Source organism: Lolium rigidum, chromosome 1 (genome assembly GCF_022539505.1).
Source record: "Lolium rigidum isolate FL_2022 chromosome 1, APGP_CSIRO_Lrig_0.1, whole genome shotgun sequence".
NCBI classification, from domain to species: Eukaryota; Viridiplantae; Streptophyta; class Magnoliopsida; order Poales; family Poaceae; genus Lolium; species Lolium rigidum.
In genome coordinates this window covers 61,870,059-61,942,147 of record NC_061508.1, presented here as the reverse complement: position 1 = coordinate 61,942,147, position 72,089 = coordinate 61,870,059, and the positions used below count along the sequence as shown (strand labels likewise).

At 45.8% G+C, this 72,089-nt stretch overlaps 1 long non-coding RNA gene and 3 pseudogenes across 1 annotated transcript; 2 read left to right on the top strand and 2 right to left on the bottom strand.

Annotated features, from left to right (window-relative positions):
* Positions 1–8,809: 8,809 nt before the first annotated feature.
* Positions 8,810–16,377, top strand: LOC124708722 (annotated as a pseudogene).
* A 1,706-nt stretch (positions 16,378–18,083) lies between these two features.
* Positions 18,084–32,009, bottom strand: LOC124708713 (annotated as a pseudogene).
* On the bottom strand, positions 22,267–24,435 carry LOC124674167 (annotated as a pseudogene).
* A 12,185-nt stretch (positions 32,010–44,194) lies between the features above and the next one.
* Positions 44,195–45,395, top strand: LOC124674159. The gene is made up of 4 exons (XR_006992952.1): positions 44,195–44,213; positions 44,950–45,095; positions 45,180–45,219; positions 45,311–45,395. It is a non-coding gene; the product is annotated as an uncharacterized LOC124674159 (long non-coding RNA).
* The last annotated feature ends 26,694 nt before the right edge of the window (positions 45,396–72,089 follow it).

Genomic DNA, 72,089 nt, shown 5'->3' with positions numbered 1-72,089 from the left:
GGGTGAACCACCGGGTGCATCCCCAAGCTTAGAGCTTTCACTCTCCTTGATCATGTTGCATCATACTCCTCTCTTGATCCTTGAAAACTTCCTCCACACCAAACTCGAAACAACTCATTAGAGGGTTAGTGCACAATATAAATTGACATATTCAGAGGTGACACAATCATTCTTAACACTTCTGGACATTGCATAATGCTACTGGACATTAGTGGATCAAAGAAATTCATCCAACATAGCGAAAGAGGCAATGCGAAATAAAAGGCAGAATCTGTCAAAACAGAACAGTTCGTATTGACGAATTTTAAAATGGCACCAGACTTGCTCAAATGAAAATGCTCAAATTGAATGAAAGTTGCGTACATATCTGAGGATCACTCACGTAAATTGGCATAATTTTCTGAGTTACCTACAGAGAATTAGACCCAGATTCGTGACAGCAAAGAAATCTGTTTCTGCGCAGTAATCCAAATCTAGTACTTACTTTTCTATCAACGGCTTAACTTGGCACAACAAAACACAAAAATAAGATAAGGAGAGGTTGCTACAGTAGTAAACAACTTCCAAGACACAAAATAAAAACAAAGTACTGTAGGTAAAAACATGGGTTGTCTCCCATAAGCGCTTTTCTTTAACGCCTTTCCGCTAGGCGCAGAAAGTGTGTATCAAGTAACATCGAGAGATGAAGCATCAACATCATTACCAGCGGTGTTGGGAGTTTTATCAATTTTAGGCCTATAGTAATTCTTTGGTTTAGGCACCTTAGAGACATACATGAATTTTTGCTCCTTACCCACATAAGCTTTCTCATTAAATTTAAGAGAAGAAAAAGTTGAACCCAATTTTCCCATAGCTTCTTCAAGTTTACCAATTCTATGGGTTTGATTATCATGGATAGCACAAGTTTCTAGAGTAGCAATTCTTTCGTTAATTCCTCCTAGGATTTTATCAAGTTTATCGGTATTATCAAGTAATATTTCCAATTTAGTTTCAACACTACAATTTTTCTCTATGGTTTCCAATTTTTTCATAACATCCTCAAGGGAGGTTTCACTTTTAGTTTCATTAACAGGTGGTGTTCCAAATAAACTCTCAATAATGCAGCTAGCTTCTAAAGAGGGAGCACCTAGAAAGTTACCTCCCGCGAGACAATCAAGAACATATCTATTCCAGCTAGAGATACCAACATAAAAATTCCTGAGTAGAATAGTAGTGGAGTGTTTCTTAGTGCACCTATTATGGGCATCACTAATTCTATACCAAGCATCTTTTAAACATTCTCCCCCTTGTTGCTTAAATGAACGAACTTCAACTTCGGGATTACTCATTTTAACGATAGCAAATAAGGCAAAGTAAATGCAAGTAAACTAATTTTTTTTTTTGTGTTTTTGATATAGAGTGCAAGACAGTAAATAAAGTAAAGCTAGCAACTAATTTTTTTTGTATTTTGATTTAGTGCAGCAAACAAAGTAGTAAATAAAATTAAGCAAGACAAAAACAAAGTAAAGAGATTGAGAAGTGGAGACTCCCCTTGCGGCGTGTCTTGATCTCCCGGCAACGAGCGCCGTGAAAAAGAGCTTGATGGCGTGTATTTCACACGTTCGTTGGGCAACCCCAAGAGGAAGGTATGATGCGCACAGCAGCAAGTTTTCCCTCGAGAAAGAAACCAAGGTTTATCGAACCAGGAGGAGCCAAGAAGCACGTTGAAGGTTGATGGCGGCGGGATGTAGTGCGGCGCAACACCGGAGATTCCGGCGCCAACGTGGAACCTGCACAACACAACCAAAGTACTTTGCCCCAACGAAACGAGTGAGGTTGTCAATCTCACCGGCTTGCTGTAACAAAGGATTAACCGTATTGTGTGGAAGATGATTGTTTGCAGAGAAAACGGTAAAACAAGTATTGCGAGCAGATTTGTATTTCGGTATTAAAGAATGGACCGGGGTCCACAGTTCACTAGAGGTGTCTCTCCCATAAGATAAAAGCATGTTGGGTGAACAAATTACAGTCGGGCAATTGACAAATAGAGAGGGCATAACAATGCACATACATGACATGATAAGTATAGTGAGATTTAATTGGGCATTACGACAAAGTACATAGACCGCCATCCAACTGCATCTATGCCTAAAAAGTCCACCTTCAGGTTATCATCCGAACCCCCTCCAGTATTAAGTTGCAAACAACAGACAATTGCATTAAGTATGGTGCGTAATGTAATCAACAACTACATCCTCGGACATAGCGCCAATGTTTTATCCCTAGTGGCAACGAGCACAACACAACCTTAGAACTTTACATCACTGTCCCGGTGTCAATGCGGGCATGAACCCACTATCGAGCATAAGTACTCCCTCTTGGAGTTAAAAGTAAAAACTTGGCAGAGCCTCTACTAGAAACGGAGAGTATGCAAGATCATAAACAACACATGTATAATAACTTGATAATTAACATGACATAGTATTCTCTATCCATCGGATCCCGACAAACACAACATATAGAATTACAGATAGATGATCTTGATCATGTTAGGCAGCTCACAAGATCCGACAATGATAGCACAATGAGGAGAAGACAACCATCTAGCTACTGCTATGGACCCATAGTCCAGGGGTAGACTACTCACTCATCACACCGGAGGCGACCATGGCGGCGTAGAGTCCTCCGGGAGATGTTTCCCCTCTCCGGCAGGGTGCCGGAGGCGATCTCCTGGATCCCCCGAGATGGGATCGGCGGCGACGGCGTCTCAGTAAGGTTTTCCGTATCGTGGCTCTCGGTACTGGGGGTTTCGTCACGGAGGCTATTTGTAGGCGGAAGGGTAGGTCAAGAGGCGGCACGAGGGCCCCACACCACGGGGCCGCGCGGCCAAGGGGGCGCCGCCCTAGGGTGTGGCCCCCTCGTGGCCCCTCTTCGTCTCTCCTTCGGACTTCGGAAGCTTCGTGGAAAAATAGGCCCTCGGGCTTTGATTTCGTCCAATTCCGAGAATATTTCCTTACTAGGATTTCCGAAACCAAAAACAGCGAGAAACGACAGAATCGGCACTTCGAGCATCTTGTTAATAGGTTAGTTCCGGAAAATGCATAAATATGACATAAAGTGTGCATAAAACATGTAGATATCATCAATAATGTGGCATGGAACATAGGAAATTATCGATACGTCGGAGACGTATCAGCACACAGCAGCAAGTTTTCCCTCAGTAAGAAACCAAGGTTATCGAACCAGTAGGAGCCAAGAAGCACGTTGAAGGTTGATGGCGGCGAAGTGTAGTGCGGCGCAACACCAGGGATTCCGGCGCCAACGTGGAACCCGCACAACACAACCAAAGTACTTTGCCCCAACGAAACGAGTGAGGTTGTCAATCTCACCGGCTTGCTGTAACAAAGGATTAACCGTATTGTGTGGAAGATGATTGTTTGCGAGAGAAAATAGTAAAAACAAGTATTGCAGCAGATTTGTATTTCAGTATTAAAGAATGGACCGGGGTCCACAGTTCACTAGAGGTGTCTCTCCCATAAGATAAAAGCATGTTGGGTGAACAAATTACGGTCGGGCAATTGACAAATAGAGAGGGCATAACAATGCACATACATGACATGATAAGTATAGTGAGATTTAATTGGGCATTACGACAAAGTACATAGACCGCCATCCAACTGCATCTATGCCTAAAAAGTCCACCTTCGAGGTTATCATCCGAACCCCTCCGGTATTAAGTTGCTAACAACGAGACAATTGCATTAAGTATGGTGCGTAATGTAATCAACAACTACATCCTCGGACATAGCATCAATGTTTTATCCCTAGTGGCAACAGCACAACACAACCTTAGGGGTTTCTGTCACTCCCCCAGGTGTCAATGCAGGCATGAACCCACTATCGAGCATAAATACTCCCTCTTGGAGTTAAGAGTAAAAACTTGGCCAGAGCCTCTACTAGTAACGGAGAGCATGCAAGATCATAAACAACACATATGTAATAACTTGATAATTAACATGACATGGTATTCTCTATCCATCGGATCCCGACAAACACAACATAGAGTATTACGGATAGATGATCTTGATCATGTTAGGCAGCTCACAAGATCCAACAATGAAGCACAATGAGGAGAAGACAACCATCTAGCTACTGCTATGGACCCATAGTCCAGGGGTGAACTACTCACTCATCACTCCGGAGGCGACCATGGTGGTGTAGAGTCCTCCGGGAGATGAATCCCCTCTCCGGCAGGGTGCCGGAGGAGATCTCCGAATCCCCCGAGATGGGATCGGCGGCGGCGGCATCTCGGTAAGGTTTTCCGTATCGTGGTTTTTCGCATCGGGGGTTTCGCGACGGAGGCTTTAAGTAGGCGGAAGGGCGGAGTCGGGGGCCGACGAGGGGGCCACACCATAGGGCGGCGCGGGCCCCCGGTGCCGCGCCGCCTTGTGGTGTCGCCACCTCGTGGCCCCACTTCGTATGTTCTTCGGTCTTCCGGAAGCTCCGTGGAAAAATAGGCCCCCGGGTCTTTGTTTCGTCCAATTCCGAGAATATTTCGTTACTAGGATTTCGAAACCAAAAACAGCAGAAAACGAGAGCCGGCACTTCGGCATCTTGTTAATAGGTTAGTTCCGGAAAATGCACGAATATGACATAAAGTGTGCATAAAACATGTAGGTATCATCAATAATATGGCATAGAACATAAGAAATTATCGATACGTCGGAGACGTATCAAGCTTGTTTTTCCAGCTCGCTAGCCCAATGAGCCAGCCCGAGCCGAGCTGAAAATGGGCGAGCTAAATTCCGGCTCGGACCGATCCTAGACCGATCCAGCTCGTGTCCAGCCTTACCCACATGGAGTGTTTACATCTAGTCAAGGCCTTTTAACCATTACTCTGGTGATAAACTTACATCAGTGGGAACGGGAAGCGCTTACTGGTGGAGCAAGAGACGTAAGCATAGGTATAGTAGCAAACTGCTAAAAATGGGACCGTAAATCCTTACATGTGGGACCATGAGATGTGGATATGGATAAAATACCAAAATGCTGACAAAGGGACCGCAAAACCCTTACATGTGGGACCATGAGAACTTGAGATGGTAAAATAGCAAATTGATGAAAGTGGGACCGCAAAACCCTTACAAGTGGGATTATGGGATGCAGAAATATAATTTGGATGAGTAACTACATGAATCTACCACTGGATATTGAGGGTGATTTCGTAATCAAAATCTCACTTGGAAGAGTAAATTACGTAAAACTACCACATTTGGGGCTATGTTATCGCGGCGTAACCTATTTTGCTAATTGTTTTCAAAAAATATTATCACGGGCGTAACCTATTTTGCTAATTGTTTTTTAAAAACTACCAAGTCCGAGGCACGGATGCATGTATCTCTCGTAACGTGGTCATGCCACTAAGTTCAATGTTACGATGTTTTTGAAAGCATACAAACCAAAATCCTTAGACCGTGAGATCATACCTAATCTCTATCACCATCACCGGAAGCTACCCTGATTGCATCAAATGTCATTCTGTGATAGGGTGATCATAAAGGTGTTCTCGGGTATTCCAAAGAGATAGGCTGAGGCGTATGTGTCAAATACGTGATTTGTTCATCCGTGTGACAGATAGTTACTCTGGGTCCACTCGGTGAGATTACATCCATTAAGGTTTGCACGTATGACTAGATCATGGGGATGGAATCACATATGAATGAGTTGAATTACCTTGTTGGTAACGAGATCGAACTAGGTATCGAAGAGCAAAGGGAATAGGACTTGACGTAATGGTTCAAACGACGATCAAATCTTTGTAGAATACACATTCTTAAAAAGAGGTAAAGCCGTTGCAATCCCAGCTTCCTGAGCGTTTGGACGGTGCCGTGGGGCCCAGTGTCGGTGTATGTGCCTCCATTTGGGCCTGGCCCGTTTTGCGCATGGTTGCCGCGTGTTCTTCTCTTTTTTTTTGAGATGGCCGCGTGTTCTTCTCAGGCCTGCTTTATCTTCTCCGTCGGTGGGGTGGGGTTTGACCGACTGTGTGTTCGTTGCCTCTTCGCGTGCGAGATTGCGTCTGGATTCCGGCCGATTCTTCGCTGGTCTTGATTCCGGCCGTCCTTTGTTCTCGGATCTGCTGTTTCTTTTCTTTTCCCTGACTAAGGATCTGCTGTTTCTTTTCTTTTCCCTGACTAATCTTGCCTACTCTCGTGTTAATCACGTTTTTTTTCCGTGATTTAGTTCTGGACGGGCTGTTTCTTTGGCGTGATCTTCTTCCCGTGTTCGTTCGCCTGGCGCGGCCGGCGCGGCCGGCTGGTTTCCGTCGGGGCTCAGGTACGTACCTTCGTTCTTCCTCAGTTATTGCTCTTTCTTTTTTGGAACTGCCTGCTGCTCTCTCTTCTTTGTAGTGAGATCTTTTCCCCCCTCTGACATGCTGCTACGTTTTAGTACCTGAGTTGAGATTCGTAGAATCGTAGTACCTTATGTCATCATTGAAGTGAGAAAGGCCTGATTAAGTTGCCCCTGAATTTGCCTGTAAGAGCGTGTCCTATAGCCGAATTTATTGGCAGTGTTTGTTGTTGTGTCAGGCTGCTTTACTGCTGCCGATATGCATGTGTCTTTTTAGAAAACCTGCAAGCTGAAATAAACATCACATATGGTAGTAATGATGATAGGAAAAATTTGCATATTTGCCAGACCGCTGGCATGTTCAGTAAACTGCTGCAGGACTTGCTAAAGTGGATAATTAAACATGAACTTCTAATCGGCATCTGTATCGATGTGGTTGTCTGCACTGACTATTTCGCCGGTATTAATATTTCTGTCGCTCTTTGCTATGTTGTTCTTTGTATAAAGTTGTTGACCGGCTTGGTTGGATTTGTGTGCTGATCTTCCTGTATTTCCACCCTTAATATAATGCATGCCAGATTCGTGTTTTTATTGTTCATCTGCTACATTTTAATCTGCGTTTTAGTTGAAGTGCCTGAAATCAAGTCTACAGTTACGACCTGTTAGCTAATGTGTGCTTTTATGAAAATATATATACTACTTTTCGTATTATGGTTTTGCTTGCTTATGTGGAGAGGTAGGAATCTGGTTTAGATTCAGATTCGTGTCCTCATTTTAGGTCTGTTATTTTTAAAGCTGCAGCCTATTTCAGTGCTATACAGTGCATGCGGTGTGTGTTTTAGTTGAATTGGTTGAACTGGATGCTACAGTTATGGTTTGCTAGCTAATGTGTGTTTTATGAAAATAGTAATGATAGGTTTCGTTTCGCTGAATTTCCGTTGTGGCCTGGTGATTACGATTTTGTGGCGGGGTTTGTAGTGCATGTTTCTGGTAGTAGTTTTAGAGTTCTGAATTTCATTCAGGTTTGGTGGTGTCCGAGGGTAGACGATGTTTGCTGCTTTTGGTTCTGGTCATGATGTTGTTGACTTCTTATTTATTTGGGTGGTGATGTGGTTGTGTAAGTTTAGTTAAAAAGGTGGGTTGGTAATCGGAGTGCATGTTACAGATGGTGGTTGTAGAATTTGTTGTTCCTCTCTTTGTTGGTTAGGAGAGGAATTGGATTTAGGTATGTCTTTTTGGGTTGGTTGATGGTGGGTTAGTGTTTTTTTTTAGTTTCTCTGGGCTAGCTGTTTTGCTGTACGCAATGGGCACCGGTGCAGGTGGGTCGCGGGCGTCGGGGAGGAAGCGTCGGGGTATGTTTCGTGTGCTGTTCTTTTTCTGTTTTCTTTTGGCTCTGTCTTATTCAGTTTGTGTTCTCCGTAGCGGATTTGGACGGTGTTACGGAGCGGCGTGTGGCTCCGCGGTTGGTTCCATCTTCTGCAAACTCGGGTGCTCCGGGTATTGTTTCTAGGTGTTCGCCGTGTAGGCGTCGGGGGTTTGTTCCTTTGGTTTTGCCTTCGCCGCACTTTTTTGTTACTGTCCCTTCGTCCCGCCCTCCTGGTATTATTCTTTGATTCTTTGGTCTTTCATTTTGTTTGTCATTTTTGTTTCTTAGGGTTTGGTGTTTGTTGTAGGGGATCCTTTTTTCCCGTATTTGTCCGTAGAGATGGCGCATGAGAACCGAAGGCGGCGTCGTGTTCGGAGGAGGCCTTATCTTTTTGGTGAATTCTATGTTTTTCCTGTTTCCTTTTTCGTTTTGTTTTGGATTTGGCTGCTAAGCGTGCATTGTATATGGATTTTAGGTGTCCGGCCTCCCGTTTTGAAAACTGGTCGCCCAGTTAGAATGTCTCGAAAACTGGTCGCCCAGTTAGAATGTCTCGAGATTATATTGCCTTTTTGAAAGGTTTGTTTGTCACTAATTGTTTTTGGTTTCTTTTATTTTGGGATGCTTTCTATTTCGTGCCTGCTTTACTGTGTTCGTTGTTTTTTTTGCAGCTTCTTTTCGTGGTAGGTTGTATCTCGGTAGCCCTGAATATACATGTACTTATTGCAAGGCTTTTTTTTTTGGTATAATGAGCGGGCTACTCAGTTGAGTAAGTTCCATAAAAGGAAGATGTTTACTAATCGTTGCTGCAAGAGTGGTAGGGTATGGTTGGAACCGTATAGGCAGTGGCCGGCTCCTCTTGATCGGTTGATTGGGTTTGGTGATGGAGCTGGGTCGTCTCAGTTCATGCGGTTGATCAGGTCTTACAATAGCATGTTTGCCTTTTCTTCTCTGGGGGTGAAGGTTGATGATAGTATAAATACGGGGCGGGGTCCTTATGTTTTTCGTATTAATGTCCTTCCTTCGCATCGTATTGGTTCTCTGGTTCCCGCGCCTGATAAATCGCCGAAGTTTGCTCAGCTGTATATTTATGATACCGATAATGAGATTGACTATCGAATGGCTGTATTTGATGGTGAGGGTGCAAGTGGGGTTGAGGGGGGTAGTGGTGCGGCTCCTGATCGGGACATTGTTGTTGATCGGGACATTGTTGTTTCTCTTACTGCTATGCTTGATAGTTGTAATGCGTTGGCCAGACAGTTTAGAATGATCCGCGTTTCTCGGGAACGGGTTGAGCTTGCTGGTGCGCCGTTTAGGCTTCGAATTGTTGGTTCATCTTCGGATGATCCGAGGGTTTATAGTCCTCCTACCGCTCCTGAGTTAGCGGCTCTTATCGTGGGTGATCTTGATGCTGATAGGTGTAAGTTTGATATTGTCGTTGAGCTGGAGGATGGTCGGTTGAAGCGGATATCTCCTTTGCATCCTGCTTTGATGTCTCTCCAATATCCTCTGCTTTTTTCCTTATGGCGACAAGGGTTTTCATTTGGGTATTAGTTATATGGGGCCTGAAGACGCTTCGGCAGGGGGCAGGTCAGAAGTTAGTATGCTGGAATACTATGCTTACCGATGTTGTTATAGGAAGGGTCAGGCAAATCCGTATCTTTGTTGTGGACGGCTTTCTCAGCAGGCATGTGTTGATGCTTTTGCATGTGTTGAATCGAATAGGCTTTCTTTTATCCTTAAAAATCAGGACAAGTTGCGTAGTGAGACATACCAGGGGATTACTGATGTTGTGGGACAGGGGTCGGCCAGTGGCAGGAGTGTTGGTGTTAAGGTTGTTTTGCCTTCTGGTTTCGTTGGTTCTAAGCGGTACATGGCACAAAATTATCAGGATGCGATGGCTATTTGCCGTTCTTATGGCGCTCCTGATTTATTTGTGACCTTTACCTGTAATCCTAAATGGGATGAGGTTGCGGATGCTCTTAGGTCTGAGCCTGGTCAGAAGCCGGCAGACAGACCGGATATTGTTTCCAGAGTCTTTAAGATGAAGCTTGATCAGCTGCATGGTGAGGTGAAGAATGGAACGGCGTTCGGGAAAACGCGTGCAGGTGTTTTTTTTTTGGTGTCTTCCATTGTTTTTTTAATTTTTATATAATGGTCTTTGCTGATTGGTTTCGTTTGGTATTTGTTGCAGTTCTGTATACCGTTGAGTTCCAGAAAAGGTGTTTGCCTCATGCTCACATATTGGTTTGGTTGGATCGTCAGCAGCAGCGGAGTGATGAGATTATTGGAGAGGCTTCAGCACAGCTTATCGATGGCATTGTGTCAGCTGAGTTTCCTGATGTGTTGGAAGATCCTCTAGCATATGCTTTGGTCGATGAGTTTATGGTGCATGGTCCTTGTGGTAGGATGAACGGGAAATGTCCGTGTATGAAAGATGGTGCTTGCTCGAAGAGGTTTCCGAAGTCTTTTTGTGAGGAGACACATGAGGCACGGAACGCCTGGCAGCCGGCGCAGCGAAGCGCGCTGCCCATCTAGTGGGTCATTATTATTCTCGAGAACACCCTAGTGATCATTGATCGGAGATATATCTCGATCATGTCTGTGTTGTTCTCGAACCGTAGGGCCACACACTTAAGGGTTCATCGAAAATAAAGATAATTTTGGATTCATCAGAAATATTGAAGGAAATCCAGAAAGGGTTCCAGAAGTATCCCAAAGATGTTCGGAGTGGTTCAGGAGGTGTCTCGGATGATCGACAATTAATTAATATGTTACTGAAATGAATTAATATATTAAAATATCATTTATTTAATTAAAAAGGCTCTGTACACCTAAATGGGCTCCTCCCGGAAGGGGAGCCCATTAGGGAAGGGTGGCCGGCCATCCCATGGGCCAGGGGGTAGGTCGGGGGGGGGGGGTGGGGGCAAGAGGGGCTGGCACACCACCACCACCTCCCCTTTTGTCCCACGTTTCCAACCCTAGCCCCTAGTCCCCCTTGCCCCTATGTATATTGGCCAGGTGGAGGGAAGAAAATACACAATAAACATAGAGACATCTCTCTCTAGTTTTTCTCTCCACGCGATCGGAATCCAGAAGATCTACTTCCGCAACTTCGCTCGATCGGAGCCGGGAGCGTCGTTGAGCACCATACGTGTGAGAAACCATGAGGTGCTTCCACTTACGTCACTCGACGTCGTGAGAGAGGACTTCTAGTCGACCCTGAGGTCGGCGACAAGTACGACTACATCATCCTACCACAAGGGTATGCCTCCGAAACCTTCTCCATTATAGCATTACTCTTAGATAGATATGGGAAATCGGGATACGCTAGCTAGAATTTTTTGTTTTCTACTTTGAACCATTACATATTATTCAATGAAAACCACATGTCAACTTCTCAAGGTATTCTTCTTTATTGGATACCACTATTTATATTCAAATTCATCACTTTGACTACTGAGATAGATGCACAATTTTTTCTTGCTATCAAGTTTGGATCTCTCGTCCCTCAGGACGTGCACAAATGCTCTGCACTCAAAGACCTTCAAGTTCTTGTATGACACATCCTTCCCTGATCAAACTCTGTAAGGAATATTACATACAAGAGGAACTGAGGGGAACATGTTTAGTACATACATAACATGATTTAATGCTTCAGCCCAAAAAGAATTGGGTAACTCTGTTTCAACTGGTTTAATGAACATCGCCACAACATCGGCATAGATCGACAGCCGGTGCTTGATTCCCCATCTTGATAAACCCTGAAAGATATTGGCCTTCTCCGCTTTACAAATGACTGCGTTAAGCACATTGATGACTCGAGCCTAAGCAAACCCATCGTCAGCTGCCTCCTTTTTAGCTCATTCTTGTCCATCTTGTGTTGCTATTTCAATTTTGCAGAATTTTGTTTATCAGGACTTTGTGATCAACGCCGTATCATGCAACTGAGCTGAATGAAATTTGGTGCCTCTCTTTGTCAAGAAGAAAGGGTTTTTGATATAAATCTGTAGTTATTTAGTCGTTTCCAAAAGTGTAGCATCTCCATCGTAGTTAATTAAGGTTACTCATTGACCACGTTTTTCATGTAAATCTGTGCGTTGGTAGTCTTGATTAGCAGTTGGAAAGCATTGACATATGAACGATGCTGCCTGTTTGGCGGCCGGAATTTGCTAGCCTTGGTGTTAGTGCGCACTATATACTATTAGGATGCTTTTACATTTTACATATACTCCCTATATATGTGTGTGCTTCTAGGATAGGATCAATCGATCGCTCCATGCCATGGAGCACATGACCATCCCGCTCTCGGCCATAGCCATAGCGGCACTGATCTCAGCCACCGGCGGGTCAGCAGCTCCGGCCATGATAGGGCTGCCGGACTGTCAAACCGCCTGCGGTAGCATGAGTGTGCCGTACCCATTCGGCATGGGACCTTCCAGGTGCTACTGGCCAGGCTTTAACCTCACCTGCGACCGCACAAGCAACCCACCGCGGCTGCTCCTTGGCGACGGCACCATCCAAGTCGTCGAAGACATCACCCCAGGGTGGCCCGAAGTGACCGTCGTCATGCACACCGGCTCCGGCAACGGCACACTGGGGAGCCTCGACGACGATGGGCCCTACACGTTGTCAAACGAGAACGAGCTCATCTTGACGGGGTGCAACGTGCAGGCGACGCTGAAGATCAACGGCGGCGTCCCCGTCAGCAGCTGCGCCGCCTTCTGCGACTACAGCAAAGGGCCCCTGGAGTACCTGCCGTCGAGGCTGGACAGCAGCGTGCTGTGCTCCGGCATAGGCTGCTGCCAGGCGCCTATCGTCGTCAACCGCGAGGTGGCTGCCGCTGCCGGCGGAAACAAGCTTGTCCGGATCGCCTCCTACGACGTGGAAGTAGCGTCCTTCGGTTGGAACCACAGCGCGGACAGGGAGTGGCCCACGCGCTTGTTCATCGCCAAGCGAGGGTGGTTCGAGCAGAGCCGGTGGGTCCTCAACGACCGACCGGAAAAGTTAGCACACCGGCGCCCCCCGTCAATGGATGTTCCGGTAAGCCTCGACTGGGAGATCGTCGTCCTTGGCCATGGCAACACTACGATAGAAGATTCCCGGGAGTGCCCCGGGGACACCGCCCGCGGCGTCTGCAAGAGCAACCATAGCCACTGCCGTAAGGGTTCAAGAGGAGGCTATACGTGCTACTGCCGGGAAGGTTACCACGGCAATCCCTACATCGCCGACGGATGCCAAGGTTAGCAAACACTAGCTCTTTTTTTTTAGGGAAGCTCCCTCTAGCTATTGCTTAATAGCTGTCGTTTAAACGAAGGTAATGGATTGAAGCCATCGCTAATCCTCAATGGATTGAGAATTAAAATGGATTGAGAATTAAGTTAGAGTTTAGTCACGTTCTACTTCACTGAATTTGCAAATGGAGTTGCAACTAAAGAAGAAGTTCAGTTGCAAGAATTAGATGCACCCTAAAGTCAAACGTTCAATACTTCAGCTAGGATTAAAGCTCTGGTTAATTAGATATTCGGAAATCATATATGTATTCATTCAAAGAGGAGTTTTCTTTCAAAAATGGCGAAACTATATATGGTCTTCTTATCTACTGAAATATTGTTCAATTTTTTGGTCAAAAGCTGTGTCCAAAGAACATTACATGTCCAAACAGCACTAAGTTTCCACAGCAAAGCACTTGGTTGAGCTTTCTAATAAAAAAGTTGGGTCGTCCAGCCTTTCCTCTAGAAAAATAAAAAAACCAGAGAAGACTTGGTTTGATTGCTGGTGCAGTCCCTAAATCTGATTTGACGAAGTCACGCATTTTGAAGGTAGCTTCTCTTCGCTTATTGTGCAGATATCAACGAGTGTGAGCAGTCAGAACACCTAAACTGCCACGGTATATGCACTAATACGGAGGGGTCATTTGAGTGTCGTTGCCCGCCAGGCACCCGTGGCAACCACGCCCTGCCCGGTGGCTGCGTCAGTTCCGTCGCAGGTGAGAAACATCACAACTTTATTTATTTTGAGGAATTATTAGTAAGGGCTCTGCTTTAAACTTGATATAATATTCTTCTTAAATTATGATATTTGCTTTCCTAAAAAAAAGAACAGAAAAGTATGATAGTACTGTCACCTGACTATTAGGTACATAAGCTTGATTGCGTGTATTGTCAAGTACACAATCTATTTTCTACATATGTGATGCTACATGTTTCAAAAACAATAGGACTATATTAAATCCTCCTTGGTTTTACAAAATATATCAATATGTGTTATGATATTTGACGAATTATGGTGCACATCTACTGCTTTTTTTTTCTGAAAAATTGTGGTTTTATTTTTTATTTTTGGTTTCCACAAGCCTATCTATTTTAGCTCCGATGAATAATGACGATGTTGTCACTCTCTTCGCCAGCTAACTGTGACACGATCTGTGGGGATATGGTAGTGCCGTACCCATTCGGTATAGGCCCGCCGCAGTGTTACCTGCCAGGGTTCAACCTCACTTGCGACACAAGCCACGACCCCCCACGGTTGCTTCTCGGTGATGATGGCAGCCTTCGAGTCGTGGAGATCTCCCTCCGGAACAACACAGTGCGTGTCACCGGCATGGCCGGCGTCCTTACAATTACCGGAAGAATAATTGCTGCTTCGAACGATTTCAGTAGTATCTTCAGGGCACGCGAAGAGGCACCCTACTCGTTGTCCACCCGCAACGAGCTCACCCTCACAGGGTGCAATGTGCAAGCAATGCTACTTGGGGATGGCAACCCGGCCACCATCAGCGGATGTGCTGCCCTCTGCTCCTTCAATGACACCGGCGTGCTAACCGATGAAGACGAGCCTTGTCACGGTATCGGCTGCTGCCAGGCACGCATCTCCATGTCCAAGGATGGCATGCCCAAGGAGTTATCCTTGCAATGGTTCGACCAGAACAGCTACCAGAACCTGGTATCCACGGCCCCGTACATGTTAATCGCAGAGGAAGGGTGGTTCAATAAGCGGCGCTTCATCGAGGAACTAGGTCGGAAGACTCATCAGAACCTGGAGGTTCCCATTGTTCTGCATTGGGAGGTCTTGCAGCCTGGCTCATCGCGTCCCTCAGCTACGCTGAGATCGCGGAACCAAATTTGTCCTCAGGAGGTGGCCAACAACATCTGCAAGAGCAAGCACAGCCACTGCAAACCGGGGAACAGAGGCTACTCTTGTGAATGTGACGAAGGCTACCACGGCAACCCCTACCTCGTCAGGGGCGGGTGTTCAGGTACAAACAGGAGCCTATATATCTCCTATATATGCATATATGCGCACTTCAGAATGTATATAACCCTTGTTTCTCTATCTTGCAATTAACTGAATTTTTATTCTTACTTCCAGGTGGTAGCAACAAGTTCTTTAAAGGTCAGTAACGCTGCAACTTTTAATTCACTACCTATAGTACTAGCCAGTGTGTTCTTATTAGGTCTGGACTTGACTTTTTCTTCCAGGTCTAAGTTCCATAATCGGTGTTGCCTGTGGGGCGAGTCTCGTCCTTTTGGTTCTCGCAGCAATCTATGTTTCCAGAAAAGTAAAACACCGGACAGCACAAATGTTAAAACGGAAATTCTTCGAGCAGAATCGTGGGCAACTTCTGGAACAGTTGGTATCTCAAAGAGCAAGCATAACGGAGAAGATGATCCTCACCCTTGATGAGCTTGCAAAGGCGACAAATAACTTTGACAAATCTCGGGAACTTGGTGGTGGTGGGCATGGTACGGTGTACAAAGGGATTTTGTCAGACCTCCATGTCGTAGCCATCAAGAAACCAAAGAAGGTGCTTCAGAAGGAAATTGACGAGTTCATTAATGAAGTTGCTATTCTATCTCAAATAAACCATAGAAATGTGGTAAGACTCTATGGTTGTTGCCTTGAAACCGAAGTCCCGATGTTGGTCTACGAGTTCATATCCAACGGAACCCTTCACGATCATTTGCATGTTGAAGGGCGGGGCTCATTATCATGGGATGATAGGCTCAGAATAGCAATTGAAACAGCAAAATCTCTAGCCTATCTTCACTCAACTGCTTCAATACCTATCATCCATAGAGATGTCAAGTCTGCTAACATACTCTTGGATGATACTTTAACAGCAAAGGTAGCGGATTTTGGGTCCTCAAGGCATGTTCCCATGGATCAGTCAGGGGTAACAACGAGGGCCCAAGGTACAAGAGGGTATTGGGACCATGTACTTCTACACGGGACGTCTCACGGAGAAAAGCGACGTTTACAGCTTTGGAGTCGTCCTTGTGGAATTGCTAACCCGGAAGAAACCCTTTTCATATATTTCTTCGGATGGTGAGGGTCTTGTTGTACATTTTGTTACCCTGTTTGCAGAAGCCAATTTGTTCCAAATAATAGATCAACAAGTTATAGAGGATGGAGGAAAAGAGGTCGAGAAAGTGGCCACAATTGCAGTAGCTTGCCTAAACATAAGAGGCGAGGATCGTCCGACCATGAGACAAGTGGAGCTGACACTAGAAGAGGTGCGTGCAACCAACGAGCATATTTTTGATAAAATGTCAACCAAGAAGGTCGAGGAGCATTATGTTGCAATAAACTGCCCATCAACTAAGTTCAGAATAAACCACAAGGGATCAACCAGACAATATAGTATGGAAGAAGAGTTCATTGCATCTGGAAGTTATCCTCGATAGTTTTGCTAACATATGAGATGAAGATACAGTAACAAATTTGATTATGTTTCCAGGCATCTACTTAACATAGAAAAAACGTGTTTACTGATTTTCATGTGATCAATTGGTCTAGCCTACTACCCTCAACTGTAAAGTAGCTCTTATTTAACGTATGGTGTAAATGTTTGTTAGTACACAAGAGTTTCTTTTGAAATTTGATGGGCAGATGAATGCAATTTTTTGTTACAAATATAGTTTAACATCATACACCTTATCATGCCGATTAGATAAATAACCCAGCAAAGCGTTCATGACTTGTTATATTAATCATTTGTCATTCAGCTTTGTGTACTTGAGTAGTGCAGAAGTTCCTTATATCGACATATGGCTAGTGCGAATACACTGGTTGGCGGCTAGTAATAGATAATGAAGATGAAATCTAACCAACATTGTTTTTTCGAAAAGGGTAAGTCCTAGCCTAGGCATCAATCAATCCATACGGCCTTTTAATCTAACCCTCATTGTGAAAATAAAGGCCCAATCTTTATACGTTTCGATTCCCATTGAGCTTCATGCATGTAAGTAGACAAATTAAAACGGTATATTGTGCCACTTAGTTCCCATGTCACACAGATGAACCCAAGTACGACTTTCTTTACCACTGACATTTGGTTGAGTCATTGTTAAGCATGGGCTGAGAATATGATTGTGTCACCAGTGAGGCACTGCCAAATTAATATGGTAATGTACTATGTTGTTAAGCATGCGCTGGGAATCAAAGTACGACCTTCTTCACCACTTTCATTCACACCTCTCACCAAACACGGGCTGACTCAACAAAACCCAACCGGTATTATTTAGGCCCATGTCCAAGCCCAAATCCAAAACTCAGTATTCCTACGTATAGGCATACAGTCGCCGCAAGACAGTCCGGCGGGCACTGCAAGACAGTCCGGCGCCGCAAGACAGTCCGGCACGAACACCACAAGACAGTCCGGCGCCGCAAGACAGTCCAACGCAAGCACCGCAAGACAGTCCGGTTAGTCTCGATCCCAACGCGACGGACAGTCCGGCCGAATTGCACTGGACTGTTCGGGGCGGAACTATCCGGCCGTTCGTCGCGCCGTCACGCCGCCGTCTAGCCTGCACGCCGCTCCAACCATACCGGTACGGACCTACGAGACATTGCCGAGACTCGTCTCGTCCAGCTTCGCCTCCACAGGTGCCTCGTGGCTGCCCATCACCATCTTGTTGCTCCTCCCGCCCGGCGGCCACGACCGCCACCGCGCTGACGAATCGCCACCAATAATCTACGTACATACATAATTATGTACATACGTATGCGGCATACAATTTAGTTGGATCATACGGGTTTTGTACAGGGCTTCGTATACCCGTTTAATATTAAACGAAGGGGTATCAAGCGATCTCAGCCGTTCTTGTATTTAAATTTGCTTTGAGTTTAGGGGAGGGGGTTGTACCGGAGCAAACGCCTATTTACAAACATGAGCAAGGCACCTGCTCCAGTCAAGTTTCAGAGTTCTGATCTTGTTTCACAGCCATGAGTTCATAAACGGACTCTGTTTTCCTACAGACGTCTTACTTTACGGCCTCCAGTCAGAATCTAATGAAAGTATGAAACCCCGTATATATACTTACAAAACTGTACAAGCCATCGCCCATCAAGGTAGGCCCAAAGTGTGAACGGCTGAGAAACTTGTGAATACTCACAAATTCCAAATTCCAGGTTTCTAAGTGCCGCAGACCGTGAGCATCTCATCATACTTAGAAGCATTGACGAAGCCCCACAGCTGCAGTTGATATGTTATTACTATGAAGTCTCAACATGGGGAGATAGAGATAACGAGGATTAACTGATATGCACACTACTGAACATGTACGTCAATATGCTTGACTTCAAAGTTCTGGCTAAGTGATAGGCATGGGTTGTTAAATGTTTCTGAGGTGGAACTGGAACCATTCAGGCTGCAAAGTCAGTAAACAACAAATTTGAATATGTGGGTTACATGATACATGATGTTAGGTGATATTGAATTGCAGAAGAAGGAGTAAGAGACACATGCTCATGGCTCAAGTTAGCATAATAACAGATTAACATGAACCACGAAATAGAAATCATGTGACGATGTAAGAGGGAGGGTAGAGATTACAGGTCTTCATCGAGATAAAGTGCAAAGTGACCACCACCTCCCATTGCCAAATACTCCGGGGAGCAAAACGTGAAATAGTTATTAGCCCTTGCAATTGGAAATTTAACAGTATAATCCTAAAGAAGCAAGAAACATAGGAGCATGACAACTGATATTCACTTCTAGAAATACGATCCCAACAATAAGGCAATAACGTTACTACAACACTTTCTCTACAGAAACATCAATTGCAATACGATCCCCAACTTAGAAGAAGATATTGATCTTCTGATCTTTATGTAAAGGCATATCTGATGGTGTGTATCAGGGAATCAGTGGAGTGCTACTAGCACATAAGGTTGTTAGAGCATCTCCAACAGACGCGCTATATAGGCCGCGCGGCATAAAAACGTCCGATATAGCGCGCGCGGGACAGAATCAGGCGCTCCAGCAGGCGCGGTAAACGGCGCGGCGCTGTAAATATTTTAGGGCGCGCGGCTTTTTGCACAATCCGGAGCGGCATATCCGGCGCGTTGGCTACAGCGCGCGGCATCGCTCGTCCAAGCGCGAAAAAGCCAACGGCTGGAAATTTCCTCCCCGCGCCCGCGCCCTCATTTCCCCACCTACCGCCGGCGCGAAATCCAGCCGCCGCCGGTCGACTCCGCCGCCGCCCCCGCTTCTGCGCGCCGCCGCGTCGTAGATCCGCGTCGCCCGCACCTCCTCCTGGCAGCGGCGGACGCTCCGCCGCGCTGTGTCGCTCGCGCGGCCGTCAGCGACGAGTTGTAGCCGGCGGTCCTTCTCCGCCGCCCCCTTCGCGCCGCCGTCGACATGTCGTCCTCGTCGTCCTCGAGCAGCTTGCTTGCAACTTGGCGCGCCCATGGTGCTCGCCCATTTGCTCGCAAGGTATGAACCTCCGCCGGCCGGCCAAAACTCGTCAAGTAGCTACAATAGTTCATAGTGAATTAATATGATACATATGTTTGTAGAGTTCCTCATATGATTCATCGGATGACGAGTTCGACCAAGAAGAAGAGGAGAACATATCGATACTATTAGCATACCGCGCCGTTAAGAGGCCAAAATGCACAAGCGGCGGCTAGGAAAGATGTAGAGAGAGCATTTGGGATTTTGCAAGCCCAATTTGCCATTGTTAGAGGACCGGCTAGATTTTGGGATCAAGAATGCCTTTGGTATATCATGACCGCGTGTGTAATCATGCACAACATGATTATAGAGGATGATCGCGGAAAAGATGTGGATCATACCCACTACGACTTGATGGGGGTTCCCGTGCAAGTGACGAGGTCCGCACATAGGATTGCCCGATTCATTGCCTCATACCATGCCATTCGGTGCAACGACACACATGATGACCTTCAAAAAGATCTCATGGAAGAATGGTGGAATTGGAATGGACAACAATAGTTGCATATTTGTTGTATTTGTTTGAAAACCATGTTGTATTGTTGTATGTGTTGTATTGTCTCAAAACCATGTTGTATTGTTGTATGTGTTGTATTTGGTGTGAAGTATTGTTGTGAACAATATATTATATTTTTATTTGTGATTTTTTATATATTGTTTCATCTTGGTGGATGCATATTTGTGTGTATTTGCTGTTTGCGCCGCGTCCGCGCGCTGCAAAATAGCGCGTCCGGCGGAGGTGCTATTTTACCGCGCCAACGCGCGCTGCAAAATGGCGCGTCCGGCGGAGGAAAAAACGTCACAGCGCGCGATATCTGTTTACCGCGCGCGGATTCTTGGTTTTAGCGCGCCGCGATATAGCGCGTCTGTTGGAGATGCTCTTAAAATGATCGAAACTACTACCTCTGTTCAATATTAAGAGCATAGCAGATTCGTCAATACTTTATACCATATCAAAGGGCAAGTAAGGAAAAAAACAATTAAGAGAGGGCAGATATGCTTACAAGAGAAAAAGGTCATATGCATACACATCAAGTCTAATCATAGGTATGAACTACTACATTACACCTAACTTGCGTGTCTGGTAGAACCGAGAATGAAAAATAGACAGATCCTCCTCGAAATAGGCTTTCGCCCCGCTTTATAAATAAAGCCGCAACGGTCGAACCGATACAAGGTGGAGAGGAGAGCCTCTTACAAAGCAGATCAAAGAAAAACAAAAAAGAACACAGAGACCCCAAAGTTGCCACGAGGACATAGACGCGAGACCGAGTCGAAACGGGGCTCCACAACGACGCCCCCAAGAGGGAAAACGACGCATTGCGCCGCCGCCGTCGAGACCATGAGGTCAAGGGCTTTCACCCGGAGCCGTACCGCGGGGCGGATACCCACAACGACGCCCCCAAGAGGGTTGCGATACCCGCAGGCACCGCCGGCGTTGGCGCCGAGGCGCTGAGCTTTCGCCCGGAAGCATCCACACACCACGCCCGACAACCCAGCCGCCCGCTGTCCCTAAGTTGGGCATCCCAAACACGATCTGGGGGTTGCCGAGGCCGAAGCGCCGCCAACACCAGGATCCCCCACCGTCCGCTCCACGCCATCCTCATGACCGAAGAGAGAGACCACCACCACCGCCGCGTTGCCCGCCGAAGAGCCAACCGCGCAGTCCACCTTCCAGGGCCGCCGCCCCGGCATCCCCACGAACTCGAGCCCATGGATTAACCAGCACGCCGCAACTCGAATTGGGCAGGGTAGGAAGGCACCATTGACAGCAGCCATCAAAGCACACGGCAGCCCAAGGGAGGGGATCCACCCTCCGACACCCAAGGTGCCCGCCGTCCGGACGCAGTAGCATGGTCAATGTGGCCTAAATCAGGCCCGGCCGCCTGCCAGGCCTCGATCACGCCCCATTAGCCGTGCCACCACACTGCTACGCCTAGGTCGCCATCGCCATCCACCTGCAGCACCGGGTCGGACCAACCCTTGCCACCATCGACCTGCCACGAGCTAACCACACACCACGAGCGGCGTCGCCGCAACCTCACTCCTCGCAAAACGGCCTTGGCCGAGACCACGAACCGCCGCCAAGAAGCACCCCTGCCACGATGCCCGGGGACAGAGCCGCGCCGTTGTCGACGCCGCCATGCCGCCGGTCAAGCCGGACACTTTGTCGGCATCGAAGAACTCGCCACCGAACTCGAGCAAGAGCCTCACCTCGGCCCTCCCGGACAGAAGATGGACTGCGCAGCCGTACTGCCGAGGACCGCCGGATCTGGGCCCACCTGGCACAAACGGCGGTGCAACCTGGGAGGAGCCCCGCCAGCGCTGGCTACCTCCACGGCCCTCCTGGCCCTGGACGCGGCAAGCCTGGCCCAGATCGGGGCCCGCCTGGCCCAAACCCGGGCCGCCGCCAGCAGCCTCCTCCGCCGTCGCCCTCCGCCATCGTCCTCCGCCATACGCTGCGGCAGCACGCACCTCCGCCGAGAACAGCCGCCGCCAAGCCTCACCGTCGCCGCCGGACCGAGCTCCACAAGCCCCTAGGAGCACCGCCGCCGACCGCGCCTGCCTCGCGCAGGGCCCCTGCGAGCGGGTAAGGTATGTCCCGCCGCCGCCAGCACCGCGCGGGCTTTGCCCGGCGGCTCTCGCCGGCGGCGGCGGAGGAGGGAGGAGGGGAGGTCGGGACGCGCAGGAGCTAGGGTTCGCCCCTGGCGGCGCCCGCGGGATCGACGCGCAGGAGCGGAGCGTCTATCCTACTATTTTATCTTTCACAAGAGAAAATCGATGATCCCGAAGGATTGCTCCAGCCGCTCCTAACCCAGTCAAAAAAATAGACAGATCATGACAAAGCCCATCAGATAAATAGCTTTCAACTGTAAGTAGTCACTAAGAATTCAGTCAGTCCAATGACACAAAACTATACATAACCACGAAATCCTTTTCTGTTGCTATGGCACTTGGCAACTACATTATACTTTTGAAGTTGCAAGCATACTCTTTGTGTTGGAGTAAATAGATTTTTCTTCTAACTTCCGTTTCCATGTTTGTAGTCCCAATGTCATAGCATCTTTAACTGTCAAGCACATAATCTTACACGTATGGTCGTATGGAGAGTGTACATTTGCATAAATACTGTGCATGCAAGATTACAACCCATGGAGCATCTCCTGATTGTCACATTCTCCCCCATTTTGACGTCCTCGGGCGGTTCTGGAGCATCTCCTGCCACAACATTTCTCGTATCATCTCTACGCTGAGGTTTTCATCTATACCGAGATCGATGGGCACCTCAGCAGGAGGGTTTGCGCTTGGATCAACGCAGACATGTAGGGGTGCTCTAGAGCCTCAGTGACACCAATCCTTTTTGAAGGATTGAAGACAAGCATCTTCTGCAGTAAATCAAGGGCAAGGGGATGTGCTTGCGGGTACATACCGGCGAGGGGAATGCCAGGAGTGTATGGAATGGATTCAATGTACTCACGAGTTTTTTTGTTGTCAATGAACTCAAGGTCAGCATCACCCACGCTGCCAAGAACATTGACTATGTGCTTAAGCTGATCTAGGCTCCCCGTTCCTCGAAAGATCGGCTTCCGGCCAAGTAGCTCAGCAAATATGCAGCCAACAGACCAGACATCTATGGAGGTACCGTAGCTGTCCAAGCCGAGCAGCAGCTCAGGAGCTCTATATGGGCGAGTGACAACATATTCAGTCATAAGTTGACCTTCAATGTTATTTGTGCGAGCCAGACCAAAGTCACAGATCTTCAGATCACAGTTTGCGTTAACCAGAAGGTTCTCTGGTTTCAGGTCTCTATGGAGTATCCCTGTTGAATGAATGCACTTCAGCCCTTGGAGCAGCTGCAGTCAACAAAAGGTGGCATCTTAGATTATTAATCGGTCGACAAGTATGAGTGAAACTGTAAAACAATCAGCACAAAATACGAAAACACTACAGTAACAAAGAAAAAAAAATTGTAAGATAAGTCAAGCAGGTAAATATTGTTCCTTTACAAGTAATTGGCAGGATTAAGTTATATATGTTCATGCAACTACCCTGTGTAAATCTGATGTGTATTAATCTTCTTCTAAGAATTAAAATTCTAAGCACAAACACTATTTGGGTGCGGCTATAAAAGCTCCTACATACTAGACACACCGAAGTTAACCGGTGCTTCTTCCAGGAATAACCAGATCATTCTTTTGGCAACTTAACTGGTTGGAAGTCAACAACTTGAGATAGACCATGAACTAATGTAGATTGGTATAGGACTACAAAAACATCACTCTAGCACCACACAAGAACCTTCTCTGAAGCAATCCAGGATAAAAAAAATCGACTAAAAAATACTTTGGCATGAGGCATGGAATGTATGTCCAGTTAGGTATTAGGTATAGCTTAGTTGAAGGCTGCGAATTTATGAGACCTACTTTGATTTGTATCGGAAGGAAAAAATCACTGCTACGTCTATCAAGCCATAACCATGACTTCCATTCAGGCCTGAGTTGCGAATAAACAAACTTATGGACAATGATGAACAGAGCAATTGGACAGGTGGTAAGAATGAAAAACAGAGCAGACGGTTACCTGAAAAAGGAAATATAGGCAATGATCGTTGGAAAGCGGCTGAGACGAATTGATAATCTGATGGAGGTCGGTGTCCATGAGTTCAGAGACCAGATACACATCCTTGAAGCTCTTCCTATTTATGGGCATCATTATATCCTTCAAACAAATAACGTTCTCGTGACTGAAGTGCCGAAGGAGCTTCAGCTCGCGCAGAGTCCTCAGCGCGTCCTTGCGATTGCTGAAGACATTGTTTATCTTTTTGATCGCGACCTTCTCGTTGGTCTCCTGGTCTACTGACAAGCAAACTATCCCGTAGGCTCCTCTCCCAATAGGCTTGATAGGCAGGTACTTGGTGTCGATCTCGAACATGGTCTGCCACATGGTGTAGTAGTGCTTCCCTTTGTTTTGCATGCGGTAAAGGAGGATTCACCCTCAGCGCCATTTTCTATTGAGAAAAAAGAAGGAAACATATGAGTAACATTATGTGAGGTAAAATAATCAAAGCCTAACAAATATTCGCTCGCAAGTATGAGTGACGTTCTTAAGTACCTCAGCTTTCCATATTATTTCTCTGTTATTCTCAGTTTTCACTCTCTAGAAGTGCAACACGAACACAAGAAGTGCTCAATATATGCTTGGGGTTGCTATTTCCAAGTCCCATGACAAATAAGTATATCTCTCTAAGGCAACCAAATTCCTCAGGAGGTGTAAAAAAAGTGGTACTCCTCAACTTTTAGTTGGATAACGAACCAACACTCAGTGTGTTGAGAAATGGTATGAACACGCAAGAATTTGTAAGTCAGACTCATAAAATAGACGGCGATGAGCATCCTAGCGGCGGTGGAGCCCGGAAGCAACCCAATTTCCCACCGGAAAGAAGAGAAAAAAAAAATAGAAGAGAGAAGAAGCTCACCTCAGACGCAGCAGATCTGAAGATACGAGCAGGTCCGGCTCGTCCGATCAGTGTGAGAGTGTGAATTGGAGGATTGGAAACACGGCGAAGCCTATGGAAATACCTGTCGAGCCGCCGCTATATATAGCCACGCCGCCCCATCTTCCTCCTTTCCCTTCCCGGTAAGCCGCCCGCCAGCTTTCCGGCCGGCCTCCCCCGCCCGGGAACGGCAACGCCTCGCATGTCCACCGTCGCGACGGCGCGTGTCGATGGATGGATCTTCCGCCATGGCGTGGTGTCGCGCGGCCCAAGGTGCGCTGGTTTCGGGGATCGCGTGGCAGGTAAATGTATCTATCGTCTTCCCCGGATGAGGGCAGTGGTTTGGGACTTTCGGTGCCGTGTATTTTGTGTCTTGCGAATCAGGCAGTATATAGGGAGGACGTGACGAGCGATGCGTGAGGGCAGCGTTTATTCAGCCTGTTCCCATGACGAAGCCATTAGCCATGTGCACACGTGCATGAAATTGTGTGCAGGAGCTAGCTGGCAGGAAACAAACGATAAATCTGACAATTGCAACCTGCCTGTTTAGTTCAAAGATTTGCATAGGAAATTTATAGAATTAAATACTATAGAAAATTTTCCTAGGAGTGGTTATTTGATTTGTAGGATTGATTCGAGGGCATTTTAGAGGGACGACGCGTGCGACCGCGCAGTCAAAAAATGGGTCCGCCCAAAACTGACCGGACTGTCCGTTAGGACACAAACGCGGCCCAAATTAGCTCCATGAGTGCGTTTGCGCGGACGTGGTGCGGTCAGCTTATGCGTCCACCTGGCTGGTATCCGGGCCCGCCGACACTGACGCTGGTAAGCTAAAAGGTTTTCACTAATATTGATTGGCCAAAAAGATCATCTTTATAGAGATGATTAGACGAGTTAACCTAAACTACGACGGTCCTATCTACTTGTCGTCGCGAGGCCTATTATGGCCGGGTTACTCGTAGTCGAGTGGCCTAAATGCTACCAGTGTGCCCTGATGGCCTGATGCAGGTCGGAACTCCTCCCACGGCGGGCGGTGTAGGCCTCCCGACGGCGAATGGCGGCGTGTCTGCCCCTCGGCTAGGGCGTCGTCCCAGCGGAATCTAGCCGCCACTTGCTCCGCCACTCTGGTCGCATCCCTCGCTGCCAAGGCCGCCGCTGAGGCCATAGCCGCGGCAGCCTCCTCCCGCTCCAAGGGATAAGTGCTTTAATGACATCAAATGTCACACAGTAACACGGTGACTATAAAGGTGGTGTTGGGTACACTGAAAGTATTAGTTGAGGATTATGGATCGAGGGTGAGATTTGTCCATCCGAATAACGGAGAGATATACTCTGGGTGGTGACCCTCTTAGTGATATCACATCGTTAGGGCTTGCAAGCACGTGACTAGGTCACAAGGATGTCATATCACGGAATGAGTAAAGCGTACTTATCAGGTAACGAGATCAAACTAGGTATGGTTGATACCGACAATCGGATCTCGGACAAGTAAAGTACCACAACACAAAAGTAATTGGTTACGACGTTTATGGTTCACACGATCACAAAATTCATCGTTAAATGCGTGGGAGTTATTACGGATATAAATGTGTGGGAGTTATTACGGATATAGAGATCCCGCTCTTGACTATTGAATTGAGAGGTACGAGAGAGCGAGAACATATCTAGTGATACCATCCCTTACATGATACCATGATACCACTCTTTAGAATTGAAATTTTAAATGTCAAAAAATTTAAAACCAAAATTTTGGGTGTTCACAAGATGTGTCTATACGTGTCCCTGTAACTTTCATAACTAAATTCAAAATACCCTAAGAGAAACAAAAATGAGAAACCAAACATGAATAGTGTCACATAAAGACAAAAACACAAAATGTCATTGTTCACATACAATTTGTCTTTTTTGTTTCTCTTGGTGTATTTTAAATTTGGTTGTGAAAAATCTAGAGAATGTAAACACACATCTTGTCAACAGCCACAATTTTTTTTCTAAATTTTTCGACACTTAGAATTCAAATTTTATGAAGTTGTATCATGGTATCATGTAAGGGATGGTATCACTAGATATTTTCCCACGAGAGAGCATAGAGATTACGGGCGTGTTTGGTAGATCGGGCCAACCCAGATATTCTCCTCCCAACCCAGATTTTAGACAAAGATTGTGTTTGTTAGGTCGGGTCGGGGCAACTCAGCACTGCCCAACCTATACGAAAAAGGCCTCAGAGCCTGGTTGAGGAGAGAAGCTCAAATCGAGCTTCTCTGGTCATCCCGGTCGAACTCGTCCCGCAAAACACTGCACTCGCCGCGCCCCACCCCCCCAGACCCTCACCCCCACGTTCTTTCTCTCCCCATTTTCTCCCATCGTTCTCCGTCCAGGCCGACACTCCTCCTGCTCCGGTCTCTCTCGAGATGGGTCCCCGCTCCCTGGCTCGTCGCGCCGCCGCCCTAGCGCCTCCTCGCGCCGCCACCGTGACGCCTCCACGCACGCGCCTCGTGCCGCCGCCATGGAGCCCCTCGCGCCGCTGCCCATGGAGCCCCCAGCAGCCGTCGACCGCCGGCAGGACTGGCCGCCATGACGCTCCTCCATGCCCCACGGCCTCCACGCCCCATGGCCTCCATGCCCCACGGCATGCACGCACCGCTGCACAGCAGCCGGCAGCTACAGGACGGGATTGCAGGCCGCCGATGAGCTTCTACCTGCAGGGACTTGATTGATTTTTATTTTGTTTGTTCAAGGTTCTTTGTGTAAAAGTTTGGACCTCTATGTTATTTCTAGTCTTTGGACTTTTCCCAACACATACGGGCTAACCAAACAAAGTATCTGTCCAGATTCTCCCAACACATACAGGGTAACAAACACACAGTAAAATCTCAGACTAGCATGTATGAGGTCAGATATCTCTACTGGGAAAGTAAATCTGAGCAGGCCCAGTCTACCAAACACACCCTACAGGTCTTCATCAAGATAAAGCTCAAAGTGACCACTGACCACCACCTCCCATTGCCAAATACTCCGGGGAGCAAAACGTGAAATAGTTATTAGCCCCTGCAATTGGAAATTTACCAGTATAATCCTAAAGAAGCAAGAAACATAGGAGCATGACAACTGATATTCACTTCTAGAAATACGATCCCAGCAAATAAGGCAATAACGTTACTACAACACTTTCTTTACAGAAACATCAATTGCAACACGATCCCCAACTTAGAAGAAGATATTAATCTTCTGATCTTTCTGGAAAGGCACATCTGATGGTGTGTATCAGGGAGTCAGTGGAGTGCTACTAGCACATTAATCCAGACCAAAGTAGCAGGTTTTCAGACGCACTCTTTTCCTTCCAAGGTATCGAAGGGGGCTGGAAGGTTTTTAATGAGGCGGGCCTGCTAGCTTAATTTTAATATAATGTTTTACGTCAAAAAAAAGAAGAAGAGTGCTACTAGCACATAAGGTTGTTAGAGCATCTCCACCGGCGCCTCAGATAGTCGCCGGCAGGGCACTGGTACTGTCGTATGGGTGGCGCCGGCACAACATCCTCCAGTTGAGGGAGCTGCTTCCACACCGGCGTCCCCCATACGACAGCCCCGATAGATGATTTTGAATTAAAATCTCAAATAAAAGTATAGAAATTCAAATAAAGAGGAGGAACATTCCACAAACTAATACATAATTGGGAACATGGTTTACATAAACTAAGACATAATTTGGAACATGGTTTCCACAAACTAATACATAGTTAAAAAATTGCAAAATTAGGAAACCTAACTAGTGTTGGCATCGCAGATTTCGATTAATCGCTGCCAAGAAATAACACTCCCAGGCACCCAAACTGGAAAATCCAGCTGCTGATGATCGCCATGTTGGTCCTTTCGAGGAAGAACATCTAGAAACCTCCGTGCTTGTTTTCGTTGCGAAGAAACAACACTCGGCGTGTTCAATCGTCCTCTCTGCCTCATCGTTGTCGCCGTGGTAGTGTCGGCGGCAGCGCGTGTCGTCGAACACCATGACGCTCATCTCTGCGTCGCCAAGGTAGGAGAATGTGAGCACGTAGCCAGCTTCAAGGTCGTGGTAGCGCGTGAACTTCACCCAGCCGGTGTGGAGGTACATCTTGCCGCGCCCGTCGAAGAGCACGTCCACCGCCCACCGGCAGCAGTCGCAGCCAGCCTCCCGCAGATGCAGCGCGGCCGATTCGTTGCTGGCGACGAAGTCGGCGAACTTGTCCGACAGCCTCTGGATGCCGAGTGGGTCGCCCTTGAGGACGACAACAAACTCGAACATCACTTCATGCTCTTCATGCAGGTCCAATGATGAAGACGGCGGCGACCGTGCGGCTCTGCCGCGGCCATGGTCGCGACCTCGGCCTCGGCCTCTACCAGCCATGGCATCGTCTCTTGGGATGGCGGCTGCTAGGGTTGGGAAGAGAGGCGCTAGGGTTTGTGTGTGAGGGACGATGTGAGAGCGCCCTTTTTATAGGCCGGAGGGAGGCGGGGGAGCGGTGGCGCTCATTAACGCCGGCACGGAGAGCTAGGCGCGACGAGACGGTTCGCTGCGCCTCTGCGGAAACTGCACCGCCGCTGCGCGCCAATAACTTCCATCGCGAGGTAGGCAATGGTTAGATTAAACTTGAACGTGCCGCTGACGCGTCGATCTCGCTACTCCCTGCTGGTGTCGACTATTGGGATGTGTAGCTGACTGGCGGCTCCCACGTCCAAAAAATTTCGTGCCGCAAGGCGCCGGTGCGCCCGATTCGCGCCCTTCGCGAAGGGGCTGGCACGGGGTTGCCACGCTTCTATTGGGCTCGAAAAAACGCCGGCGCTATTTGGGGCGCGCGCCGGTATGAGCCCATTTTCACTGCTATGAGGTGCGCCGGTGGAGATGTTCTTAAAAAGATTGAAACTACTACCTCTGTTCAATAATATGTAGTACGTTTTGGCAAACTACATGCAGAAGGTGTGTTTCCACTTTTCCATGTCCCTGCGCAAATCATGTCAAGGAAATAGAAATAAAATGCCTGTTGAACGATATATAACAGGATGACCAGCTGCATTGGTGAACACAAGCAGTTGTTAGTACCCTGAAAGATAGTGTAAACGACAATCAGTGTATTCATGCCAGGTAAAGTATGCATCCAAGAAACACGATCCGAATATGCGTGGGAGTAAAACCTGATACTTTCTTTGCATGATTGGACGCAAAGGGGCTTCTACCAAACCCCCCAAAACTGCTTCTTTTTATCCCCAACTATCTGCCACAACACAATTTAGTTAGTTGACCTGAGAACATAAATTGTACAAATATCAAAGGAGAAAATCGTAACCAAAACAACATTGGTACCCGTAATACAATTTTAAAAAACTATATAGCCAAAATCCCTGGAATTGCAGTGCCTAAGGACCAAACCAAATGGCACCGAAGAGTGCAATTGTTTGCTTAGCAAGTCAGAAGCTAGAAATGAAATCTAATCAAATCATCTTTCTTACGTTCAAATGAATGGAATACTCTGTGAAAGGCAAAGCTTTCAGTGACTCATGCAGTAGCTTTACTTACTGAACTCCATCATTCTCACACAAAATGGGAACTAGACTGAGAGCTAACTTGCAGTCAGACTATACAATGTTTTCACATTTTAAGCTTCCAAATAACCCGCCCCCATTGGAAAATAGGCATGTCTCCTACGTTACACATAATATGTGGACGTATCAACGGTAATTTTATAGAGGCATTCAATCCAAACAACAATGTAACAATATCACCAAAATTAGCTAAATTAAGAAACATGCATGATGCAGGTTCAGGTAGAGCATGCTGGAAAGTTCCAGATGCAACCAAAGCAACTTTGCTGCCATTGTGGGGAAAATGTAACATGCACCAACAAAATTAAGTGGTTCACATGCCCTGAGAAGTCTAACAGAAACGCAAGGGAATGCACAATTAATTGGGTGGATGAAAGAGTTACACAAACCTGCTTGGTACATGCAGTAAAGTTGGCAGTGCCACTTCACAAGCATGTAGCATTATATACTATATTCAGACGATATTATATTGCACACAGGGGTATGGAAAGTGAAAGTTATACCAAAAGTGAATCACCAGCAGAAAGAATGCTCCTTCTATACAAAGTAGATAGAGATATCATATGCCTCCAGGTACTGCAAAATTATGAAAGTAGACATCCAAGAATCAACGAGCTGGCAAAATGCTAATAATCAGGACAAATTTGGATTCAAGAGATAACCTGTAAACCAACATCCAGTTCCTTCCTTGAACAAGAACATGAAGAGATTGATAAAGAACATTTGGCATCCTTTCTCACAAAAGCATCGATGGTTCAGACATAGCTGGCAACTTATGGTTTGAAGCAGACTCCTTCGATCCCTTGAGATCCAAAGCGGACAAAACTGACCATGCCTGACTTGCTATTTCACTATCAACCACGTGGCTTGGTTTTTGCCTGAAACCACCAAGTCAGGGCCATTAGGAATTTCACCATCTTCATCATTATATAGATTTTCCTGGCCTTCAGTGGGCCTCCTAAATAGGCATGTTAAGGTTGTAACCCAAGCATGGCCAACAGAATGATAGAGTTTGTGTTTTCACCTCGTGGGGTATACAACATTGCTCCTAAACAAGTTACCGAAATATCAAAGGTTCAGTTTTATTTTAGTTTTACAGCTCTACTCCAAATGGAAGCTCCACAGTTTAAGCCCTAAAGCATCCAGATATCAGCAATCACACCGCTAGTACTGAGTGTCTGCCATTAACTTGAATTAGCAGCATGAGCAACAGAGAAGGGGTGCCCTAAACCGAGAGATTCGGGCACAGCCTAGTCGAAAAAAACATAGAGATATCATCGCCAATCGCAATCCTTGAACCCTAGGAATTGGCCAATTAAGCAAATTACACGAAGAAATGGAGACGAACAAGCAAGCATTTGGTGTCTTGACCTACAGAAGTGCAGAGGGAGGTGGGGTTCTCACAGGGAGGTGAGAGGAGGGCTACCGCTCGGAGACGGGTTTGAGGATGACGGTGGCAAGGTCGGAGACGAGGTGCGCCGCCTTGCCGCCCAGCGACGGCATGTACCCCATCTCCGCGACACGCGCGCCCTTGTTCTGCCCGGAGCCTAGGGGCCAGGCGAGCTCTTGAGGCCGCCTCGTTGCTGGGATCGAGAGCGGCTAATTCGTGGCGTCGAGGGAGCGTGCGTTCCGGTGCCGGAGCGGAATCGTCGATTTGGGGGCGAGCAGGACACGCGGGGCGCTCCGGCTGGTTTGGCCGCCTGCGGCGGTCGCCACGCCGACGCGGCAGGGTGGGCGCTGACTGGTGGGGCCGGGGAGTGGAAGCAAAGGCTCGCTCGAGCGACGAAACGTGTTGCTCTTCTGCCACTCCGGGCAGCCTCGGCCCATCCTTACGATGGCTACCGCTTCAGAGAGTGGCCGCCACCATTTCGTGAGCACGCTGTACCCATCAATCATGCCATCATCCATGAGTTCAAAAAAAAAAAAATTTCATGGCATCATCCATGTCTCCAAAGTCCAAACGATTACGGTCCAAAACACTTGGTTTCTCACTCTCCGTTTTCATTTTTAGTTTAAGGCGATGGATATCTGTCTGTGCCGGATAGTTGACCCAGATTACAAGTCCAGTTAAAAAACATACATTCCCATGTAGTGCATGGGAGATCCAGGCCCACCGCCCGATGCCACCGCCCGACGTCCTCCTCCCACGACCACATAGCCATCTACCCGAACCGCCGCAAGCCCGTCACACCGCGAGCCCAAAAAACTCAAAGACGACGTCTCCAACAAATGACCATCAACGTCGCACACTACCTGTTAGGCTGTTAGCTTATTTTAGATGGTCTTTTATGTCAAGATCAGCTGTTAGCTCAACATGAAAATGTTAGCTGTCCAGTATCAATTGCAGGCATTACATATATTTCCATTAACTATGACATCCCTGTAGACTTCACGCAGACTTGGCACTCCAAGCAGACTTGGCCCATCGTTACGATGGCTACCAGTTGAGACTTTTGAGAGAGTGACATAATTATTAGCGGCCGCGACCATTTATGTACACATCACCCATTTCTCCAAAGTCCAATTGATTACGGTCCAAAAGAGGAGGAACCAGTCTACAAATAATGCCTCCACTAAAACCTTGACAACTACACTCGGTTTCTCACTCTTAGTATTTTTATTTTTATTTAAGACAGTCTATATCTGTTGAAAAGAGTGTATGCAGATAGTTGACCCAGATTATAAGCGAAGTCACGTATTGCCTTGTTTACAATACCATGCCAAAAAAAAAAACGTACAAACCGGATGCAACAAGAGGCACACAACACCAGCTCCCGGGGTTGTCACTGTTAGGGAAATATGCTTGTTGTATTACCAGAGGGCCAAAGGCCACAATATATAGTACATGTACAGGTGCACATATGCAGAAAGCCCCCTAACATATGGGGAAACTACAATAGACAGATATATACATCTAACACCCCCCTCAAACTCATGGTGGATCCACAACACCGAGTTTGGAGAGTAAGAAATCATGCTGCGCTCGAGTCCGTGCCTTCGTAAAGAAATCCGCCAATCGCAAATCCGAAGGCACATAATGAACCGCAACAACATCATCATGTACCCGTGCACGTGTGTAAAAAGCATCAACACCGATATGCTTGGTCAGCTCATGCTTGACCGGATCACGTGCAATACCGATAGCACCTGTCATCGTCGGACAAAAGTGGAGTGGGTGTCGTAACAGAGACCCCAAAATCTGCAAGCAACCACCGTAACCAAGTCACCTCAGCGAATCAACAAAGCCATAGCCCGCAACTCAGCCTCAACACTCGAACGGGAAACTCGCGACCTGTTTCTTCGTCTTCCAAGCAACAAGCGAACCACCAAGAAACACACAAGTAAGCGAAAGCGAACGACGATCCGTAGGATCACTCGCCCATGTAGCATCCGAATAGCACTCGGAGCCGGAGAGAGCTGGAACGGGGAAAGAAAAGGCGACGAGTGATCGTGCCACGAAGATAACGAAGAACACGGAGGAGATGACTATAGTGAACAGTGGTAGGAGCTGAGACAAACCGACTCGTAATATGAACAGGATAAGAAATATCGGGACGAGTGACAAGCAAGATAAACAAGACCGCCAACAAGATGGCGATAACGGGTGGGATCGGGAAGAGGATCACCATCGGTAGGACGAAGCTTAACATTAAGCTCCATAGGAGTATCGACCGTGCGCTCATCCCCAAGAGCAAGCACGAGCAAGAAGATCCTGAATGTACTTTTCCCGAGAGATAGAAAAGCCATCGAAGTGGAGGAAACCTCAATGCCAAGAAAATAGCGAAGAGGACCAAGATCAGTCATAAGAAACCGATCACGAAGACGAGCCTTGACGAAGGCAATATACTCGGGATCATCACCAGTAATGATCATATCATCAACATAGAGAAGAAGAAGAGTACGTCCACGAGGAGAAGTGTGAACGAAAAGTGCTGGATCATGAAGACTAGGAGAGAAACCAGCAGCAGTCACGACAGAGGCGAAGCGCTCAAACCAGGCACGAGGGGCCTGTTTGAGACCATAGAGAGAACGTCGAAGACGACAAACCATCCCATCGGGAACAGAATACCCAGGAGGAGGCTGCATGTAAACCTCCTCACTCAACTCGCCATTAAGAAAAGCATTCCGAACATCAAGCCGGGAGACGGACCGGCGGCGAACGAAGCAACAGCAAGAAGGGTACGCACGAGTAGTCATATGAGCCACGGGGGCAAAAGTCTCATCATAGTCACGGCCGTGCTCCCGCTGAAAACCACGAGCCACAAGACGCTCTTTGTAGCGCTCAAGAGATCCATCGGAGCGAGTCTTAATTTTATAGACCCACTTACACGTGATGGGACGAACACCGGAAGGGGAGAAACAAGATCCCAAGTGCCAGTGCGCTCAAGCGCAGCGATCTCCTCAGCCATGGCAAGCCGCCATTCAGGATGACGCTCGGCATCCCGATAAGAAGTCGGCTCGGAAACGACGGAGAGACCATACCGACTAGGAGAGTAACGAGCTGGAGCACGACGCCGACGAACAGGCCGTGAAGGGGAAGCTCATCTCGCAGAATACAAGTCATCGAAGAAGAGGAAGAAGGGACAACATCGAAGGAGCCGAAGCCGGAGAACGAGGAGTACTAGGTGGACTAGACGAACGAGAGGATGGCGCCGAAGGGGGCGCATCGAAGTAGGAGGGAGGGGAGGAGGGACAGCAGGGGGTGCATCCGGAAAAAGAAGAAAAGAGATATCATCCACCGGGTAAGTACCCGAGGTGGGGCGAGGATAGAAGGGACGCGTCTCATCAAACGTGACGTCACGAGAGATGCGCATCCGACGACCAACGGGGTCCCAACAGCGATAGCCCTTATGCTCATCACCGTATCCGAGAAAAGCACACTCAACGGACCGAGCGGTCGGTTTGGTGCGTTCGCGAGGAGGCAGAAGGACATAGCGAGACGCAACCAAATGAACGGAGAGTCGAGTAGTCTGGAGAAACACCAGAGAGACGCTCGAGAGGAATGCCACCCTGTAGAGCAGCGGAAGGCTGAATGTTAATGAGATGGGCCGACGTAGCAACAGCTTCAGCCCAGAAATGTGGCGGAAGAGAAGAAGCAATCATCATAGCACGGGTGGTCTCAAGAAGATGACGATGCTTACGCTCGGCGACGCCATTTTGAGCATGCGCGCCGGGACAAGAAAACTGAGCGAGGGTGCCCTCCTCAGCAAGGACACCACGAAGGTGCTGGGAGATATACTCACCAGCAGAATCAGCACGGAACACTCGAATGGGTGAGGAATACTGAGTGCGGACCATGGCCGCAAAACGCCGATAAATAGAGAGCACCTCACTGCGAGAGTGCATGAAAAACACCCAGGTGTACCGGGAAAAATCATCAATGAATAAGATATAGTATCGATGGCCCCCTTTCGAAGCGAAGGGAGCCGGACCCCAAACATCTGAATGGACTAAATCGAACGGTCGCTGAGAGACAGACACACTAGTAGGATAAGGAAGCTGAATCTGTTTGCCTAACCTACAGCCCTGACAGAGTGTAACGACCCATCTCCGCAGACGGACCCCAGAAGGCCACGATGAACCAAAGACGACAGGCGAGAGTCACAAAGGTGACCAAGACGATGATGCCACTGCTGAAAAGAGCCGGTGACAGAGGCAACAACCGGAGGATAACTGGCAGATGGAGTGGTAGAGGAAGGAACACGAAGCCAGTCTAACTCCCAAAGCCCCGGAGACTGGCGGCTACGAGGGCCAGCTCCAACCAGGGCCTGTGTGCGACGATCCTGAACCGCACAAGACTCAGCGTCAAGAATGACGCGACAACCAGAATCGGTGAGCTGGCTAGCAGAGAAAAGGTTCATCCGAAGGCGAGGAACATGAGAAACATCGGGACGAGAGAAAGAGGGAGTAGAAAGGGTGCCTCTACTAGAAACAGGAATAGAGGTACCATCAGCCGTGACAACACGGACAGGAGAAATAAGAGACCGAAGAGCAGACGATGAATAGAAGACTCGGAGGTCATATGAAAGGAAGCTCCGGAATCCGGATACCACGGGGACGTACTCGACCGTGTAGAAACCGGTGATCGCGCGAGTGCCGAAGAGCCGATCACGAAACAGACGAGCGCCCGGCGAGGAAGAGTCCGTAGTAGCGAGCGGACCACGAAGACCCCCGAGAATGTCCCGATCGAGAGAGTGCAACCGCAGAAGATCTCGAAGAGCCGACCGCCGACGATCCCGGAACTGCCGACGTAAGCCGGGATCCCGCGTCCAACGAGGTGGAGGAAGTGTGGCCAACCTTGCCACAGTAGGTGCAATGAGGACGAGGGCGGAGACTCGGACCGCGAGGCTGCTGACGTAAACTGGAATCCCAAGCATCAAGCAGGCGGTGAAGCTGCGCTATCTCATGCGCAGAGAGGGGTGCGATTGGAGAGGTCGACGTACAATCAGGTGCCGACGAGGAGCTATCACCCACACGTACAGAGGCCACCAAAGGGGGCGACGGAGAGCAACACGCCGATGAAGATATAGTCGGCAAAGCGCGGTCATAACCACGTGAAGAGGCCGCGAAAGTCGATGTAGAGCGGCAGGCCGACGTAGACGGAGTCGACGAAGCGCGGCCATAACAGCGGGAAGAGGCCGTAAAAGTCGATGTAGAGCGGCGGACCGACGTAGACGAAGTCGGCGAAGCGCGGGCAGAGCCGCATGAAGAGGCCGCAAAAGTCGGTGAAGCGCGGGCAGAGTCGCGTGAAGAGGCCGCAAACGGCGACGAAGAATGGCTAGTCGTCATACACGGAGGCAGCGGACAAATACCAAGTACGGAAGGGAGGCCCAAAGATAAGGCGGGATCAGCGGAAGAAGACATCGGGTAACAACAGTCGACGACCATTTTTTTTTTTTTGCTTTTTTTTTTGCTTTTTTTTTTTGGCTGGAAGTCAACTCACGGCCAAGGAGATCAAACGGATCTCAGAACGTGCCAGGGAGATGACACGGAACAGCACGCGGCCAGAGCAGCACGCGGCCAAGGAGCAGCACGCGGTGGAAGTCCACGCACGAAGCAGAGCAGGCAGGGATCGGGAGCAGGCAGAGATCGGCCCAGGCAGAGATCGGCCGGGCGTGGCGCTGCGTGGGATCGGCCGAGCGGGCCAAGAGGAGATCGAGCGAGCAGGGATCGGCCGAGCGGGCCAAGCGGAGGCGGCCGAGCGGGGAGATCAGAATCGGGAGGCGGCCGACGGGGAGATCCGGAGGCGGGCGACGGAATCGGCGCGACGGAGAGAAGCAGACGAACGGCAAGACGGACAAGCGACGTCGGCCGGGAATTTTTAGAGAACCAATTTCAGCTCTGATACCATGTTAGGGAAATATGCTTGTTGTATACTGCAGAGTGCCAAGCCACAATATATAAGCATACGTACATGCGTGCACATATGCAGAAAGCCCCCTAACATATAGGGAAACTACAATAGACAGATATATACATCTAACAGTCACCAGATATATTGTACATCACTAGATATCGTAGCTGCACACGAGACACAAGGCCACACGACCAAGCTTCCCGTCGCAACTCGCAACCCACCATGCTATCCGCATACCATGAACGTCACACGACCGCCACCCTGACGCAACAGCTAGATCAGATCAACCTTCGCATTAACCCAAGATGAATCAATCGGGTCAACGAACTCGCTGTCCGGCACAACTCTAATTTGCCACGCAAACCACACTAGGCCACGATCATGCCCCATAGTACCATCGTTACATGGAAGATCAAGGCCCACCGCCCTGGCATCCGCCTCTCACAACCACATAGCCATCTCACTGAAACGCGGCGAGCTCGTAAGACCGCAAGGGCTAGAACCTCCAAGGCGACGTCTCCAACAAGGAAGTGACGCGTCCGTTGTCGCGCGCTCTGGTTCTCAGTCTTGGTGTAACCTGTTAGGCTGCTAGCTTATTTTAGATGGTCTTTCATGTCAAGATGAGCTGTTAACTCATTTTTGTGAGACCAACATGCAAGTCTTAGCTGTCCAATATCAATTGCAGGCATTACATGCATATATCTACGTTAACTATGACATCCCTGCAGACTTAAGACTCGAGGTCTTTCCATAACACATGAGGTCGGCCAGGGCCAAACGTGTATCACACGTCCATACACTACAGAGATACAGGTAATCCAGATCAGATTGTCACTGCTCCCCCACTAATTACATGGCACCCACGCCCCAACCCCATCGCCAATCGCTTTGCTTAAGCCCCTCCCACAGTCGACCACGCCGCCCTCGACGGCTGCCATAGCCCGCGCCATTTCTCCGCGCGAGGGGGAAGGAGGGCCCTGCCGCCGCCTGCACTCAAGCTTTTCATAGCAACGTCGCCCGACGACGGCGAGGAGGGAGAGGGGAAGAGGTGTGGGGGACCGAAGGTGAGGGCGGGTAGGGTTCCCTCCCCGTCGCCGATGGGAGCGACTATGGAGGGAGGGGAGGGAAGGGGTCCAGATGTTAGGAAATGTCCAAGCATTGGGCATCTCGACCTACAAAAGTGCAAAGGGAGGTGGGTTTCTCAAAGGGAGGTGGCAGGAGGGCTCCCTCTTGGAGAAGGGGTTGAGGATGACGATGGCGAGGCTGGACACGAGGTACGCCACCCATCGATGGCAGGTATCCCATCTCCGCGACACCAGGGTCTGCGCCCTTCTTCTGCCAGGAGCCTAGGGGCATGCGACCTCTTTTCAGGCCGCCTCGTTGCTGGGATCGAGAGCGATTGGTTCGTGTCGGAGCAAAATCGTGGATTTTGGGTGAGCAGAACACGCAAGGTGCCCGACTAGTTTGGCGGCTTTGGCCACCGATGGCGATTGTCTCGTGGCCGCCACACGACAGGGAGGGTGCTGATTGGTGGGGCATGCTTCGCGCGGGTGTGCGTGCCGAGGCCGGACTGGGAGTGGAAGGAAGAAAGGATCGCTCATTCGGTCAAGACTCGGGAACGGCGACTGGCGACGGCCCAGGGAGAGAGGCCCACGACAAAACGTGGTGTTGTTTTTTTTCTGTGATAGGGTAGGACAGACTTGGCCCATCGTTACTATGGCTACCACTTGAGACTTTGAGAGAGTGACAAAATTATTAGAGAGTGACACAATTATTAGTGGCCGCGACCAGATGTACACATCATCCATGTCTCCAAAGTCCAATTGATTACGGTCCAAAAGAAGAAGAACCTAGTCTACAACACTTTTTTGATAAAGAGCATATATTAATATTGCGGAGATACCAATTACATCCAGCTTACAACATCATGCCCTAATAACATAAATGATGCACACAGCAAAAAAAGAAAGAATAATTACAGGAAATAAAAGTCCCTCTGTGGAATCTAAAACTTGAAAAGCAACACTGACACCTTTAAGACAACACCAGAAGACCAGGTTCTCCATAAGCGACACCTCCAAGAAGGAAACAATGCACAAACGTTGTCGTCGCCCAATCATAGATCTTAGGTTTTCACCCTGAAGAAAGTCTTCCCTCTCAAAACAATGTCTTCAACAAGAACATTGTCAGGCATAACCAATTAAGGCCAGACCTTGGATTTTCACCATGAAAGATAGAACTCTGAACTTCTCCTGTGCAATCGCCCCCACATACAAGTCGATGTTTGAAGTCACGAAGCTCCAAGCCAATTCCACGTCACCACCAAGATCCGAGCACAATTGCTCTTCCACCGATCTCGGATTTTATGACCTTCTCCGCCAGCACCATGGAAAGAAAACGAGCTCCATGATATTAGCAGCCAGCAGAGCTTCGAAGCGCTCCCCCTGAAACCAAATGTTCAGATAAAAAACATGGGTGCGCCCGACCGAAACACCCAATCCAGCAATCTTCAGGCATTGATCGCACAACGAATTTCTCCGGCAGGACATTCCGGAACACGGCAATCCAGCTAGCCCGGTGGGGAGAAGCTTTCGACCGATCTTCACTTGGGGCGAGAGAAACCATAGGAAAACCACCTTTATTAGGCAGAACGGCAGGCCCCTCACCGCCGCCCGCCGGTCGATCTCATCGGCGGAAGAGGAAGCCGCCACCGACTGCACATCCGTCGATGAGTCGTCCGCCGTCACCCCCAAAACCGAAGAAGGCCACCAATGTGAGTCGTCGGAAGGAGGGGCGCAGAGGACTCACCGGCCACACTGGATCCGCAGCCATCGGGGTCACCCCCGCCGACCAACGCCATGGCGGGCACGGAGCCGAGAGCCAAGGCCGCAGGCCGGGTCCGACCACCGTGCTGCCGGCGCAGCCACAACGTCTGCCCCTCCACAACTTGCCTTCACTACTCGGTTTCTCACTCTTAGTATTTTTATTTAATTTAAGGCAGTCGATATCTGTTGCAAAGAGTAGATAGTTGATCTAGATTACAAGGGAAATCATGTAAAAAGGCATGCATTGCCTTGGTTACAAGAAATACCGTGCTAAAAACCATACAAACGGGACTGATACGTCTCAAACGTATCTATAATTTCTTATGTTCCATGCTACTTTTATGACAATACTTGAATGTTTTATACATACTTTACATCATTATTATACATTTTCCGGCACTAACCTATTAACAAGATGCCGAAGCGCCAGTTGCTGTTTTCTGCTGTTTTTGGTTTCAGAAATCCTAGTAAGGAAATATTCTCGGAATTGGACGAAATCAACGCCCAGGGTCCTATTTTTCCACGAAGCTTCCAGAAGACCGAAGGGATAACGAAGTGGGTCGACGAGGCGCTGCCACCATAGGGCCGCGCGGCCAGAGGGGGGCCCACGCCGCCCTATGGTGTGGGCCCCTCGCGCCGCCTCCTGACCTACCCTTCTGCCTACTTAAAGCCTTCGTCGCGAATACCCCTGTACCGAGAGCCACGATACGGAAAACCTTCCAGAGACGTCGCCGCCACCAATCCCATCTCGGGGGATTTAGGAGATCGCCTCCGGCACCCTGCCGGAGAGGGGAATCATCACCGGAGGGGCTCTACATCATCATGCCCGCCTCCGGATTGATGCGTGAGTAGTTCATCCTTGGACTATGGGTCCATAGCAGTAGCTAGATGGTTGTCTTCTCCACTTGTGCTATCATTGTTTAGATCTTGTGAGCTGCCTAACATGATCAAGATCATCTATTTGTAATGCTACATGTTGTGTTTGATGGGATCCGATGAATCTAGAATACTATGTCAAGTTGATTATCAATCTATCATATATGTGTTGTTTATGTTCTTGCATGCTCTCCGTTGCTAGTAGAGGCTCTGGCCAAGTTGATACTTGTAACTCCAAGAGGGAGTATTTATGCTCGATAGTGGGTTCATGCCTCCATTTAATCTGGGACAGTGACGGAAAGTTCTAAGGTTGTGGATGTGCTCGTTGCTACTAGGGATAAAACATCGATGATTTGTCTAAGGATATTTGTGTTGATTACATTACGCACCATACTTAATGCAATTATCCGTTGTTTACAACTTAATACTCGGAGGGGGTGCGGATGCTAACCCGAAGGTGGATTATTTAGGCATAGATGCATGCTGGATAGCGGTCTATGTACTTTGTCGTAATGCCTTGATTAAATCTCATAGTAATCATCATTGATATGTATTGAATCTTGATTTGTCAATTGCCCATCTGTAATTTGTTCACCCATCATGCTAGTTATCTTATTGGAGAGACACCACTAGTGAACTGTGGACCCCGGTCCATTCTTTTACATCTAAATACATTCTACTGCAATTATTGTTCTTACTGTTCTTTGCAAACAAACACCATCTTCCACTCGATACGCTTAATCCTTTGTTTTCAGCAAGCCGGTGAGATTGACAACCTCACTGTTACGTTGGGGCAAAGTATCTTGATTGTGTTGTGCAGGTTCCACGTTGTCGCCGGTTTCACTGGTGTTGCGCCGCACTACACTCCTCCACCAACAACCTTCACGTGCTTCTTGGCTCCTACTGGTTCGATAACCTTGGTTTCTTTCTGAGGGAAAACTTGCTGCTGTGCGCATCACACCTTCCTCTTGGGGTTCCCAACGGACGTGTACATCTACGCGCATCAGGGACGCAAAAAGAGGCACACAAAACCGGCTCCCAGGATTGTCATCACATATACTGCTGGAATTTGTGGGCATTTGGCCTTTGGCCCATGGCCCATTATCAAATTCTGAAACTCACATGGCCCATTCCAATAATCAGTTGGAGCACTAGTGGGGGCTAAAGTTTAGTCCCACATTGCTAGTTGGGAGAGAGTTGGAGTGGTATATAAGGTGGGTTGTTCTATTCCTAGTAAGTGAGTGAGAAGAGAGAGAGCCCTCGCGCAGTCCTCCTCCCCCGCCGCCCGCCTCGCCTCGTCACGACACGTCACGACGCGCCGCGGGTTGCGGGAATCTCGCCGAGCCGAGCTTATCTTTTTGCTGTTTGGGAAATTAATTGTGTAATCAATTTTGAGTCATTAACGGACGCGTTACTCAGCCGTTTTGCCTTCCGGTTTTTCTGGATCGTGGCTGTGCCGACTCGGACGTGGGCTGCGCCCCACGACCTTCCCGAACCTCACTATATAAGCGCGGACGAGAACCCTATCCTGTACGAGCCACATATGCGACTACCTGTTTCCAGTTCATTGCGCCGCCGCCTTCGTCTTCCTCATCCTGTCCGTCGGCGTGCACCGACTGCCGGGACAGTAGGCCTCCGGAACCCTGCCTCTCGTGAACCTGTACGGGTGAGGGGCAATCAGGTTTTTGGGGAGCGCTCCGGCGCGACTACTGGCAGCACGACGTCGTCTTCGGACGACGAGTTTCTCCACACCGACAACTTCTTCCCAGACCTCGGCGACTTCTCACTACAAGAAATCTGCCATAATATGACGTTTTTTTATGACTGGAAATCAAAATGTCATAGCTTTATGACGTTCCTAGCTTTGACCGTCCTTGGCCACTCGGGGGGCAAAACCCTAGAAAATCGTGACGTTATTGGGCAAAAACGTCATTGGCAATTTAGGTCAAAACGTCATTAGCAAAATTAAGTGGCCTACGACGTTTTTCCACTGCCGATTGCGACAAATCAATAACGTCATTGGCATGCCAAAAAAATTAGCCAATCAGAAAACAGAAAACAACCTACCAAGGATCAGCTCCAAACTTGAATCTCAACCGTCCGAAGCATCCAACGCACCAAACCACGCGCGGAATTTTCCCATTGGCGCCTAAAATTTTTGGGTCACGCGCGCGACCGACCAGACCACCAAACCACGCGCGCGAGGACCAACCAGACCACTTAATTTTGCTTCCGCCCCGCGCGCCAGACCCAGACCGCCCCGCAAACCCTAGCCAATTTCCCTTCCGCCGCCCCTCCTCTCCGGCCTAGATCCCGGCCAACTCCGGCGACCCAGGCTCGCAAGAAACCAAGGCTCGCCGTCCCACCACTCCTCCCCGCCCCGTCCAATCCTAACCAGATCCACACCACCCCGACCGCACCCGACCCGCCCCCGCCCCCCACCACCTCCTCCGCCGCGCGGAAGCTCCCCATCAAGCGCCGCTCCCCGGCGAGATCTCCCCGGTTTGGGTCAGACACGTGAGCCTCCCTGCAAATACAACTCGTCCCCGAGGCTGCCTCCGCCCTCCACAGACCCTCACTCCCCACCTTCTTGCGCCACAAGCCGGACCCGACGATCCGCGCCGCTGTTGACGCGGCCTCCTCCGCCCGCCGGAATCGGTAAGCGCCCCGCCTCCCCGCGCCCCAGAAAGCAGGCCGGATGCGTCGCCGCCACCGCTGCCGCGCTGCTAAAACCTACGCTACCTGATTTAGACGAGATCCCAAATCCGATCGAACCCTTCCGCTGCCACGGCGTCGCCGGATATCGGGAATCGCCCCTGGCCCTCCTCCTACCGTAGCAAGGTCGCCTTGTACTTGAAGGAATTCTTCTTTTCATAGTCGTCGTCGTCCTCTGCTCAACTGGGCCGGTGCTGAGTAGAGATCCCTCCTGGCCTGAGTCGATTTTCTCTTGTTGGTGCCAACCCTAACTTGGCTGGGCTGTTCTGGTATTTTCTATGCCGTGAGCAATCTATGTAACCTAACTATTGTTTTCACTGGTCGCGGAATTGTTTGCTGTGCGGTGGAGTACTACTAGTACAAGTGTATTTTCCAGAAACTTTTGGTGTCCAGCTGAACCCCTCATAGTCCCCCTTTGTAGCCAGCGATCATTATATCGCATCTTGGTGCAATTACCAAGTGTAACAAACCAAGGAAATTCCAGGTTTTCCATGTGGTCAGGTAGCTTCGTTCCCAAATATATGCATGTACCTTCGCATGCCATGTTCCAAGTACTCTAGGCTACTTACTTCCCTGCCAAATGCCTAGTACATATGTCTGAATAATCCTCGCAGTTGCCTGTTCCATGAAGCTTGGTCATGCTTATTCTCAATGCGATTGTTGCTATTTCTCGTTCCAGGAGAGAACTCTATATTGGTTTAGAGGTTGAAGCAACTTAACAATGAGCAGCATCGGAACTGGGTATGACCTGTCCGTCACCACTTTCTCCCCGGATGGCCGTGTCTTCCAGGTCGAGTATGCTGGCAAGGCCGTCGACAACAGCGGGTATGACTTGGCTCCCTTCGCTGTTTTCTTGTGCCTTTTTCTGTCTATGTAACTTCATGCTGCAATTTGGATGTTTTTGTGTAGGACGATCGTTGGCATCAAATGCAAAGATGGAATCGTCCTTGTAAGTGGTTACTGCTGGATTTAGTTTGCCTAGATTTGGTGTTCTTTTCTGTGTGTTTTATGTGCTAACTTCTTTTGATGTTGGTCTGTAGGGTGTGGAGAAGCTGATAACATCTAAGATGATACTTGCTGGGTCGAATCGGAGACTTCACTCCATGCACCACAACTCTGGCTTGCACAGGTGTCCAGCTTGCAGAAACTACAAGGTATAGAGCCTATTGCAGTGGACTGTATCATATAATGATCTGAAATGCTACTGTTGCTAATCTTGAAATGCTACTGTTGCTAATCTTGATTTCTATATATATATATGCAAAACATTTGCAATGTTACTAGCATAGGTCTACAGAACATTCCATTGTTTCTATATACGATGTAATATATCTACAGCTAAAGTTCCTTATCCATTTTGTTACAGCACTGGGTAGTATGCATGTATGGGAATATTACAGGCCATTATCTGGTATCTGGGGAAGCTATTTCCTTTAGTGGCTGTGATGATCACCAGATATATCATCAGCAAGTTCTAATCTGATACATTTTCTTGTAATAATAGTTGGTATTATAATCAATATTTGATATTCTTCTGCAACTATCTCTTTTTCTACAGTACTTGTTCTCCCAAGTTTTATTTGGCTCAAGTCTCATGTGTGTACATATTATACATCATGCTGTAATTATTTCATGCTAATATTTAATTGGCCCTTACTGTACTTGGTTTTACCTGCAGCAGCATCCTAGTATTACTTGGTTTTACATCGCCTCTTCTGGGTGTGCTTTATTTTAGAAACATTTAACATATTTATTAAAGATATTACTTGTCAAATATGGCATAGCTTGCATCATACTGCCATGTATTCAAAGCTACCGAGTAAAACTTGCAATTTGAGTTGATCACCTCGTGCATTCATTTTGCAATCATTGAAAATAGTGTAGGGTTTCGGTTCAAATGTTCTTTACTAGAGCCGTCTGCTAATACTAACAAGTATGATGTGTTATCCTGTGAAGACTGCACAACCTGTTGCTTTCTGGCTCCCATGGTGCCTAGGGTAGGTGCTAAATTCGGGTGAGACAGGTCGGTATGGTTAATTTCTGCTGAAACCAGTAACCATAAAAGATCACATGCCTTAGTTCTCTCTCTGAGAGGTATCCGACTTAATTTTAAAATAAAATGTTAAATTATGGATGGTTCCTGATGCTACTGTATGTTTTGTTTGAACAAGGATAGAGAATAACTTAAAAGTTGCCTGCTGCACTACTGTGTGTTCTTCATGATCTATGCAAACGATGTTTTCATTGATTATTCTAAGATAAAATGTTAAGTTATAGCTGTTTCTGAATGCTACTGTATGATCTGTTTGACCAAGGACAGAGAATAACTTGAAAGTTGCCTGATGCACTACCGTGTGTTCTTCATGATGTATGTAAACCATGTTTTCATTGCTTATTGAGCACCCATGGTTCATCTTGGAGCTCCCCCTATATTTTCTCTTATAGCCTTGCCAGTAATTATGACATACTTTTTAGTTTCTCACTTCTGTATTGTACCAGCATTCACATTTTATGAGTTCACCCCTTTGCTTCAGTTAAGTGGAGTCTATGATTCAAGTGTTAATGATATCTGTGTAATCTGCTCATCTTGTTATTGGACAATGTACCATGAGTAATCTGCTCATTTGTGCTCAGATGCTAAAATATTCATTGGTTGCATGATATTATCCAGCAATTACCTGTTTGACAGTCATGCCTTTGGATGTTTGTTTTTGTGCAGGATGGATGGATGAGCCTATGACAGATGCTTGTTCTTGGACAGGTTGTGTTAGCCAGTGTGCTGGGATGCAATGTTGGACGGTGATGTGCTCACAGGGAACAGGTTGTCTGTGCGGTTGGTGGAGCGGAGAGTTCCTGATGATGCATCATTAAGAAGGTGACCTGGAAGTTAGGTTATGACGACTCGATTCTGGCCGTCTAGAATGGCATGCTTTGGTTCTTATGATTTGACTCGATGGATGTTGCGTGCTGTAATAGTCTAGCCGGTTTGTTTTCATTATCCTTTGGATTCAGCTGCAGCCTCGTCATTCCTGTATGTGTTTTTTGGAAAAATACTGGAATAGACTTCATGTATTCATCTTTTGGCGTCTAAATATTATCAGATCGTGTGAAATAAATGCTGACAAATGGGACCAATGGGAAAATGAAACCTGACACGTGGGGTCTCTATATGTAATTGGCCAAAACAAATAAGCTAAAAAGGCCGAGGTAATTGGGCTAGTTACGGGCCAAGGCCCAACAAAGTCGAAAAAAATAATCAGAACTAATGGGCTCAGCCCACATAAGGAGCTGAATGGACCGGGCTGAATTCAGATAACGACGTTTCTAATTCGTCATAATTTTGCCACGTCGGATTGCCACGCTGGACTCGGGGGCAGGTGCCCATGACGTTTTGGGAACGTCATGCCGGCAGTGACATTTTAAAACGTCACAAAGCTCTACGACGTTTTCAAGTGGAACGTCTTAAGCAGTCACTGCTGACTCCCAGCTTTCGACGTTTTGAAAAGTGTCACCGTAACGTCACAAGTAGCCATAAGTGACGTTTCAGTGACACCTTTATTTTGTCAACTTATGGCAGATTTCTTGTAGTGTCTTCGACAACCTCAACATGGGCGACAACGATGCTGCTGTGAAGTATGTGATCTTGTTGTTTCTCTTTCAGTTTCTGTTAGAGTTTCTTCTTCTAGCATATGTGGTAGATATGATCGGTTTGTCTACTTTAGATGTGATTTGTTCATCTATCTTACTAGACTGCACGTATAGTTTATTTGTTTACGTAGTCATGATTTATCAATTACTTGTACGGATTATTTCATATGGATATTTTCTTATATTTTCAACAATCCAAAAACCTGATTTTAGGCAAATCAATTCAAGCAGCGTTGCTGCCGCTACTCGACCTCCCCTCTTTGATGGTATGCATTACAAGAGGTGGCGCAGAAAGGCAGTTCTATGGTTTACAAACCTAGGTTGTTTTAGCGCCACAGATGCTAGACCTGAGGGGCCTCTCTCTGCAGAGGAGCAGGAAAAGTTTGAGAAGGTCGACGCCATGTTTAAGGCGGCCTTGTTCAGCATTCTTGGGGACAACATTGTTGACCCGTACATGGCTTTCGACCATGGTAAAGATGCGTGGGATGCGCTCGAGGCCAAATTTGGGGTCTCGGACGCTGGCACTGAATTGTATGTCATGGAGCAATACTATGACTACAGGATGACTGATGAGTGCTGATAACCCACAAGTATAGGGGATCACAACAGTCTTCGAGGGAAGTAAAACCCAAATTTATTGATTCGACACAAGGGGAGGTAAAGAATACTTATAAGTCTTAACAACTGAGTTGTCAATTCAGCTGCACCTGGAAAAGCACTAGTAACAGGGGTGATGTGAAAGCAGCAGTAATATGAGAGAAGTAGTAACAGTAACACAGTAGCAGTAATAGTAAAACAGAGGTAATGGCACCAGAAAATAGTTGATACTACTTCCAATGTCATGTAGAACGAGTATATGATGATGCGAGATGGACCGGGGTTCCCAGCTATCTACACTAGTGGTAACTCTCCAATAACAAATGTTGGGTGAACAAATTACAGTTGGGAAATTGATAGGATTGAAATAGCATTAAGACAGAACATCAAGATTATTAATCATGTAGGCATGTTTTCCATATATAGTCATACGTGCTCGCAATGAGAAACTTGTACAACATCTTTTGTCCTACCAGACCGGTGGCAGCCGGGCCTCTAGGGAATCTACTCGGAAATTAAGGTACTCCTTTTAATAGAGCACCGGAGCAAAGCATTAACACTCCGTGAAAACATGTGATCCTCATACCTACGCCTTCCCCTCCGGTTATCCCAATTTCTGTCACTTTGGGGCCTCGGGTTCCGGACATAGACATGTGCAAACAACTTGTAGATACAATCTAAGCAATAAGTATAAAGCTTAAATCTAAGATCATGCCACTCGGGCCCTAGTGACAAGCATTAAACACAACAAGATTGAAGCAACAATAACTTCACAAACTTTATAGATAGACTAATCATAATGTAACAATCCATCGGATCCCAACAAACACAACACCGATTACATCAGATGAATCTCAATCATGTAAGGAAGCTCATGAGATCATTGTATTGAAGTACATGGGGGAGAGAATACCAACTAGTGATACGTTTCAAACGTATCTATAATTTCTGATGTTCCATGCTAGTTTTATGACAATACCTACATGTTTTGTTCACACTTTATATCGTTTTGATGCATTTTCCGGAACTAACCTATTGACGAGATGCCGAAGTGCCGCTCTCGTTTTCTGCTGTTTTTGGTTTCAGAAATCCTAGTAAGGAAATATTCTCGGAATCGGACGAAATCAACGCCCAGCATCTTAGAAATCCACGAAGCTTCCAGAACACCCGAGAGGGGCCAGAGGGGGGCCACAGGGGCCCCATACACTAAGGCGGCGCGGCCAGAGGGGGGGGGGGCGCGCCGGCCTACTGTGTGGGCCCCCCGTAGCCCTTCCGACTCCGCCTCTTCGACTATAAGAAGCCCCCTGACCTAAATCTTTGATACGAATAATCCACGGTACGAGAAAAGTTCTAGAGCCGCCGCCATCGTGAAGCCAAGATCTGGGGGACAGGAGTCTCTGTTCCGGCACGCCGCCGGGACGGGGAAGTGCCCTCGGAAGGCTCCTCCATCGACACCACCGCCATCTTCATCACCGCTGCTGTCTCCCATGAGGAGGGAGTAGTTCTCCATCGAGGCTAAGGGCTGTACCGGTAGCTATGTGGTTAATCTCTCTCCTATGTACTTCAATACAATAATCTCATGAGCTGCCTTACATGATTGAGATTCATATGATGATGCTTGTAATCTAGATGCCATTATGCTAGTCAAGTGGATTTTACTTATGTGATCTCCGGGAGACTCCTTGACCCACGTGTGTAAAGGTGACAAGTGTGTGCACCGTGTGGGTCTCTTAGGCTATATTTCACAGAATACTTATTCACTCGTTATGAATAGCATAGTGAAGTGCTTATTTATATCCCTTTATGATTGCAATGTGTTTTGTATCACTATTCATCTATGTGCTACTCTAGTGATGTTATTAAAGTACTCTATTCCTCCTGCACGGTGTAATGGTGACAGTGTGTGCATCGTGTAGTACTTGTCGTAGGTTATGATCATAATCTCTTGTAGATTATGAAGTTAACTATTGCTATGATAGTATTGATGTGATCTATGCCTCCTTCATAGTGTGATGGTGACAGTGTGCATGCTATGTTAGTACTTGGTTTAGTTGTGTTGATCTATCGTGCACTCTAAGGTTATTTAAACATGAATATCGAATATTGTGGAGCTTGTTAACTCCGGCATTGAGGGTTCATGTAATCCTACACAATTAGTGGTGTTCATCATCCAACAAGAGAGTGTAGAGTATAGCATTTATCTATTCTGTTATGTGATCAATGTTGAGAGTGTCCACTAGTGAAAGTATAATCCCTAGACCTTGTTCCCAAATACTGCAATCATCGCTTGTTTACTGTTCTACTGCATCTGTATCGCTCGCAATATCACCACCATCAACCATACGCCAGTTGTAGCATCAAGCTATTTTCTGGTGCCGTTACTATTGCTCATATACATTCATACCACCTGTATTTCACTATCTCTTCGCCAAACTAGTGCACCTATACATCTGACAAGTGTATTAGGTGTGTTGGGGACACAAGATACTTCTTGCGTTGTGGTTGCAGGGTTGCTTGAGAGGGATATCTTTGACCTCTTCCTCCCCGAGTTCGATAAACCTTGGGTGATCCACTTAAGGGAAAACTTGCTGCTGTTCTACAAACCTCTGCTCTTGGAGGCCCAACACTGTCTACAAGAATAGAAGCACCCGTAGACATCAAGCTATTTTCTGGCGCCGTTGCCGGGGAGGAAAGGTAAAAGGCACTCATACTCCGGTCCCAGGTAACTAAGTTATTTTATGTTGCCGTTGTAAGTGCTCGAAGCTATTTCCTTCAGATCCTGCAATTGCATCTTTTGGTTTCTTGTTTACACTAGTCGTGCATAATGGAAAGTAACAATGAGCTTCTTATTCTATTTCCTGAGTTAAGACATGGATTGTTTGCTGCGAAAATTAGAAAACCTATGGAATCTTATTTGCATGCTAGTAGCAATGATATTAGTATGAACGCTTTGAACACCATTGTTGCTAATGATATGGAAAATTCTAAGCTTGGGGAAGCTGGTTTTGAGGAGCATGATATTTTTAGTCCCCCAAGCATTGAGGAGAAAATTTTCTTTGATGATACTTTGCCTCCTATTTATGATGATTACAATGATAGTGGTCTTTTGGTGCCGCCTACTATGGAGAGTAAATTTTATTATCATTATACTATGCCTCCTACACTTGATGAGAATAATAATGATAGCTACTTTGTTGAATTTGCTCCCACTACAACTAATAAAATTGATTATGCTTATATGGAGAGTAATAATTTTATGCATGTGGCTCATGACAAGAATGTTTTATGTGATAGTTATATTGTTGAGTTTGTTCATGATGCTACTGAAAGTTATTATGAGAGAGGGAAACATGGTTATATGCATCTTAATAATATTAAGTTTCCCCTCTTTATGTTGAGAATCTTGAAATTGCGCTTGTGTTGCCTTCCTAAGCTTGTCACTTTGTTCTTCATGAATTTATTTGTGTACAAGATTCCTTTTCATAGGAAGTGGGTTAGGCTTAAATGCGTTTTGAATTTGCTTCTTGATGCCCTCCTTTGCTTCAACTCTTATTTCTTGCGAGAGTATCTTTGAAATTACTGAGCCCATCTTAATGGCTATAAAGAAAGAACTTCTTGGGAGATAACCCATGTGTTTATTTTACTACAACAATTTTTGTTTTGTTGAGTCTTGGAAGTTGTTTACTACCGTAGCAACCTCTCCTTATCATGTTTTTGGTGCCAAGTAAAGTCTCTATGTTAAAGTTGATGCTAGATTTGGATTATCGCGCAGTAAACAGATTTGTCAGTCTGTCACGAATTCGCGCAGAAATCTCTGTAGGTAACTCAGACAAATCTGCAAAGTTACGTGTGTGATCCTCAGATATGTACGCAACTTTCATTAGTTTTGAGTTTTTCCATTTGAGCAAGTTAAGTGCCCCTGCCAAATTCGTCTTTACGGACTAATCTGTTTTTGACAGATTCTGCCTTTTATTTCGCATTGCCGCTTTTTCTATATTGAATGTGTTTCTTTGTTCCATTAACTTTCAGAAGCTTTGTGCAATGTCCAGAAGTGTTAAGAATGATTGTGTCACCTCTGAACATGTGAATTTTTATTATTCACTAACCCTCTAATGAGTTTGCTTGAAGTTTGGTGTGGAGGAAGTTTTCAAGGGTCAATAGAAGAGGATGATATACTATGATCAAGAAGAGTGAAAGGTCTAAGCTTGGGGATGCCCCGGTGGTTCATCCCTGCATATTTTAAGAATACTCAAGCATCTAAGCTTGGGGATGCCCAAGGCATCCCCTTCTTCATCGACAACTTATCAGGTCACTTCTAGTGAAACTATATTTTTATTCCGTCACATCTTATGTACTTTACTTGGAGCGTCTGTGTGCTTTTATTTTCGTTTTGTTATTTTCATTCTCTTAATAAGTTCATCCTTGTGTGGGAGAGAGACACGCTCCGCTTTTTCATATGAACACTAGTGTTCTTTGTTTATGCTTTTAATGTTCAAGGGCGAAAGTTGATCGCTTCACTTGTTGCTATTTGGTTGGAATCAGAAAATGCTTCATATGGTTTTGAATAACTTGATACTTGGCAATTGTTTTGAGCTCTCATAGATCATGTTTAAGCTCTTGTATCATGTAGTTTAACCTATTAATGAAGAACTACATAGAGCTTGTTAAAATTTGGTTTGCATGATTGGTCTCTCTAAGTCTAGATATTTGTTGGTAAAGTGTTTGAGCAACAAGGAAGACAGTGTAGAGTCTTATAATGCTTGCAATATGTTCTTATGTAAGTTTTGTTGTACCGGTTCATACTTGTGTTTGTTTCAAACAACCTTGCTAGCCAAAGCCTTGTACTGAGAGGAAATGCTTCTTGTGCATCCAAACACCTTGAGCCAAAACCCATGCCATTTTTGTCCACCATATCTACCTACTATGTGGTATTTCCTGCCATTCCAAGTAAATACTTCATGTGCTACCTTTAAACAATTCAAAAGCTATTATCTCTTATTTGTGTCAATGTTTTATAGCTCATGAGGAAGTATGTGGTGTTTTATCTTTCGATCTTGTCATTTACTTCTGACATACTTTCACAATGGACTAGTGGCTCATCCGCTTATCCAATAATTTTGCAAAAAGAGCTGGCAATGGGGTTCCCAGCCCCAATTAATTAACTTGCATTAATAATTCTCTTCACATGTTTTGCCCCGATCTATCAAGTAAGCAACTTAAATTTGCAAATAGACACTCCTCCATGGTATGTGAATGTTGGAAGGCACCCGAGGATTCGGTTAGCCATGGCTTGTGTAAGCAAAGGTTGGGGGAGTGTCATCTAATAAATAAAACTAAAGTACATGTGTAAACAAAAGAGAAGAGGGATGATCTACCTTGCTCGGTAGAGATAACGTCCTTCATGGGAGCCGCTCTTGAAAGTCTGGTTGATAAGGTAGTTAGAGTACCCATTACCATTCGTTGACAACAACAAACACCTCTCAAAATTTTACTTTTATGCTCTCTATATGATTTCAAAACTTGAAAAGCTCTAGCACATGATTTAATCCCTGCTTCCTCTGCGAAGGGCCTATCTTTTACTTTATGTTGAGTCAGTTTACCTACTTCCTTCCATCTTATAAGCAAACACTTGTGTCAACTGTGCATTGATTCTTACATACTTGCTTATTTGCATTCATCATATTACTCTATGTTGACAATTATCCATGAGATATGCAAGTTGAAAGTTGAAAGCAACTGCTGAAACTTATATCTTCCTTTGTGTTGCTTTGATGCATTCTACTAAGAATTTATTGCTTTATGAGTTAACTGTTATGCAAGACTTTTTTATGCTTGTCTTGAAAGTACTATTCATGAAAAGTTTTACTATATGATTCATTTGTTTAGTCATTATCTTTGTTAGCAATCTTTTGCTTCAGATCACACCATTCATGTCATATGCTTTACAATAATGTTGATCAAGATTATGATGGTAACATGTCACCTCAGAAATTATCTGTGTTATCGTTTACCTACTCGAGGGAGAGTAGGAACTAAGCTTGGGGATGCTTGATACGTCTCAAACGTATCTATAATTTCTGATGTTCCATGCTAGTTTTATGACAATACCTACATGTTTTGTTCACACTTCATATCGTTTTGATGCATTTTCCGGAACTAACCTATTGATGAGATGCCGAAGTGCCAGTTCCTGATTTCTGCTGTTTTTGGTTTCAGAAATCCTAGTAAGGAAATATTCTCGGAATCGGATGAAATCAACGCCCAGCATCTTAGAAATCCACGAAGCTTCCAGAACACCCGAGAGGGACCAGAGGGGGCCACAGGGGCCCCACACACTAAGGCGGCGCGGCCGAGAGGGGGCGCCGGCCTACCGTGTGGGCCCCCGTAGCCCTTCCGACTCCGCCTCTTCGCCTATAAGAAGCCCCCTGACCTAAATCTTCGATACGAATAGTCCACGGTACGAGAAAAGTTCCAGAGCCGCCGCCATCGCGAAGCCAAGATCTGGGGGACAGGAGTCTCTGTTCCGGCACGCCGCCGGGACGGGGAAGTGCCCCCGGAAGGCTCCTCCATCGACACCACCGCCATCTTCATCACCGCTGCTGTCTCCCATGAGGAGGGAGTAGTTCTCCATCGAGGCTAAGGGCTGTACCGGTAGCTATGTGGTTAATCTCTCTCCTATGTACTTCAATACAATAATCTCATGAGCACTTCTTGGGGTACTTCCGTTGCTCAAATCAGAAAACTTAAAACTAATGAAAGTTGCGTACATATCTGAGGATCACGCACGTAAATTTGCCGATTTTTCTGAGTTTCCTACAGAGAGATCTGCCCAGATTCGTGACAGATAGAAATCTGTTTCTGCGCAGAAATCCAAATCTAGTATCAACCTTCTTTTAGAGACTTCACTTGGCACAACATTGCAATAAAATAAAGATAAGGAGAGGTTGCTACAGTAGTAACAACTTTCAAGACACAACAAAATAGTAGCAAAATAAACACATGGGTTATGTCCCAAGAAGTGCTTTCTTTATAACCATTAAGATGGGCTCAGCAATTTTAATGATGCTCACATAAGGGTGAGAGTTGAAGCAAAAGAGAGAATCAAAAAGCAAGTTCAAAACACATTTAAGTCTAACCCACTTCCTATGCATAGGAATCTTGTACACAAATAAATTCATGAAGAACAAAGTGACAAGCATAAGAAGATAAAACAAGAGTAACTTCAAAATTTTCAGCATATAGAGAGGTGTTTTAGTACCATGCAAATTTCTACAACCATATTTTCCTCTCTCATAATAATTTTCAGTAGCTTCATGGATAAACTCAACAATATAACTATCACATAAAGCATGCTTTTCATGATTCACAAACATATAATTTTTATCAAGCTCAGAAATAATAGGATTAAATCTTTCAAACCCACTTTTATCAATAATATAACAAGATGATTGATCAATCTCAAAAGATATGGGACTCATAGATAGAGTCAAGAACTCTCCAATCCCATTTTCATTAGTAGTACAATTAATATTATCAAGTAACATAGGACCATCATCTAGAGATTTATCATCAACATTTTCTAAGCAAAACTCTTTAGTACCATGCATTTCGACATCAGGCACAAACAAAACATTATCATAAGATTTATCAAAATAGCATGGATTATCATGAATAACAGTAGCATAATTATTCTCACAAGTTTTACTCATAGGAAATATTTCAAGAGAATCCACAGGAACATAACATTCATCCTCTTTCGGTAAGCATGGAGGACAATCAAATAGTGTAAGAGATAAAGAGTTACTCTCATTAGAAGGTTGGCATGGGTAGCTAATCCATTCTTCCTCCTTTTGTTCATCACTCTCCTCTTCTTTTTCATCCAATGAGCTTTCAGAGTTCATCAATTTCCTCCTCTTTTTCATCCAATGAGCTTTCGTGTTCATCAATTTCTTCTTCCACAGGTTCCTGCAAATTGTGAGTGCATTCTTGTGCATTAATGAATCTCTCTTTATAATCAATGATATAAGGATTATCACTGTAGCTTTCTATGCAAAAATTAAGGATAGAAGAGACATAATCTTTAAGGTCCTTAAAAACAGCGCAAGTTTCATAATTATTAGACATGAATGATTCTATCTCAGAGGCTCCCATAAATAAGACAAATTTTTCTACCTCTTCGAACCCAAAATGAATATAGCTATTCCAATTATAGTTCTTAATTAAAACTTCCTCACTAAAGCCACATTGAAATTTAAGATGTTTAGTATCCTGTTTAGAGCAACAGTTTATATCATGGCGTTAAAGCAAGATTTTAGCAATTGTATTTAATTTTTCTATCACAGCACTCATAACTTTTCCCTTTCTTGATTCTCTATAATTATTATATAATTCTATAAGCTCCAAATAGGTTGTAGGTTCTCCCATAATAGCAGTTTTTAATTTTTTTGTTTTTCAAATTTTTATGGATTTTCGGGTATATAGGGAAAATAAAACAAGACAAAAACAAACTAGACAAAAGTAAACTAAGCAAAATAAAACAAGACAGAAATAAACTAAGCACAAATAAACTAGACAAAAGTAAACTAAGAAAAACAAAATAAAATAAAATAAAAACAGAGAGAGAGGTAGAGTGTACTCCCCAGGTGAACTTATGAGTACAGCTATGCCTCCCCGGCAACGGCGCCAGAAAATAGTCTTGATAACCCACAAGTATAGGGGATCGCAACAGTCTTCGAGGGAAGTAAAACCCAAATTTATTGATTCGACACAAGGGAGGTAAAGAATACTTATAAGCCTTAACAACCGAGTTGTCAATTCAGCTCGCACTGGAAAAGCACTAGTAACAGGGGGTGATGTGAAAGCAGCAGTAATATGAGAGCAGTAGTAACGAGTAATACGACAACGGTAATAGTAACACAGAGGCAATGGCACCAGAAAATAGTTGATACTACTTCCAATGTCATGTAGAACGAGTATATGATGATGCGAGATGGACCGGGGTTCCCAGCTATCTACACTAGTGTTAACTCTCCAATAACAAATGTTGGGTGAACAAATTACAGTTGGGCAATTGATAGGATTGAAATAGCATTAAGACAAAACATCAAGATTATTAATCATGTAGGCATGTTTTCCATATATAGTCATACGTGCTCGCAATGAGAAACTTGTACAACATCTTTTGTCCTACCAGCCGGTGGCAGCCGAGCCTCTAGTGAATCTACTGGAAATTAAGGTACTCCTTTTAATAGAGCACCGGAGCAAAGCATTAACACTCCGTGAAAACATGTGATCCTCATACCTACGCCTTCCCCTCCGGTTATCCCAATTTCTGTCACTTTGGGGCCTCGGGTTCCGGACATAGACATGTGCAAACAACTTGTAGATACAATCTAAGCAATAAGTATAAAGCTTAAATCTAAGATCATGCCACTCGGGCCCTAGTGACAAGCATTAAACACAACAAGATTGCAGCAACAATAACTTCACAAACTTTATAGATAGACTAATCATAATGTAACAATCCATCGGATCCCAACAAACACAACACCGATTACATCAGATGAATCTCAATCATGTAAGGCAGCTCATGAGATCATTGTATTGAAGTACATGGGGGAGAGAATACCAACTAGCTACAACTAGAACCCGTAGTCCATGGTGGAACTACTCACGGAGCATGATGGAGGCGGTGGCGTCGATGGAGATGGCTTCCGGGGGCACTTCCCCGTCCCGGCAGGGAGCCGGAACAGAGACTTCTGTCCCCCGAATTGGAGTTTCGCGATGGCGGCGGCGCCCCTAGAGTCTTTCTAGAGTTTCGTCAATCGGTATCGATGTTTTAGGTCAGGACGGCTTAAATAGGCGAAGACTCGGAGTCGGAGGGGCCACGGGGCCTCCTCACACTAGGCCGGCACGGCCAGGGTGGAGCCCGCGCGGCCACCATGTGTGGGGCCCCTAGGGCACCCCTCTGGTCCCACTCTGACTTTCTGGAAGGTTCCGGGAAAAATAAGATGTTGGGTCTTTGTTTCGTCGAATTCCGAGAATATTGCCCGAATAGCCTTTCTCGGAACCAAAAACAACGAAAACAAGCAACTCGGCCTTTCGGCATCTCGTTAATAGGTTAGTTCCGGAAAACGCATAAAAACATTATAAAGTGTGAGCAAAACATGTAGGTATTGTCATAAAACAAGCATGGAACATCAGAAATTATGGATACGTTGGAGACGTATCAAGCGCTCCATGGTTGAGCAGGCTCATGAGATTCAGTCCCTTGCCAAAGAACTCGAGCAGTTTAAGTGTACCTTACCTGATAAATTTGTGGCCGGTGGCATTATTGCCAAGCTTCCTCCTTCGTGGAGGAACTTTGCTACTTCTCTAAAACATAAGAGACAAGAGTTTTCCATTTCGGATCTCATTGGCTCGCTTCATGTGGAAGAGAAGGCAAGAGCAAAGGACACACGCGCTCGTAGTTTTGAGGGAGGCTCTAGTGCCAATGTGGTACAGAAGAAGAACTTCCAATCTCACAAGTCTAAGAATAAGAACAATGGAAAAGGCAAGTTTGACGAAAAGAACAAAGCCTCCAACTCAACCAACTTCAAGAGGAAGACTCCATATAAGAAGAAAGGGAACTGCCATGTTTGTGGCGCTCCTGGACATTGGGCTCCTGATTGCCCAGAACGCCATGATCGGCGTGGGAACAGCGGCAAGTCCGCAAATGTTGTTATTGGCATTGATACTGAGATGAAGGACGTTGGGTACGGTATTTCTCCTACTGTCTTTTCAGTATGTAACTCTCCTGATTGGTGGATAGACACCGGAGCCAATACACATTTATGTTCTGATGTGTCTATGTTTTCTTCTTATCAGGTCGCAAGGACTTCCTCCGTGCTAATGGGAAACGGCTCACGTGCTTCTGTTCGTGGTGTTGGTACGGTGGATCTGAAGTTTACTTCGGGAAAGACCATCCAGCTGAAGAATGTGCAGCGCGTTCCCTCCATTAATAAGAATCTCGTTAGCGGATCGCTTTTATGTCGAGATGGTTTTAAGTTGGTCTTTGAGTCCAATAAAGTTGTAATTTCCAAGTGTGGACAATTTGTTGGAAATGGTTATGTGTGTGGAGGCTTGTTCCGCTTATCTTTGTCTGACTTATGTACTCAAATTGTTAATCATGTTTGCAATGATAGTGAGTCCGATATTTGGCATTCACGACTTTGTCATATTAATTTTGGGTGCATGACGCGGCTAGCGAATATGAATATAATTCCGAAATTTGCTATTGTCAAGAAATCCAAGTGCCAAGTATGTGTGAAAGCTAAGCAACCACGTAAGTCTCACAAGACTGCGGAGGCAAGAGACTTGGCACCGCTGGAGCTTATACATTCGGATCTTTGTGAAATGAATGGTGAATTGATAAAAGGAGGGAAAAGATACTTCATGACTTTAATTGATGACTCTACTCGATATTGTTATGTGTATCTCCTGAAATCTAAAGATGAAGCTCTTAATCACTTCAAAATCTTTAAAGCTGAAGCAGAAAACCAACTTGATCGAAAGATCAAGCGGCTAAGGTCTGATCGTGGTGGAGAGTATTTTTCCAACGAGTTTGATTTTTTTTGTGCGGAACATGGTATTATCCATGAGAGGACGCCTCCCTACTCACCTCAGTCAAATGGGGTGGCCGAAAGAAAGAACCGTACTCTAACTGATTTGGTTAACGCCATGTTAGATACATCGGGTCTATCCAAGGCATGGTGGGGGGAGGCGATATTGACTACATGTCATGTCCTAAACCGTGTCCCCACAAAGAACAAAACCATTACTCCTTTTGAGGAATGGGAAAGGAAAAGGTTGAAACTCTCTTACCTACGAACTTGGGGTTGTATGGAGAAAGTAAATGTGCCGATATCCAAGAAGCGCAAGCTTGGACCAAAAACCGTGGATTGTGTTCTTCTGGGATATGCATTTCATAGCATTGGCTACAGATTTTTGATAGTAAAATCTGAGGTATCCGACATGCATGTTGGTACAATTATGGAGTTGAACGATGCGACTTTCTTTGAGGACATCTTTCCTATGAAAGAAACGTCTAGCTCATCAATTCAGGAGATGCCCAGTTCATCTACTCAGGAATTATTTCCTGAACCTACCATGGCTATAGAACACTTTGAAAATCCTGTGGAGGATAACAATGAAGCTCCTAAAAGGAGCAAGAGACAGAGGACTGCAAAGTCTTTTGGACATGATTTCATTGTGTACCTCGTGGACGACACTCCCACTTCTATTTCAGAAGCCTATGCATCTCTGGATGCTGACTACTGGAAGGAAGCTGTCCGTAGCGAGATGGATTCCATCTTAGCCAATGGAACTTGGGAAATTACTGATCGTCCTTATGGGTGCAAACCTGTAGGATGTAAATGGGTGTTCAAGAAAAAACTTAGGCCTGATGGTACTATTGAAAAGTACAAGGCACGTCTTGTGGCAAAGGGTTATACCCAGAAAGAAGGTGAAGATTTCTTTGATACATACTCACCTGTTGCCAGATTGACCACCATTCGAGTGCTACTATCTTTGGCTGCCTCACATGGTCTTCTCGTTCATCAAATGGATGTTAAGACTGTTTTCCTAAATGGAGAGCTTGAAGAGGAAATTTATATGGAGCAGCCTGATGGATTTGTAGTACATGGTCAAGAAGGAAAGGTGTGTAAGCTGTTGAAGTCTTTGTATGGGCTTAAGCAAGCGCCTAAGCAATGGCATGAGAAGTTTGAAAGAACTTTAACCGCCGAAGTCTTTGTTGTAAACGAAGCTGACAAGTGTGTATACTATCGCCATGGTGGGGGCGAGGGAGTTATTCTCTGTCTCTATGTCGATGACATATTGATATTTGGGACCAGCCTTACTGTGATTAAGGAGGTCAAGGAGTTCCTATCTCGTTGTTTTGAGATGAAGGACTTGGGAGTAGCTGATGTAATCTTAAACATCAAGCTGCTGAAGGATGACGATGGTGGGATTACATTGCTTCAGTCCCACTATGTGGAAAAGATCCCGAGTCGCTTCGGGTATAGCGACCGCAAATCTTCTCCAACGCCTTATGATCCTAGTGTGATAATTCGTAAGAATAAAAGAATTGCTAGAGATCAATTGCGATATTCGCAGATCATTGGCTCGCTTATATATTTAGCCAGCGCCACGAGGCCTGACATCTCCTTTGCTGTAAGTAAACTCAGCTGTTTTGTGTCTAGACCTGGAGATGTTCATTGGCATGCTCTTGAGAGAGTTTTGCGCTATTTGAAAGGCACTGCGAGTTATGGCATTCACTATACTGGGTATCCAAGGTTACTTGAGGGGTATAGTGATGCAAATTGGATATCTGATGCTGATGAGACTAAGGCCACAAGTGGATATTTGTTTACACTTGGAGGTGGCGCTGTTTCCTAGAAATCTTGCAAGCAGACCATCATTACGAGGTCAACTATGGAAGCAGAACTCACAACATTAGACACAGCCACTGTTGAAGCAGAGTGGCTTCATGAGCTCTTGAGGGACTTACCTGTGGTTGAGAAACCAATACCCGCTATTCCTATGAACTGTGATAATCAAACTGTGATCGTCAAAGTAAATAGTTCTAAGGATAATATGAAGTCATCAAGGCATGTGAAGAGGAGACTGAAAACTGTCAGGAAAATGAGAAACTCCGGAGTTATAGCGTTGGATTATATCCATACGTCTAGAAACCTGGCATACCCCTTCACAAAGGGACTATCACGAAATGTGATAGAAAATGCATCGAGGGAGATGGGTATGAGACCCACACTATGAGCTGCCCACGGTGGTAACCTACTCTTTGTGATCGGATATCCCGTGAATTAGAGCTGGGAGACAAGCTGTTGGTTAGCTGGGAGGAGAGTATTTATCCCTATAGCAATTTTACCACTCCGTAAGATATGATACTCTCCTAATCTGCATGGCAGGTTGATAATTATCTTAATGTGTTCTAAGTGGCTTATTTTAGCAGAGATGTTGTCCTGCAGAACATCTTTTGAAGAACACACCTATATGAGTCCGATTGTTAAACGTCGCAATCTATGAGAGTTGGGTGCTCTCTAGTAAACTCATGAAAGGCCCTGGAGTATGACGTATAAGCTCCAAACCGCGAGGAAGCCTCGCGGCAGCCTAGTATCGGTCTAGGCTTTGTATGAAGCTAGTGCGCATAAAACTTGTAGTTCAAGGCATAGTCCACTATCCAAGTTGCAATCTAGTGTAATATGAAGCTTTAAGTGGAAGTTCAACTTAACAGTCTCCACGACATACCGGTATATAAAACAATGTTCTGGAAACTTATTGATGAGATGTGCCAATGAGAGTTTGTGGGGGATTGCTGGAATTTGTGGGCATTTGGCCTTTGGCCCATGGCCCATTATCAAATTCTGAAACTCACATGGCCCATTCCAATAATCAGTGGCAGCACTAGTGGGGGCTAAAATTTAGTCCCACATTGCTAGTTGGGAGAGAGTTAGAGTGGTATATAAGGTGGGCTGTTCTAGTCCTAGTAAGTGAGTGAGAAGAGAGAGAACCCTCGCGCACTCCTCCTCCTCCGCCGCCCGCCTCGCCTCGTCACGTCACGACGCGCCGCGGGTTGCGGGAATCTCGCCGAGCCGAGCTTATCTTTTTGCTGTTTGGGAAATTAATTGTGTAATCAATTTTGAGTCATTAACGGACGCGTTACTCAGCCGTTTTGCCTTTCGGTTTTTCTGGATCGTGGCTGTGCCGACTCGGACGTGGGCTGCGCCCCACGATCTTCCCGAACCTCACTATATAAGCGCGGACGAGAACCCTAGCCTGTACGAGCCACATATGCGACTACCTGTTTCCAGTTCATTGCGTCGCCGCCTTCGTCTTCCTCATCCCGTCCGTCGGCGTGCACCGACTGCCGGGATAGTAGGCCTCCGGAATCCTGCCTCTCGTGAACATGTACGGGTGAGGGGCAATCAGGTTTTTGGGTAACGCTCCGGCGCGACTACTGGCAGCACGACGTCGTCTTCGGACGACGAGTTTCTCCACACCGACAACTTCTTCCCGGACCTCGGCGACTTCTTCGACAACCTCAACATGGGCGACAACGATGCTGCTGTGAAGTATGTGATCTTGTCATTTCTCTTTCAGTTTCTGTTAGAGTTTCTTCTTCTAGCATATGTGGTAGATGCGATCGGTTTGTCTACTTTAGATGTGATCTATTCATCTATCTTACTAGACTGCACGTATAATTTATTTGTTTACGTAGTCATGATTTATCAATTACTTGTACGGATTATTTCATATGGATATTTGCTTATATTTTCAAGGGATTTCTATTTTCGTGCCATCAGGTCCTTAGTTGTACTCAGTTTTCCCCAGCTCCTTAGTTTTTCCTCAGTTTTCCCCAACCCCTTGTCTGAACCGCAGAAGGAGCTCGGACGGAAGGAATCTGTTAAGTTGACCGTTCCGTGCTGACGTGTGGGGTCGTGTCGTTTGTGGGGTCGCGTTGTGTGGGACCGCGTCGTGTAGAGCTGGTAGGAAGGGACCGCGTGGGACAGGACGAGGCCGTGTTTGTGTGGCCGTAGCGTGTGGGGCCGTAGCGTGTGGAGCCGTGTGGGTCCGGCACGGGGGCACGAGTGGTTTCTGTCTCTTTCGCCCAGATTAGCAGTTTTCAATGTACCTTTTTCCTCTCTATCGCTCGATCTCATTCATATTTGATAGCCCAAATTGGTAGCAAATCTAGAGCAACTTCTCCTTCTGTTTTTTAACGCCATTCATTTCTTTATGCCTTCGTTTTTACCCAATCAGGTAGGAAATCTAGGGCACAAATCCAGAGAGAAAATATAGGATAAGCTGCATACAGCAACCAACATAGCATAGATATATTCACGACAGATCCAAAAGTAGTACCGATAGATCCAACATAAGCTACATTTTACATGAATTTAAGCTGCTCTACGGATAGAGCGAGTCACATACGAGAGTGCAGTAGGCACGTTCAACGCCTCCGGGTAGCGCGTGTGACTCGCTTGGAGGTTGCGCAGGTGAATCCCAAGTGCTTTGTGTTTGGCCATGTACGCATGCACGTTCACGGTCCTTCCAACTCTAGCGCCACATCCGCCAATGGATTCAGCATGGTTCACCGGGGAGTTGAAGTCGGTGGCGCGGAGCTTCTCGTTGCGTAAGGGGCACTTGTAAATGCCTCGAGCAAAGGGGCCATCGTAATGGCCGGACTGCAGCCTCCTGAGGACGTGACGAGTCTTGGTGTGGAAGGACTCGTCGTCGGTGTCGACGTCGCTGCTTGATACGTCCAAAATGTATCTACTTTCCCGAACACTTTTGCTATTGTTATGCCTCTAATTTGTGTATTTTCGATACAACTAACACGGACTAACGCTGTTTTCAGCAGAATTGCTCTGGTGTCTCGTTTTTGTGCAGAAATCCAACTTTCAGGAAAATCCTCGGAATTTATGCAGAAGGTCCTATTTTCCCAGAATATTGGCGGAGCCAGAAGGGCAAGCTAGGTGGGGGCACGAGGGCCCCACACACTAGGCCGGCGCGGCCCAGGAGGGGCCCGCGCGGCCCTAGTGTGTGGCCCCCTCGGCTGGCCCCCGACGCCCTCCTTCGGACTACTTATCGCCCTCGACCTAAAAACGCACGGGGAGAAGTCGAAGTCGCCAGAAACCCTCCAGAGAGCCGCCATATCGCGAAACTCCGTCTCGGGAGCCAGAAGTCTCCGTTCGGCACTCCGCCGGACGGGGAATTGGAGGAGATCTTCACCGCCATCACCACCAACGCCTCTCCATCGACCAGCCATGTTTCCCCCATCCATGTGTGAGTAATTCCCCCGCTGTAGGCTGAAGGGGATGGTAGGGATTGGATGAGATTGGTCATGTAATAGTCATAAGATTGTTAGGGCATAGTACCTAGTATCCGTAGATGTCACTTTTATGATACTGTTGCAACTTGTTATGCTTAATGCTTGTCACTAGGGCCGAGTGCCATGATCTCAGATCTGAACATGTTATTGATTCATGAAGATATTCGTTGTTTATGATCTTACCTGCAAGTTGTATACACACGTCGCTGTCCGGAACCAATGGCCCCGAAGTGACGAAATCGGGACAACCGGAGGGAATGGTAGTGATGTGAGGATCACATGTGTTCACGGAGTGTTAATGCTTTGCTCCGGTACTCTATTAAAAGGAGTACCTTAATTTCCGATAGTTTCCCTAGAGGCTCGGCTGCCACCGGCTGGTAGGACAAAAGATGTTGTGCAAGTTTCTCATTGCGAGCACGTACGACTATATATGGAACACATGCCTATTGATTGATTAGTACTTGGATACCGTTTTATTATTATCTCGCAAATGCCCCTGCTTTGATTGTTATATGAGTTTCTCTCATCCATGCAACGCCCGTTAATTCGTCCCTGTGCCTACAGTATTTTAATCCTGCTGTTTACTATAATCACTACTGCTGTCTTTATTTCACCGCTACTGTTATTTCACTATTCCTACTTCTATAAAACTGTTACTACTGATAAACTCTTGCGAGCAAGTCTGTTTCCAGGTGCAGCTGAATTGACAACTCCGCTGTTAAGGCTTACAAGTATTCTTTGTCTCCCCTTGTGTCGAATCAATAAATTGGGTAATACTTCCCTCGAAGACTGTTGCGATCCCCTATACTTGTGGGTCATCAAGACTATTTTCTGGCGCCGTTGCCGGGGAGAATAGCTTTATTTGGAAGTTCACTTGGATTGATATTGTTCGCTGCAAATTCTCCATCATGGGTAAACCTCGCGATACTAAGATCGCCATATTACCATCCACTACAAGAAAAGGTACAACTCTTAGTACCTCTGCTGCTCTTGATTCACCATCCGTGATAAGTAAACTTGTTTCACCACCACAAGCTTCAAATGCTTGGTACTTCTGCTGAATCTGAAAATTCCTCTTATAATTGTGATGATGCTTATGCTCGTGCTTGATAATGATGGTTCGTTAGGATCTTTTCTAGATGCTACAATTGCTAGGTCTAGGCAAATTGAAAATACTCGAAACTCCTAATGAAAATGCTGCTACACCTGTTAATTCACCTGAGTCTGTTGAATATTCTAGTGATGATCTTGATGAAGATTATGTAGAGCTTGATGATGATTTTATTGAAAAATGCAATGCTACTACTGATGCAAGAAAAATTAAAAAGTTGCTTGCGGAACATGCTGTTAGATATAAATTATCTCCTGATCCTAAATTTGCCACATCTCCTATAAATATTAAGGATAAAGATTATGATTTTTCTCTTGATCTATCTCATATAGCTATTGTTGAGAAAACACCCTTTTGTGGGACTGAAAAAGAAAGTGCTGTTGAACACATGATTGAGTTATCTACTCTTAGTGGCTTGTTTTCTGATGATGTTAAGATGCGTACTTATTTTGTCGCTAAAATTTTTCCTTTCTCATTAAAGGATGACGCTAAAACTTGGTATAATAATTTGCCTCCTGGTTCTATTAAAAGTCCAAAAGAATTGCTTGACGTTTTCTTCCGGAAATACTTTCCTGCTAGTGCTCAACATATTGCTTTGCAGAGAATTTGTAATTTTGACCAGGAAGATGGAGAGAAATTGCCTGAGGCTTGGGCGAGATTTTGTTCTCTTATTAGAGCTCGGCCTGACCATGATTTGGAAAAGCATGATTTACTTGATATATTTTATAGTGGACTAACCATTGAGTCTAGGGCATACCTGGATAGTTGTGCTCGTTTGTGTTTTCGGGAAAAGAACTCCGGACGACGCTGAAGAATTATTGGCTCAAATAGGCCGGAATCATGATGATTGGTCTACACCTGAACCAACCCCGACACCGATATTGAAGAAGAGGGGTATGATTAAATTAAATGATGAAGATATGAGGGAAGCCAAGAAGTCTCTTAAAGAGAAGGGTATTAAACCCGAAGATGTGAAGAATTTACCTCCTATAGAAGATTTATGTGAGATAACTCCCCCTTCATCCATGATTGAGGTACACTCTCTTCAACGCTTTACTAGGGAAGATATTCCGTATTCAAAACCTCCTGCTCAATGCTTAGATGAATTTGATAATTATATTGTTAAGCAAGAAAACTTTAATATGAGAGTAGAGAATCATTTAATGGAAAATTCTCGAGCTATTAATGAATTGCATGATATTATGGAGAGAACCTCCAATGATGTTAAGATACTTGTTAAACATTTTCATATGGTTCAAACTCAAATTGATCAACTCACTAAAGTGCAAAATGACTTGTTGGGAAATAATTCTAAAGAAAAACATGCTTATGAAGTAACAACTAGAGGTGGTGTTTCTACTCAGGATCCTCTATATCCTGAAGGGCATCCCAAAAGAGTTGAACAAGATTCTCAACTAACTAAAACTAGTGCTCCATCTAAGAAAAAGAAAAAGAAACATAAGAATGTTGTTGAATCCTCTGAACCTGTTAATGATCCTAATAGTATTTCTATTTCTGATTCTGAAACTGAAAGTGGTAATGAACATGATAAAGATAATGATAAGGATGATACTCCTGATAAAGAAGAGGTTGAAAAGGAACCTGAAAAGCATGCTAAAAATAAAAGGTACACTAAAGAAGATTTTATTGCTGAGAAACATGGTAATGAAAGAGAACCTTGGGTTCAAAAGCCAATGCCTTTTCCTGCTAAGAAACTGAAATCAAAGGAGGAGGAACATTATAATAAATTTTGTGATTGGATGAAACCTTTATTTTTGCAAATCCCTTTGACTCGATGCTATTAAATTGCCTCCTTATTCAAAGTATATGAAAGATATTGTCTCTAACAAAAGGAAAATTCCCAATGAGGAGATTTCCACTATGCTCGCTAATTACTCCTTCAGTGGTAAGATTCCAAAGAAGCTTGGAGACCCAGGTATACCGACTATTCCTTGTTCCATCAAGAATAATTATGTTAGAACTGCTCTATGTGATTTGGGAGCGGGACTTAGTGTAATGCCTTTTTCTCTTTATAAGAGACTTGATTTAGATAAGTTAATACCAACTGATATATCTTTGCAAATGGCTGATAAATCTACCGCTATTCCTGTTGGTGTATGTGAAAATGTTCCTGTTCAAGTTACTCAACGAGTGCTTGATATTAACTGATTTTGTTGTGTTGGAAATGCCTGAAGATGATAATATGTCCATTATTCTTGGAAGACCCTTTCTTAATACTTGCAGGGGCTGTTATTGATTGCAATAAAGGCATGGTTACTTTCAATGTTGATGATAAGGAACATACTGTCTATTTTCCCAAGAGGATTGATAAAGTATATGGAGTTAATACAATTTTTAATGTGAAAACTATCAAAGTGGGATCCATTGATTGCCCTATATATGAGCCTAAAGAAGAATATCAAACCCTTGTGATTGGATCCATATCAATTCAATATAAGGTAACATGATTGATTTGAGGTTTATTTCTTCTTATGTCATATAAAATTTATTTGGTAGCAAGACTTGATCAACCTTGTTAACAAGTATATTTTAATGCATAAGAGAGCTAAACAACATTTCTTTCTTTCTTCCTCCACTTGTTTTACTTGCTGTAGCACTTTTTGTTTTGCAATATGCTTTAGTTGTTTAAGATTTTGGAAATCATTTTTCTGCGCAGTAATAATTACTTTAACACCCAGAAATGTGTATTTTTCGAAGTTCTCAAAAATTTACAAAAATTATACTGGTAGTCTTATTTTTCGAAGGGGCACCTGGGAGCACCTGGGGATGACCAGTGGGGCACCCCAGGGTGGCACCCCACAGGCCGGCGCGGCCAGCAAGGGGGGCGCGCCACCCTGGTGTGTGGGCCCCTCCTTGCCCCACTTTTTCACTTCTTCCTCCCACTCTCTTCTCTCTCCCGAAAAAACTCGTACTCACTTTCTCTCACTCGCGTTTCTGCTCAAGAACTCGTGATTTCTCGATCTCTTTGCTCAGCCCAGATTTCTGTCTGAAATTTGGCACATTTGCTCTCCGGTATGTGACTCCTTTGATTATCGAATTAGAATTTTGTTTGGTTGAGTATATATTGAATATTTTGCTGCTGTAGGTAACATGTTTAGTGAGCTTGCATGCTTGTTCTAAGTGGTAGAAACTAGTTTTGATGCATGTTTAGTACTCTAGCAAGTTCCTATAGTAGTTTTCCTCAATTATATACCTTGAAATCAAATTTTATAATGATTGTTGAAAAATTTCAGAAAATGGAAGGAAGTAGGCACCAACTAAACCAACAAGAATTGGAGGTGCAACAAGTCATGAGAGTTCACTGCGAAGAGGGAGTATACCCCTCTTATTACCCATGTACTGATTTTATGCGGAATGCAGGAATCCTGCAAGATGTTCAAACACTGATTTCCAATGCAGGGTTGGAAAGTTTTACTGTTGGTGAACCTTACCAATATGCGAAACTAACAATGTCGGTGGTGCAGGATTTCAAATTTCATCGGTCCCAAACTAACTCCATGGTCCGATACAAGATTTATAACAAAACTGTCAACTTGCCATTTACTGATTTTTGTGCAGCAATTAGAGTGCCACAATGGGGATCCTGCGAGAAGGTCAGGGGAACGCCGCGGGAGCTCTCGAGTCTTTATACAATGATTTGTCAAGGGAGAAGCTTCTCCGATGATGGTGGTAAGATCGGTAGCATTCAACTCCCAGCTATCCGCTACTTTGCTTATTTCGTTACAAAGTGCGTTCTTGCTAGAAAGAATGCAAGTAAGTTGTCTGTCCAAGATATGGCTTTCTTAGCTGCTACTTTGCAACAGGATAGGACTTATAATTTGGGTGCTTTAATAGCATGTAGACTTGCTACTAACCGTGGGAAGGGAGGAATTGGTGGAGGTCTCATCGCCTCTCGCTTATTAGCTATGCATGGTGTAGAACCTCACCATCTAGATATTCCGCTCTCCATGGAGAAACTTGATGTTGTTTCCATGATTAAACATGAGTTTATTTCAGATGCGTCTAATTTGAACAACCTGTATTACAGGATAACATTTTATAAGAAAAATTGGAGAATAACTAAGAAAATTGAAAAACTAGTACGATTGCTCGCACTGCTTGCTTAACCTTGATTCCAGGAAAGGGTGGTCGGTCACAGAAAATGAGCTAAATGCATACATAGAAAGGGAAGGCCATCATGCAAGGGACGGCACGGAGGAGGCCGAGGAGCACCTCGACTCTTCATCCGATGCAGCGATCTCCTCATATCAACATTATGGTCATGTGGAGCCTCCACGACATTCTTCTGCGCAGGGGCCTTATTATCACTCCATGTACGATCCACCGGCGTGGAACCCCGACCCTCGTTGGGAATGAACTCCACTTAGGCCAAAAGCCTAAGCTTGGGGGGAGGTATACCGGCATCACTCATTGTTTGCATATTATGGTTGCTGGATACTTGTACATACTTGTTTAGTTTCTTAGAGTGGTTTTCTAATGAGAGGGAGATGATATTTGGGGAAGTGCTGTCCAAAAACAGATTCTGGGCTGTTACCAAAAAAATTCGTACGCACAGCCAGAATGTTATTTTGAGTTGCACAAATTGGAGCATGTGCCCCAGGTTGTTATCTAACTTTCATTAGTTGAACACTTTTTGAGCTGAGCAATGGAAGATTTTTGTTAATTTCGATTTCTGTACTGCTGTCAGGTTTTGGCAGATTTCTGTCATCCTGCTTTTCGTGTTTCTGTGAGTTTGCATTCTCTTGTTTTCGCTTTGTTTCTTTCCTAAAACACAAAAAGACCAAAAATATTTCTGTTGTTTCTCTTCACCATTTGTTTATTTGGTTCTTTGCTCTTATTTTACTTTATTTGCTATTGTTAGTTTGCTATAAGAAAACCCAAAAAGATTTTGCTTTGTTTTCTTGTTTCTTTTGTTCTTGTTTCTAATTCGAAAACACCAAAAATATTTGCTGTTCTTCTTTGGTTTGTAAAGTTCATCATGAGTTCAATGGTCTTCGGTGGCTGGAGCATGGTTTTCATTTCATATTATCCAAGCTGCACAAGTGAAAAGCAATAATGACGATCTACAACAATTGGATTGTGGTGAGAGGCTGGTATGAACTCTATTTGTTTTCATTTTTGTACATATACTCATCCATGTGAGCATTCTTAGTTGGTTCATGTGAGGTATATGTTATTTGAGAAAGTCTAGTAGTTCATGATCTCTCATGTTTAGCTCCAATTTATTAATATGAGTGGCATGTCATGGATGTTCGCTTGCATTGTTTTATTCATAAGTAAGTATGGCATTGTGGTATCCTCCTCTGAATAATTCATTTATATCGACTTGGCACATGCTCACGCATGCATATGACTGAACAAAAAGTCAATTAAGCCTCGATGATTTATATTGCTCCAGAGTTCTTGTATCACTTTTATGCCTCCATTAATTTATTTTGCCGCAAGCATGGTTATGACAGTTACTGCTCTCTTGATTTGTCGCTCCCTAGTCTTTTGCTAGCCTTCACTTGTATTGAGCGGGAACGCCGCTCGTGCTTCCAAACACCTGAAA